The sequence below is a fragment of the Medicago sativa genome, chromosome 5, assembly GCF_051527215.1.
Source record: "Medicago sativa cultivar Bolivia chromosome 5, Bolivia_mono, whole genome shotgun sequence".
In the NCBI taxonomy this organism is placed as follows: domain Eukaryota; kingdom Viridiplantae; phylum Streptophyta; class Magnoliopsida; order Fabales; family Fabaceae; genus Medicago; species Medicago sativa.
The window spans coordinates 4,001,716-4,073,804 of NC_140753.1; the positions used below are offsets into that span (position 1 = coordinate 4,001,716).

Genomic DNA, 72,089 nt, shown 5'->3' on the forward strand with positions numbered 1-72,089 from the left:
TGTTGTTGGGATTCGAATATGAAATTGAGAGAAGATGTGACTATGGTGGAATGAATGATTTTAGTTGTGAGAATATGAAATTATGCTGCATCCAATCATAATTTCGGGAGAAGAAGGAGGAAATGAAAGAGAATGAAGTGGTTGTGAGTGAAGGGAAGATGTTCTGTCTTCTTTGAAGTTGCTGATGTTGGTGAAGTTAACACTGGTGTTTGGAGTGAGATGGAAAAGAGAAGAAAAATTAAAAGAGAATAAAGGGTTTGAGAGATACATTAAAAATTCTGGATTTTTTTAATTTGAGTGATGACAGTGTTTAAAATTCTGGATATTGAAAATTTTGGATTTTTTTAATCCTTCTTAATATAAGAAAAAAAGATGCTGTGGAAAAAACAAATTTAACCCATGCTAACCTTCTGCCACGCCATCAATTTAAGGGTAAAATGTGTCTAAAATTTATCTTTTGCAACTAAATCAGTACAATTGATATTGTTTTGCTTTAATGATGTCATAGTGTTTTGGTTTGGTTCAATTGCTCATGAGAAATAAGCTATACTTCCAGTGTAACTAAAAAGCTTACCTGTATATTCATAGATCAACTAATAGTTTCATTGCTTTTAAACATTTCCCATTTTTCAATGTCAGCCAGCACTTACCTATTGTCCTATCACACAATTCAAATTTCGAAACTCCCCCCTAAATTTTAAAACACCAACCTTTTGAAATCATATATTCAAAATCACTTTCAACAATTTTTTCATTCTCACTTTTCTGTTTCCAAAAACAGGTGAGAGAAGATAAATAATAAGAAAGATCAAGTTCTATATTTTTTCTTCTACTCTTCAATTTTATTTTGTGGGTTTTCAAACTTTCTAATCTCCATCTTCTCCTCTTTAATTTTATTTTGCAGGAAACGTGACAGTTCTTTACTCATCAAATCAAGTAGTTGAAGTGCTGCAAAAACATGATATTCAAAGTGTCTACAAGTTCAGATCTACAAGTTCATTTGATGTTTAAAGTGTCTAAAATTTACTCTTTTCTTTATCTAACATATACCTTTTCATTATTTGTATTTATGAAAACTACAATTTTTTGATCTAGAAATGTTATTGCAGGAAAGTTGAACGCAGTTCTTGTCTCTTCATCAATCTACAAACAAAGAAAAGAGACAAGTAAGTAAATGATGAGAATTACTAAATTACTAATTGGTTTAATACATAAATCCTCAACAAAATAAATTACTAATTTTTGTATTAATTTCTTGCAGCAAAGTCAAATGATGTTCAAGTCTCTTCAACAAACTACAAACAAAGACATTATTTATTAATAATAAATTGAATACCTTAATTTTATTTTGCAGTGTTACATTCAAAAAAATTATTATTTTAAACACCGTCCAAAAAAAATATTATTGTTCTTTAGATTAAATTAAGAAGATTACGAAGAAACATAGAACCAAAATATCCATTATGTGAAACAAAAATCTTATCAACCTAACTTTTTTAGATCTATAGATAATATATTAAAATAACATTATTGTTCTTTAAATTAAGAAGATGTTGAAGAAGAAACATAGATCCAAAAACATTTTCAAGAAGAAAATCTTACACTTTTCCTATTAAGAGTTTTTGTTCACTTTTTCCTATTGTATGTACCTCTTTTTGCAGCTGATTTAAAAGTTGCTCTCCTACTGTGGACAGGATGTTCTGCAAAATAAAAATAACAAATGTTTTAATTTTTTTTCCAAACCAACAAAAAAATACCACAATATCTGGGTATACATACTTTTTTGAGAGAAAAAAAAATAAACGGAATAATAAATATCAAAATTTAAGATGAATTATTAATTTTTTTCTTAATGTTTTTTCAAAAATGAGTTTTTTTTTATAGATATTTTTAAAAATTCGTTAAAATCTAATTTTCATTTAAAGCATAGAAACAAAATATTAACTACTATTTACCCATGAAGTTCAAAAATAAATTATTTCTTTTTGGTAGAAGTAAATAGTTTCTTTTTATTGATTTTATTATAGAGTTTTTTTGTTGGTATCAGATTTCTGATATTAAACACAAAAAAAATAGATTTTTTTTTACAAAAACAAAAAAAATTGATTGTTGAAAACAATATTTACCAGCAAAACAAAATTTTATTTTTGTTGTTGAGTGATAACCAATTTTGTTTCATCATAAGAAACACAGATACCAATCAAACCCTTTATTTTCTTTTGACGCATGTGATTTTATTGTTGCATGTATTAAACAATGAAGAAATCAGTTTCAGATGAACATAAAACTGACCTTAAAAGGCATATAAGAGGTGAAACCACCGGTTTCTGATATGGTGGTTTCCGGCACGGCGGTTTCCAGCACGGTGGTTTCCGGCATACTTGCTATGATTAAAAAAAACATGTGCTTTGTAGAGGAAATAGAATAGAGTATTTATGTAGTCAAAGTTCTTTGAGAAAAGATTTGTGGTGGTCAAGATCTAAGTTACAAGTTGGTGATGGTGAAAATTAAAAATATCTCTATAAATAGATTTGATAGATAGAGGAGGAAGAAGTAATGGAGATGGTGGTGCACGGTGGCGGCTACGGTATGAGTGTAGAAAGATAGAGGAGGAAGAAGCGATGAAGTTGGTGGTGGCATGGTGGCGGCTAGGGTGGGAGTAGAGAAGAGAGAAAATGTTTCTGTGATTTTTTGAGGAGAGAGAAAACAAAAGGATAAATGAATTGTTACTGATCCCACCCATTGAAAACTCAAGAGTAAATTTCATTTTCTATGCGTGGGGGCCACCATTTTGGACTTCAAACAACAATTAAATTGAGTTAAATTTCTTTTTTAAGGAAATTAAATTGAGTTAATTGTAGATTTATACATTGGTTAAATTCGTTAATATTTTGGTCAAACTACAAGCTTAAAAAATGCGGTTCAGAATGCAAAAATAAATTTAATAAATTTCTATGACTTTTTTTTTTGAAGGATAATTTCTATGACTTACATATCAAAATAAATTATATATTTATATCGGTATCTAAAATATATATATATATATGTAAAAAATGTTCACGCTTGAATATTTAAAATTATTATACAAATGAAAAGTTGCCGCGTGTAAAACAATTACTCCCTCTGTCTCAAATTGTATGACGTTTTGGCCATTTTAGTTTGTCAATAACAATTGTATGACATTTTGGGCATTTTAGTTTTGTTCTTAATAAATAATATGGGAAACATAAATGAAATAATTGAAAGAAGAGAAAATAATAAATAGTTAAGGTCTTTCAAAAAAATAAATAGTTAAGGTTATTATGGGAAAAGTAACATTAATGTTGCATTGATATTGTAAAACCACATATAATTTGGGACAACTTTTTTTCCTAAAGCCACGTACAATTTGGGACGGAGGGAGTACTATACATGGGACAAGTCATTGTTAATACGAATTTTAAAATAACGTATTATGCACATGATATGATGTCAATTTCAAAATGTTAAAAATAATTATTATACACATGACATGTTGTCATTGATAAAAATAAATAAAAATATTTTCGACACATGGGTCAAGTTGTCACTAATACAAATTTAAAAATGATTGTTATTGATGAAACGAGTTGTCAATGCTCAAAATTTTAAAATAATTATTATGCACGGGCTAAGTCGTCAATGCAATTAATTTTAAAATAATTATTATCCCCAAGAAAAGTTGTCACTACTAAAAAGTTAAAAATAGTTACAATACACGAGACATGTCGTCTCTGCTATTAATTTTAAAGTAGATTTTTTTTAACAATAAAAAATGGGATATATATTAACCACAAAATTTTTAAAGTAAATATTGTGCACGGGCTAAGTCGCCACTGATACAAATTTTAAAATAATTGTTATAAACTAGACAAGTTGTCAATGCTCAAAAATTAAAATTAATTATTATACACGGGAAATTAAATTATCATTGACATTTAAATTATAAAAAAATGAATTATTTTTTCTTAAATGGTGGTTCAAAATTAATATATCATACAAATATGTATTTATGTTAAAATAGATCAAAGTGTAATGCATATTAAATATTTAAGAGATGGGGTTGTAATTCAAGCATCTTATAAGGGAGCGAGTATAAATTTTACTTTTTAAGGGAGGGGAGTCTATATTTTACCATAACTGAGAAGGGAAGTGTAATTCAGACATTTTTTAGGGGAGAGTAGTGTAATTTACTTTAAAAATAATTATTAGACACTATACATGTTTTCATTGATAAAAAATTTAAAATAATTATTACACATGGCCTAAGTCGCCGCTGATATAAATTTCAAAAAAATTCATATAAACATGAGAAGTTGTCGCTACTAGATTTACAGACAAAGTTGCCATTTATAAAAGAATAACATTATTTCACTTCAGTTTTACAATAATATTGAACACTTATCAACTAAAATGCATGAGATATGTGAACATTGACTAAAATTTCATAGGTGATTGAAATTCATGGGTGAAGTAGCATTGACTAAGATTTCAGAAGTAACATATATGCACCAGAAAAGTTGTCACTAACTAAACTAACTTTGATACACGGAAACAATTGTTATTTGTAAAATTTTGTTCATGTTAAAATGTTCCTGCTATTTATAATATCATCTCGCTTCGATTCTATAATGATATTGAACTCTCATAAACTAAAATGCACGGGATAAGTGGACACTCAATAAAATTTTAGAAATAAATAAATGCACGGGGTAAGTTGTGATTGACCAAACTAACTTGATTTACAGTATATGTTGTCATTTATAAAAAAAAAAATATAAATGACATTAAACGCTAATAAACTAAAATACACGGGATAAGTGGACCTCAATTCAATTTTACAATGACATTAAACACTTAAAAATTAAAATACGCGGGATAAGTGGACCTCAATTCAATTCTACGATGATATTAAACACTTATAAACTAAAATACACGGGATAAGTGGACATTGACTAAAATTTCAGAAATAAGTCAAATACACGGGATAAGTTGACATTAACTAAACCAACCTTGATTTACAACACAAGTTTTCATTTATAAAATAACTTTCCTGCTAAAATGTTTAAACTGTTTAGAATATCATCACCTCAATTCAATTATACAATGATATTAAACACGTATAAACTAAAATACACGAGATAAGTGGACATTGACTAAAATTTCCGAAATAAGTCAAATACACATGATAAGTTGAAATTAACTAAACCAACCTTGATTTACATGACAAGTTGTCATTTATAAAATAACTTTCATGCTAAAATGTTTAAGCTGTTTAGAATATCATCACCTCACTTCAATTCTATAACGATACGGAATATTTATCAACTAAAATGCACGGAATAAGTGGATATATATAAAAATTTCATACATAACTAATATGCTTGGGAGAAGCGAGCATTGACTAAAATTGTAGAAATAACTTGAATGCATGAGGATAAACTATCACCAATTAAACTAACTTTGATACACATAACTAATTGTTATTTATACAAACATTGATTCTGCTAAAACATTTATGCTATTTTATCATATCACCTTACTTCAAATCTATAATGATATATTCAACTCTCATAAATTAAAATGCACGGGATAAGTGGACATTCACTAAAATTTTAGAAATAAGTGAAATACACGGGATAAGTTGACATTGACTAAACTTACCTTGATTTACAAGACAAGTTGTCATTTATAAAATAAAAAAAACATTGTTCCTGCTAAAATGTTTAAACTGTTTAGAATATCATGACCTCAATTCAATTCTACAATGATATTAAACACTTATAAACTAAAATACACGGGATAAGTTGTCATTGACTAAACTAACTTTGATACACTGAAACAATTGTTATTTATAAAAAGTTGTTCATTTTATAATATCACCTTCAATTCGATTATATAATGATATTGAACCCTCATAAACTAAACTGCACGAGGATAGTGTGCATTGAATAAAATTTTAGAAGATACACATGATAAGTTGTGATTGACTAAACTAACCTTTATTTACAGGACAAGTTGTCATTTATAATAAATTGTTCATGCTAAAACTTTTAAACTATTTACGATATCATCACCTCAATTCAATTCTATAATGATATTGCACACTTATCATCTAAAATGTAGGCGATAAGTGGATATTGATTAAATTTTCGTAGATAACTAATATGCATGGAAGAATTGAGCATTAAAATTTTAGAAGTAACATAAATGTACGAGTATAAACTATCACTAACTAAACTAACTTTGATACACAAAATCAGTTGTTATTTATAAAAAAAAATGTTCCAACTAAAACGTTCATACTATTTATTATATCAACTTACTTCAATTCTATAATGATATATTCAACCCTCATAAACTAAAATGCACGGGATAAGCGTGCGTTGACTAAAATTTCATAAATAATTCAAATACACGGGATAAATTGTCATTGACTAAACTAACCTTTATTTACAGGACAAATTGTCATTTATAAAAAAAAAAAAACTGCTAAAACTTTTTAACTATTTAGAATGTCATCACCTCAATTCAATTCTACAATGATATTGAACACTTGTCATCTAAAATGCACGGGATAAGTGGACATTGAATACAATTTCGTAGATAACTGAAATTCATGGTAGAAGTGGACATTGACTAAAATTTTAAAAGTAACACAAATTCACGGGATAAGTTGCCGCTAACTAAACTAACTTTGATACATGATATTTATAAAAAAGTGTTCCTGCAAAAACGTTCAAGCTATTTATAATGTCACCTCACTTCGATTCTATAATGATATTGAACCTTGATAAACTAAAATGCACGGGATAAATGAACGCTGACTAAAATTTCAAAAATAAATCAAATACACAAGATAAGTTGTCATTGACTAAACTAGCCTTGATTTAAACAACAAACTGTCATTTATAAAAAAAATGTTCCTGCTAAAATGTTTAAACTATTTAGAATATCATCACCTCAATTCAATTCTAAAATGATATTCAACACCTATCGACTAAAATGCACGAGATAAGTGGGTATTCATTAAAAAAATTGTAGATTCTGAAATACTTTGGAGAAGTGGGTATCGACTAAAATTTCAAAAGTAACGTAAACTAACTTTGATACAGAAAATTCGTTGTTATCTATAAAAAAATTGTTCTTTCTATTTATAATATCACCACATTTCAATTCTATAAAGATATTGAACCCCCATAAACTAAAATGCACGGGATAAGTTACCATTGACTAAAATTTCTTAAATAAAATAAAACACACGAGATAAGTTGTCATTGACTAAACTAACATTGTTTTATAGGACAAGTTGTTAGTTATTAAATTAAAAATTGTTCCAGCTAAATCGTTTTAAACTATTTAGAATATCATCAATGTGACAATTCATTACTAATACATATGATAAAATTATTATTATACACAGGACAAGTTATCATTCCTTAAAAGTTTAAATAATAATTATACACCAAACATTTTGTCACCGATAAAATTTTAAAATGATTATTATACACATGACCAAGTTGACAAACATATTCTAAAATTATATAAGTCGATATTTTTTTTGATAAAAATATATAAATTGATATTATTATTGTTAACTTGCATATAAAAAGTAATGATAGTATCTTTTCTTAAAAATAAGCAATGACTTTATCTAATTCCTATACTTTTCAAAGTTAATATTAATTAACTTTTAAATGGTCTAAATTTAAACTGTTCACAAGTACATAATGTCGAATTCAAACTGCATAAAATCATCCACGACCAACCAGTACCCGTGCGGATGCACGGGTATGTTACTAGTTTGAGATATATTAAAATCGAATTCCATTGTTGATGTTTTGTGTTGTTGATAGTTGTTGTTGTTGTTTTTGAATTTTTTATGGGTTTTTTTTATGAATGTTATTGAAGATTATGAGGATGATGATGAAGAAAGTAGTTTGGTTTGGTTTGTGATGAATTTGATAAATTCTGGGTTTTTATTTTTAATTTTTTATGAATGTTCTTGAAGACTGTATGAAGAAGTTGGGGAAGAAGATGAAGAAATGAAAAAAAACAATTAAGTGTTGATGATTCACTAAAAGATACAGTAGACTTGCATGATCCAACGGTCCTCTCTCTTAAAAAAAGATCAAAAGGTTAAAATTGAAAAAATTAATAAGGTCTATGGTTGACTATCTACCATGTTGGTCCACCATAGACATTTGGGGTTAAAGTTAACACCCATGGGTTTATTTGACCGACGGAGGTGAACTTGAGGGACCAAAACATGAGTTTTATTACTTATGGGACCAAAATGAAAATTGGAGATTATTTGAGAGACCAAATGACCTATTAAGCCTAAAAAGTTTTATGTTTGTATTATTTGTATGCGAAACGTCTTTTTACTCTTTATATTACGTTGATGTATCCAGATTATCAACAATATTTAATAGAAATTTTGTTCGTAAATTACAAATGATATTTTATATAATTTTTTTTATCTAGATTAAAATTATAAGTATGTCCATTTGTGAATTTCAAATGTAACAAACTCAACAACACATGTTTATCTTTTTCAATTATAGCAATAATATATCAATTTTTTTTAATAACACCAACAATATAACATTATTATAAGAATTTTTTTTAAAAGTATAATTGGAATAACAAAAAAGTCGGACCAAAATCTCCACAAAATCCTCTATTTTCTTTATATATTAGTATAGATATAAGAATCAGTTTCAACAATTTTTAAGAGTCAAAAACATAATTCCGATCTCACTATTCTTTTTTATAAACACAATTTCTAGTAAGGAAATGGTGTCTAATTCAAGGCAAGGTAAACCTTAGAACTAAGTAATTTGCAAATGAATTTACATTTACCTCCTCCAGGAGCACTAATAGAGCTGGAACACAAAATCTCTAAGATTTATATTTACCTCCATTCAAAGGTAAAAGTAAGGTTGAACCCCAAAAATACCACTTTAACAAACCCTAGGAAGGTATGTTTAGATGAGGGTTTGAAAAGATAGATGCAGTGGCGGAGCCACTTGGGGACAGAGGTTGCTCATGGCCTACCCATTAATTATGGGAGATTACTATTTTACCTTTGCCTTAACATAAAAATTACAATCATGCAACCATCAGTTTTTTCCCTAAAACACATAAACTTTTCTCCTCCCTGGATGTGATTGCGACACTGCTTTCCTCCATTCCATTTATTTGAAACTGTTTTCTTAAAGAGGAATGACATTTTGACATCTAATTTTAAACAACTTTTTAGGGACAACCTTTTTCCTTCATTCTTATTGGACAATAACAATAGAGAGAGAAAAAGGAAGAGAAAGAATAAAGGTATAATGAGAGTAGGAAAGAGAGTTGTCACAAAAGTTGTTGAAAATTGGTTGTCAAAATATCATTCATCTTTCTTAAACCATATAAATTGGTTAAAAGTGCTTCATTAAGAGTCTTAGCACTATAATTATGAAAGTTTTAGTACTTCATTAACACAGTTAGTAGTATCTTAAATTGGTTGTTACTAGATACAAAACTGTAATTATGAGTTATATTATATATATAATTTTGATAAATTTGTTTTTGTTTCTTTGCATCAGAAAAGTTAAGACGAAGAGTTGAAGCATTGATTCCTTTTTTAAGAGGAAGGTCGATGATATCGAAAGAGATGAAGAAGTTATAATTTCTTCATCCGAACCTGAACCCAATAATTGAAGAAAACGAGCACCGTCCTTCAAGCTTAATAGAGTAAACTCGGATGACTTTGAGAATTCTTTAGGACGTGATCCTGGAAAGTGTATTCTAATTTGGCAATATCCACCAAATCAAACGAATGCAATACGAAGAACGCGTATCTAAAATGGGGTCCTTATCAAATACATTTAGAAAATTATCCCTTGTTCGACAGCGATGTTTGAGGTAGGAACAATATTACATCAAAACTTTGAGTTTAGTTTGATGCGGTCATCCCAAAAAAATTTGTCTGGCTCCGCCACTGGATAGATGATGATTTATTTCACTTTTAACCACTTAGAAATTGTTCCACTTAGAAATTTGGAGATAAGTAAAGTATGAAAAAAAATTGTTTAATCTAAAAATTGAAATCAAGTTCTAAATAATCCATTTTCTAAAAATCATTTGGTTTCTTTTTCTTTTTTAAATCACAAACGCTATAAAGTTTTTTTTTTAAAATGAATCATATAATAATTTATCTAACATGATAAATTTAATTTTTTTATAATTAATTAAATTCAACGGCTCACAATCCGACAAGTCCCTCTCAAATCATAACCCATTTTCCTCAATTCCGTTCCAGCAACAACACTACCGCTACTTTCCCACAGCCTAACTAGCGCACCGTTCCACACAAAAAACCGCCAAACCGCTTCCGTTCCGTTTTGCATGCACAGTTTCTGTTTAAAAAAAAAATATTGGATACTTGAAAACTGTAACCGCCAAAAATGAAACCACATTCCCCCCGTATCATCCTAATCATCTTCTTCATAGTTTCTTCTTTTCTTACTCTTCATGTAACCGGAGTTCAAATCATTTCTAAATCAAAACTCGAGAAATGCGAGAAGAATTCCAACTCCGACGACAATCTCAACTGCACTACCAAAATCGTTCTCAGCATGGCTGTTCCCAGTGGCTCCAGTGGAGGAGAGGCTTCCATTGTTGCAGAATTGGTGGAAGTTGAAGAAAATTCAACCACCAAAATGCAGACATTGCGTGTTCCACCTGTCATTACGGTTAACAAAACCGCTGCTTATGCGGTTTATGAGTTAACATACATTCGAGTATGATTTCATGCTCCTCTCTTGTTCAATTTCACTTTCCTTTTTAACTACTAGTCTATGTTTGTTTTCACAAGAATTGATTTTGAGTGAATTGATTTGTAAAATTGATTCAGACTAAAAGTGAGTGAGTTGCAGGTAAAGTGATTTTTGTTAGGATACATTCATGTAAAAGTAAGTAGAATTATAAATTTGTATGTTAGAATCAATTCTAGAATCAAAAGCTACAAAGAGTAGCTTGAACTAGAATTGCTTTTAGTCCCCAAAATTGATTTTTTTTTTTTTAAAATGCCAAACGTAATTTTATAGAGTTAGAGTTGTGTCTGGCACTTGAAAAGAAATTATAAAGCATATAATTGTTAAACCATTATGTTTTAGTGGATGGTACAATACAAGGTAAGTGATTTGAAATATATGGTTAAGGATGTGTTTGGTTCTATGATGAAAAAATTGATTTTGAATGTATTGATTCTGGCTAAAAGTGAGTTGAAGGTAACGTTTGTTTGTATACATTCGTGTGAAAGTAAACTGAACATTAAATTTGAATTTAAAAATCAATTATAGAATTAAAAGCTTCAAATTCTAGGTTTAAGTTAGAATTGATTTTGAAGGCAAAAGTTTATTCTACTAGAGAGTAATCATACATGTCAAAATCAATTTTACTCCTATAGAATCAATTTTGGCTCCTCTAAAATAGAAACCAAACATACACTAAGTTATGGTTTTGGATGATTCTATATACAAAGCAAATGGATTTTTGTTTTTCTAGTTTGATTTTTTAGATAAAAGTTTTTGTGGCTTCTTTGTAGGATGTTCCTTATAAGCCTGAAGAGTTTTATGTTCAGACACGAAAATGTGAGCCAGATGCTGGTGCAAATGTTGTGAAGACATGCGAGAGGTGAGCTGTGTTCTGTTACAGTTTTCTTATCAACTAGAGTCTGAGAAAATAGTTTAGTTTCTGGTAATTGTGTTTCTGGTACTTGTGTTGCAGACTACGAGATGAAGATGGTCATATCATCGAGAATACTCAGGTGTCCTTTTCTTCTATTTTGGGTTGCTTTATAAGTTTGTAGTTTCGATGAAAAAAACAGCATGTAGTTTGGTATCATTTACAATTTTGTATAATATTGGCTAAGGTTAAGAGTGATCATGGGACATTTTCACCTAAACTTTTAAAAATATTATTTTTATATAGTTCAATCTTACTCCAAAGTCCAAATCACAACTGAGTTCCAAACAATATCATTTTATTTTCATTTAAAACACTATATTCAGGTCATTGTGAGAGAACACCTACATTTTATTCATTAATTGATTGATAGTAGTAGCTGACAGACTTACTTGAATCTTTACTTTGCAAGTATTTAGATTTACATTAGTAATTTTAATAATTTGAATAAACCTTTATTGCCCTCCTTGCCTTCGTTTGGTATGCGCCTATACATGTTTCATTTCATTGTACTTCGCCTTTGTTGATAAAAAAATATACTGTTGTTATCTGAATCATGATATTTTAAAATATTGCCCTTGAGTAAGATTGTGAGTCGATCTTAGTTGTCATTTAGAATTTCTATGCTAGTTGCTATGATGTTAATTTTAAAAGAATTTTCTCAATTTTGTGCTTGATTTTGTATATTCTTTGTCATTTCACCTTCTGCTTCTGACTATTGTTTAAAATCTCTCTGTTTCCATCTTTAATTTAGCCAACATGTTGTCCATGTGGACCCCAGCGCCGGATGCCTTCATCATGTGGAAACTTCTGTAAGTGCTTTGTTGTCAATGTTCTAAAGTTCTTACATGGATCTAATAATTCTGGGTGCCATTATTTAACCAGTTGACAAATTGACAAAAGGAAAGGCCAACACAGCACATTGTGTGCGCTTTCCGGGTGATTGGTAAGCTTCCATCCTTTTTATTTCAATCGAGATTGATTTGGGTAATCCCGGTTGATATATGGCCTTGCATGAATTTGTTTGGAATTGGTATTGTTTGTGTGTTAGATTTGTGGATTTTTAAAGGAACATATGGAAATGTTTATATTGAATCATTCATATGTGCAGATCAATATCTAAACCTTGTTTACTAAATTGTCAAGATATTTGTTTTAGACATTTCTATTTTCTCTAAATGAATAATTTAATAGTATCTTACTTTTCTGTTAGTTCCAGATTTTAGAAGATAAGAAATTGCGTTGATTGCAATAATAAAATAACTTTGACTGGAGTTAGTTCTAATTTTAGGGATCAATACTTTCCCTGAAGAAGCTTTGACTCTTTGTAATTGTGTAGTATTGCCTTGTTTTATACTGTATTCACCTCTAAAATTGGTAAAGATGAAAGTGACTTCCTTGTTTGACACCAGTTAGAACTCATATTCCCTATTCTCTCTATCTCTAAATCATTTCAGGTTCCATGTTTTTGGCATTGGGCGGCGAACGTTGGGATTTAGTGTTCGAATACAGATCAAGAGTGGAACAAAAGTTTCGGTATGTAATTATTGCTGTCCTTATGAAAAAGTATTAGATTTAAACGTGCCACTTGTCATAAGAAGACATATATTACACACCCATTTTCAAATGGTACAGCAATACACCATATGCTATTATCGCTGTTAAATTGTCTGCGGTACAAAGTCATATGATCATATCCATTTTTAATTGGTGGAGTGCAAGTGCAACCTTGCCATGTACTCTATTTTGCCTCTTGATACTCATGCATTTTTATCACTTCGGATCAACAGAACTAGTTTTAATATTTGTTTTCTTCTAAATTTGAATGAACATAATCCTGAGTATTTAGTCTTTGTTTTTCTCTTTTCTCCATAGATTTGAATGGATGATAGGCTAATATTAGCATGTTGGTGTTCATTTATTGTGATTTTTTTATTAAAAAAAAGCAGTTTAGTCCTTGAAAATATCATGCACTTACAATTTAATCCTTGAAAAAGCACATATTTCTTTTCCATTTCTTGAATATAACAGAATTTTGTTCATCCATGATTCTGCTGCCAGGAAGTAGTTGTGGGTCCTGAAAACAGAACAGTGACATCTGATGACAAATTTTTAAGGGTTAATCTTATCGGAGATTTTGTTGGTTATACAAATATACCAAGTTTTGAGGATTTCTATCTTGTTGTTCCAAGGCAGGTATGCTTCCTTTACTTATTTACGATAACTGAGCTCTATTGACTATTTAACTTTAGTTAAATTATAGTTATGTTTTATTGTTTTGCAAGTTCGAAGCTTCATATGTTCTCAGCAGTGTTCTCTAATCCCTAGTTTAGTCACTTTACTTACTTTAATGGCCTCTTTATGATTTTTTGATACAGATTACTCTCATTAGCAATGAACAAATTTTACATACCTTGGCATTATTCACAACTTTTACAAGCTTAAACGAAATATTTACAGATTTTTCTTTTGGCAGGGTGACCCTGGTCAACCACATGACTTGGGGAGAAACATTTCTATGTGGATGCTGCTCGAGAGGGTCAGATTTACCTTAGATGGTATTGAATGTAATAAAATTGGTGTCAGTTATGAAGCTTTCAATGGACAACCAAACTTTTGTGCTTCACCCTTTTGGAGTTGTTTGCATAATCAATTGTGGAATTTTCATGAGGTTTGCTCTGGAACAATATATTTTAGTTTACTTCTGTTTTGGTTTCATTTTATTCCTTTTTGCAACTGTATGTATTTCATATGTGGCAGAATATTTATTTGTATAGTTGCCTTTCCTTCCTATGTAGGGACCACTTGTCCCAAAATCTTCGTTTGTTACTAGGATCATCGGATGATTGCTAATAACTCTACATTAGTTTGACTAGAAGTGGTAAACAATAGCTTTTGCATTGGGTTGAAAATTTTACGCTAAGTTTTACATCAAACTTGTAAAAACAATCGAACCTAAGTTATCCCACTTCAAACTCAATTGCAACTAATTTGTCATACAAAATCACTTTTATCGTATGTTCACCCAAACACACACTACGTCTCTAACACCTGGAAATTAGGCTTTTGTGCTTTTGCGCAGAGATATCAATGACTTTTAAGAGATGTATATTTACCACCAATAAACATAAAGTTGCTTTGTTTCATATCTTATTGCTTATTTTTGATTTTTTTTTTCATTAACAGGCGGACCTGAATCGAATAAGTAGGAATCAGGTGCCACTCTATGGTTTGGAAGGAAGATTTGAAAGGATAAACCAGCATCCAGTTATGTCACAATAATTGTATGTTTTATTTGATATGGTTACTTCTATTAGAAATGGTTTTTTATTTGATTTGTCTGCAGAATGCTGGGAGTTTCTCTTTCTCCATTGGAATTACAGAGGTTCTTAATACAAATATTGTGATAGAATTAAGTGCCAATGATGTAGACTATGTTTATCAAAGGTACTATTGTTTCCTTGGTACGAGTATTATTTCAAAACAATGACATTTTTTTTTATATGTCATGTGTATGGATCTGTCATGGACATCATCGTTAGATTCATTACTACTGCTACTACACAGGCTTTGTTTGGTAAGACATAGTATTGAGCTTATTAGCTTATAACTTTGACTAAATCATACCCGTTTAGTAACCGCCACTTTGTCACGAGCTTATAGCTTATTTTTACTAGCTTATTGCCTTTTTTGATAAGCTAATTCAAGTAGCTTATAGCTTATCACCATTTATCTCAATTTTACCCTTGTAATCCTAATTGAAAAAAATTAAATAGATCATTACTCTAAGATATGATGTTAACATGAACTGCTTTTTTTGGAGGGGGGTGATTTTCTTTCACTATATTTTTAGTAAGAAGTCTGGATTGCAAATAATAAAGTATACATACTGAAATTCCTGACCTCAAATATAAATACAAATCTTGGAAATACGATGGTGTTTACAAAGAAAATATCTGAAAATACCATGGTGAAATGTTTCTGTAATGCAGTTTTGTTTTTTAATGACCTAGGAATGAATTTTGATTTGGTATGATGTCCACCAGAGTTATTGTCTCTATAGAAAGTTTTGAATATTAGTTTGACAGGTTTCCTTTTCTCTAGGAGCCCGGGAAAGATCATAAGTGTAAGTGTCCCTACATTTGAAGCCCTTACTCAATTTGGAGTTGCTACAATCACAACTAAGAATACTGGTGAGGTGGAAGCATCATATAGTTTGACGGTATTCTGATTCTCAACTTTTCCTTCATAGTTCTTACATTCTTTGTAAAGTTCTATAGTGTGCTTCATGGCATCTATTTTTGTTATACAGTTCTACTTTTACTTGGATAATGCAATGTTGATTGTCAGATACACATTAAGTAATTTTTATTGTTGTGGCCAAGAAATTTCAGGGTTAAAAATGTCATTTGTGTTCTGTTCCTATTCTTTGCTTATAAGATCTGATAGGAAATTGGGTTTTTTAAAAATTAATAACTGGATGATCTGTGATCAAAGTTCATATAAGGGATTTGTTAAAATTATAACGAAGGAACATTTAGTACTATTTGTGGTGGGCATAACACGTGAAAAGTGATACTTACATATACTGTGTAACTCAGTAAGTCCTAAAGTTGAGTAGTAAACAGGGGAATTGGGAAGTACAATCAATAAATTTAGGAAATAAGAGAATATGATAAATTGCTAATAGTGACACTGATTATCCTAAAGAGTTACATGAATCAACTACGCTAACAGAAGTGTTTAATTGTCAAGGTAACTTACAGTTTAACAGTTTGCATATTCCTTGCTCACCAAATAAGACTGAAAATAAGTTGTTTGGTCAAATTATCTCTATTCAGTTAGTTGAATTGACTGCATAGCATGGCAAGGAAAATAACAAATACATGCTCCAAAGAGATACTTATGTTTAATTAAGGTCACTACACACAATATTTAATTAGAATTTTTTTTATGTTTGCTTATGTTGTGTTGCAGTTTGATTGCTCCAAAGAGATCACGTTGATGGAGGTACTGTGCTGAACCATTTGTTCAACTTCAGCATATTGTTTTTTTTACCATTCCCAGTTGTATAGTTTCATTGGTCTTCAAGTTTAGGTATTTAATTTTTATTGAACATTGTTCAGGAGCAATTTTTGATCATGAAGCCAAATGAGATTACAACCCGATCATTCAAAATCTATCCAAGCACCGACCAAGCTTCCAAATATTCCTGTGCAGGTAAAGTTGAAAAGCTTAATACATTGTTATGTATGTCGTGTATACAGAAAATGTTGATGTTTATATTATGCGTATTTTTTTGGTGTTTTTAATGAAGCCATATTGAAGGACTCTGATTATGGTGAAGTTGATAGAGCTGAGTGTCAATTTACTACCACTGGAACTGTTCTTGACAATGGAACACAGGTTTGTTCCTTCCTGCGTACAAGTCTAGAAATTTTTAAGTCTTTATTCTCTTATGAAACGAAAACAGTAGTATTGTTTAATTTGATCAATGTTGACTCACCTAGTGGGAACAGGCTTTGGTTATTGTATTTTCGTATTCAAAGCAGTATACTTTTGTTATGATGTTTCTTAAAATCATTGATGGTTCAAAACTTCAAATTATGAGAAAAAAGTGTTTCCCTCTCTAAAATAAGGATGGGACTTGGTGTATGTGTATGGGTGAATTCAACAATTTGTGTTGGATACGAGTAAATTTGTGTTGGTCATCCAACAATTTGTATTGAAATTTGTGTTTAAATTAATTAGTTGCTATTTAGTTGAATATGAGTTCCTATTTCAACTACCACGTGAGTGAATTTGTGTTGGATGACCAAATAGCAACGAATTAATCTAAAGAGGAGTGATACAAAGCGTGGTCTTTGCGTAAAAATTGCTGAAGATTAGGAAAAAACACTGAAGAGAATGAACAATGGCACAACAGTTGAACCAGATAATGTAACTGTGGAGGCATTAAATGGTCTAATAGAGGAAAAGGCCTAAGATAGCTCCTAAAATTGTTTAACAAGAATGTGATCTCTAAGAGAGTGAATGAGAAGTACCTTAATCCCTACATATATGAACAAGGGGGTATACCAAACTGTGATAATTATCTCTTGAGGTATACTATCGTGTTTTAATTGAGTGGATATTACACAACAGTTCCTTAGTATCTCTTTACTAATGATAGCACAGTAGTTCCTTCTTGTGCTGTATTTCTATAATTTTTTCGTAAGATACTCTTCTGATATTTAGTTAAAAAAATATGCTAGTTATAGATGATGTAGTGAAGTAAGTTACGGCAACTTCAATAAAAAATCATATCATTATGTGGATCATCAAACCATTGATTATTGCAGGGGATGCCTTTTCAACCCCCAGAGACCGGTATAAATGGTTTCTTTGATTCTATTGAAAGCATGTGGAATAAACTATGGACAGGCTTTATAGAATTTATTACCGGAAAAAATTGCAGGTAACATTTTCTGCTATTATACAATGTGAATTCTAGAATGTACGTAGCAGTATGGGTTTCTCACATTTTATATCATTTAACATGCATGAATTTCTGTGGACATGTTGAATGCTGTATGTTTTTCATGGATGTTATCTTTGGAGTACTTTGTCATTAATTTGAGCATAAAGGGAAAATAGGGAGGAGTATTTTGTGCAAATGTAATTATTTCAACAGTCTAGTCTGTAACTGAATGATACAAACAGTTGGTCTACTTATGATTTAAATATTTTTATTAAGTAACACCAAGCATAAATCACTCATACTATTATACATAGAAGTAGGGTATTGGTAGTTCAATAACCATACATATTCATTTACTTGATCATAACCTTTGTCTAGTGTTGATTCATTTGTCTGGACAAATTATCTGATCAAATCCTTCCCCGTCCCTTGGTTTGGGTGGGTGTACAGACAGAAATGCTCTGGTTTTTTTGACTTCAAGTGCCACATACAATATGTATGCTTGAGTTGGATAATGATGTTTGGTCTGTTTTTGGCAATTTTTCCGACAGGTATGGATTCTATTTTATGTATATTAATATACTTGAATTCGTAAATTAAGCAGAACACATTGACATAAATATTGTTCTTTGAATTGTAGTACTTGTGTTATTATGGCTTTTGCACCAGAAAGGTCTATTTGATCCTCTTTATGACTGGTGGGAGGATATTTGTGGTGCTGATGAGCAGCAGTTCATCATGGATAGACATAGGGTCAAAATTAACCAGGCACACCACCATATTCATGACAACAAACATCGTAAACAAGAGGTCAGGCACCTGAATCATCGTGCTCCAAATAGGCGAAAGACCAGTTATGAGCACAATCACAAGGACAAACATTCTGAAGGGAATTCTGATTATTTTAATCATTTACACCGTGTTCAGAAAGAAACGCACAAGCATAGACATAAAAAACATGTGGATATTTTGCAAAATATTGATGATAACAATCCTGCACATCACAAACACAGAAAGGAACAGGACCCTTCTACAGGACTGATCAAAGAGCTGAGGCATGATAATATAAGGCATGCAAATTATGAAAAACACAAACAAGTTTTGGTATATGATCCTGGGGCTGAGTAGAGCAAGTTGTAATTCCAAGCAGTCAGTTATCTCTTAGAAAGTACAATGTTTTAGAGCAACTTTGTATCTACTTCATAGAATCATAGGTATATCTTTTTATTTGTTATTTTGTTTCCACTAGTCTTCATTCTCCATTTCTTGCCCTTTTTAATGGAGTGTGGAGGGCAAGAACTGAGGAATGGAAGTTATTGAACGGTGGATTTAGAATGTAACATTGTTGTCACGTGAAATATATTTGTATAGTAAATATATAATATTAAACATTTACACTCTTACAAAGTGAAACTTCCCTTCCCTAGTAAGGCAGACTCTGATACATGTTTTCTTATACCACCCTCACTTCCCCCTTGGCCCATTTCCCTTTAGTAGTATTATACCTTAAATCTAGTGGAAGCACAGTTTTTAAATGACTTTAAAGTAAGAGTCTGTTACGGTTACTTTTGAGGCTTACGTAACAAAAATGCTGCATTATGTTTCTTGAAAAATGTCGAATGATTGAGAAGATGTCAAGTCTAAATTGCTACCATGAGTCTTCCTTGCAGGTTTTGTGTTCTAATATGTAGTTGTACATTCTGATTCGTGCTTCTTTTGATCTTTCTCTGTGATCTGGACATGAAAGCCATTTGGAAATTGTAAACCAGGAGTTCGAACAATATTCCCTCCTTTGATGGGTCGCCACCTGAAATATTCAAACGTTAAAGAGACTACGCATTCTGAATTAAATTCAGGCGTTAAAGAAGGTACATTGTTTCAGTTTAAAGTCACTTTCCATGCATTACATTGCTTATTACCTATACTTTGTTACCAAGCAATGAAGAAAAACTGCCATCTGAACCTTGGCAAATTCTGTCCCAACACAAAATCTCATGCCTCCACCAAAAGCCAGGAAATGTTTGGTAGCACCACTCGGTTCCATTCCCTGTAGACCATTTCTTTTTGGATCACAAAATTGTAAAAGAAGGGACATGATAGACTAGAATCTAAGTTACTTGAATGATTATCTATAGTACTTGCTAAAGAAGCTAATTGCATTACTTTTTGAGATTCTTTGAAGCAACTAGCTTTGAAAAGATGGAAAGAAAATGAGGAAAAAAAATGCTAAACGCACCTCCCATCTGGATGGGTTGAAGACAAGAGGATCCTGATATTTCGCAGGGTTCAAATGTACAGCTGGGGGACACACCATGATTGCCCATCCTGCTGGTATGGTATATCCTGCACGTGTTCATTATTGTAGACAAAATGAGGTAACATTGTCAAATATAGTGTGCTTTTCCACTATTACTTAAACATCAAGTTACCAATGCACTTGAACATTGAAACTTGAAAATGTTGTATTATTAAATTAGCAATCACATACCCTTAAAATTAATTTCCCTTAGTGCCTTCCGGAAGATTCCTGGAACTATATTTGCAAGTCTCGCAGTTTCGGTTATGAGCTGTGCAAATCATCATTCATTGAATTTCAAATAAGATAAATTAACACACAATATGTCCCACATTAAAAATGAAGAAATTTTTTAACTAACCTGAAATGTAAATGTCATTGATTTATATTCTTGCCATGTGACTCCAGAGTTAGGATTCTCACGTCGTTCAAGGATGGCTTCATGTTCTTCCTAAAAGACAAGGTACCGAGGAAGTCAAAATTGACATCCTAAAGCCATAAAAAAATAGTTCAAAAGATTCTAAGGCCATATAATAATATATTTGTAACGTACTTGTAATTGCTTGAACACCAAGGGATTGTCAGAGAGTAATTTGATGGCATAAGTAAGGGCCTGAGAAGTGGTTTCGAAGCTTGCAAAGAGAAGCACAAACATGAGGTCCAGAGCTATTGCTTCTGTTAAGAGTGTTCCCTCTTTTCTAAGTTCTTCAATAACATAGTCAAAGAAATCCTTCTGTTGTTTCCTAGGCATTTCCCTTCTTTCCTGCAGCATGCTCTTAAGCATCTTCATTGCTTTTTTTCTACCCTGAGAAGCCAAAACAAGTTAATTTTGCTGTTTTCTCAATCAAAATAAAAATACTACACTTTGTCTGATACTTTCTCTGTCTCAAATTAAGTGTCGTTTAAAGTTATCCACACTTCTTGAGAAAACCAACCAGTGTACTAATTTTTATAATTAAACGAGTTTCGTTTACTAAATTACCCTTATTAATAAAATGCTTACCTGCAAACATTTGTTATAAGCTGTTCCTGGAATGTTGAGAGGGAATGAGATGAGTCCTTGTATAAATGCAACAAAGTTCTCCCTTAAATTCTCGGAGGACTCGGTTGGATCATAACTGATGAGTTTTTTTGCAGTCAAATCAAATATCATCTGAATGATTATATATAGGAAAGAAAGGTTTAGACTTTAGACAAGGAATGGAAGAAGGTTAAAATAGTAGAGGAATGAAAGAATAGTTAGTGTAAAGTGTAATTATTTTACCGTTTCTGTTGCTTCCTTCAGCTCGACACTGTCCTGACACGACGCCTGTTGTAATGTTCTGCAGGCTGCTTGTTCAACCTCTGAGATCATCTTTTTAAGACTTTCAGGACCAAACAAATTGAGCATCATGTTCTTAAGGTACTTATACATAAAACCATGTAAGGAACCTACATTTTGTTGCCCAAATATCTCTGTGAATGTATCTGGATACCAACTCTGGAATATTTTCCCTTCCTGTTGGAATATGAAGTAGTTAAGATCAGGGTCTGTGGACACTACAACTGGTCTTCCAACCAAGTTTGTCTTGAAGATTGGTCCATATCTGAAAAGAGACAACAAAAAAAACCATATTATTCCTTTTGTTTTTGTCTTAGCCCACCGGTTCCAGGAGAATGAGGCCCTGGTAATCCAAAGTTCGGCCGAAAGGTAAGTAAAGTCTGGCCAAGGATTGCTTCAGCCATAATTTGAACTCAAGTTATCCCGAACAAACTGTGATATTATTAATTACTCTCTAACAAAAAATGAAAGCTTAATTGAATTGATAACTTGTAATATACTTTTATATATACCTTTTCATTCTCTTCTTGATGAATGGAGGAATATCACAAGAAGTGTTGGGAGAAAAAAACTGAAGGCTCTCACCTAAAAGGGGTAATCCCATTGTACCTGGTGGTAGTTTACCATTGCAACTAGGATTTCTCCATCTATAAACCCAACGTGTAATAATGCACATAGTAACCAATGCTCCTAGACACAAAACCCACATTTTTCTTTTTAAAAAAAGAATGAAATGAAACTCTTTAAAAAAGTGCAGTTGTGAAAATAGAGGAAAGACTTAAAGTTGGAAAGGAGGGAGGAATGAGAAGAAAGGAGTATCAGAAAATGATGTTAAATAGGCAGGGAAATTCTAGAACCACTTGAAGAAAATAATATAAATTTCTGATTTCATATAGTTTTTCGTGAAGTTGGTTGTTAAAAGAGCTGTACTAGTAGTTGGAGATAGAATATAATAATTGAAATTATATATCTGTCTATAATAAAACACTCAATATGTTTTGTCAACTGCATACATATATGACATGATGTGTTCAATTGCTAGCCTTGCATGATATGTCTCTTAATTACTTGGGATGCTTCCTCTTCCCCACGTCTTCTTTCTTCAAGGAGACATTATTATTATTTTCATTATCCTTATTATGGTAAAGAGTCCCTATAATACAAAAGTAAGCAGGTGTATATGCCAGTTTTTAAGGAGATTTTTCCTAGATTTGATGAGTGAGTATGTATTTGTCTGACCAAAATAGGCATCTCAAGTAAATCTACTCATGGATATCATTGAATGCTTCAACTCCTAAACTTGTTTGTAATGCTTTGTTCAACTTGAAATCTTACCAATATCTATACTAAATTTTCAACAGGAGGCACATACATACTTTTCCAATTCCTTCATTTTTATGTAGAGAAAGATCTTTTCATAGATCTTTTTTCTCAGCAACCAAAATGGATATATAAATTAAACTCATCCTAACTAAAAAAATTCATGTCTTAATTCTCAACTCAAGATATATCATACGTCATTGGTGATTCATTTTGTTCATCTTTTGTTTATTTTTTTTTTCTTAATGACAAAATTAACAGCAACTAATCCTAATCTAGCTAGGTCAAAAGACTTGAAAAGAAAAAAGCTACATAAGAGTTTAGTTATTGAGCACCACCCTTTCTGGCCATTGAGCCACGGACTTGACCAAATTGCAGCAATTACCATGATTTAGGTAGGTTACTGTTAATTAGTATTGAGTTATGAGTCTTATGACCTATCATTTTTTGCTTATTATTTATCTTAATCTGGATTAGGTGTCACCAGACAGAGTACTGTATAAGTTTTGTACAGACTCTAAGAGGACAAAGTGTACATAATGATATGGTCAAATCCCAAATATCTGGCAAGTGGTTTTGTAATTCCTTTACATACTGTACACAGATATTATATGAGTTAGGAACTTTCAATACCTTCAATGCTAGTAGCCTGTAAAGTTGATCTCACTACTATCATAGTAATATCATGCAGAGATATTGTATTTGAATACCTCGCGACTATTGTTTTTTGAAAGTGGTAGGCTTGAACCGACAGTGGTGTAGTCATTAGTTGCGTTTATTCTGAGGGATGTGTAGCTCATTTGGTTGAGTTAAAAGATTAAAGGAGTTAAAAGTTAAAGATTTAGGTTCGAATCCGACAAAAAAGAAAATCTATTCTATTAATAAAAGTTGCCCCAAGCAATATTTGTCGCCCTAATTTGAGTGTTGCCCTAATAATGATAATTACTAATTTACCCTAACTAAAACTTTAATTATTAAGATGTTTCCCCCAAACCCTAACAAGAAAAATAGCAGAATAAGTTGTTGCTAAACCGTTTCCCTCTGTTTCCGCTACCAAATAAGATGTTTCCCCCAAACCCTAACAAGAAAATGCCGCACAGATAAACATGACAACAAAAAAAAAAACGCAAAAATCTCAAATTGTTGTTTTTGCTCAAAGTTGTTTCCTAATTTATTTCCAAACAACAACAACCTAACTATCTGCTACTATCACAAATAAAAGCGCAGATCAAAAAAAAAGAGTTGCTGACAAAATTCTTTCCAACCCAAAAATCCTTTTTCCTTTTCTTGACTTATGGCTGGAACAAACATGGAAACTCTCATCTCCTATCACTGCCTAACTGGTAATTACCTCACAACACATATTTATCTAATTGTTTTTTGCTGATATTTGTATTATTTTTGTTTCCTTGCACTTTATCATAACCAACATTCCACTTACCTTCATTCACAGGTCCTCTATTAACAAACCCAGTTTCAGAGTACGACAAGGCAATCAACAAGCTACAACTCAAATTCAGAACATACATCGTTGACTATGACGTCGAAACTGTGAGTATCCTTTCCTTTTCGTTCAGCTATCCTTTTCCTTGAATTGTATGACATTCTTTCATTATAACCTGTTGCACTTCTATATTTTTGGTATCTTATTTAATTTTTGGTGTGCACTTATATATAATGATAATTTGTGTGCACTATCCCTGTTGCTTATATAATATACTTTAGGTTTTTAGACTTTTTATTGATTTTGTTTATTATTTTTGTTCTTCCTTACACATTTAATTTTTATGTTCTTGGCTTCTTATACACAAAGCATTGAAAATGATATGTTATTTTGCTTATTATTAAAGTGCCGAATACACACTGTTATTTACTTATTATTTTTTTGTTGGGTTGATTCGGTCTCTTCTTTGATTTCAACCTGTTATTTGGTGTGCACTTCTACATAATGTTTTTTAGTGTGCACTATCCGTGTTGCTTATATAATATTTCTTTCCTTATTTTGGTGTTCTTTGCTTATCATTTTTGCTCATTGTTTTGTCTGCTCTCTTTTCTGTTTTTTGTTTATTATTTTTGTTCTTCCTCCATATACAATTTTGTGTAGGTCTGTTCCTTGCTTAATATTTTTTATGTTTTTTTATTCTTATACTGCACGCATATAAAAACAAAATACATGGATATCATTGATGGATCTTATAATTCTATCATATATATTTATGGTGGTGTCTGAAATGGTAGAATATAACAATTTGTTCCGTTGAAGTCAATATTAAGTTCGTGAATATGGAAATTTATGGTACGATTGTTCACTAAATGAATGGAGACCATTCACTGAGAAGTATAGTTAAATAAGCAGTTGTTTTTGGAAATCAGGATGCTATATATTTGTCTTCCTAACTTAAAACCACCATCTCCCTACTTGCTCATGATTTTGTTGTTTTCACCAGGGTGCTGTATGCTTGCCGAGAATGTTTGGCGGTGATTTTGGAGATCGGATTGGACGTTTTGCAACATTGACTGATCCAAAGGGCAATCAATTTGAGGTCTTGGTCGATGCCTTCAATGGTAACTTTTTTTTAACAAAGGGATGGAAAGCAATTCGCGACTTTTATGGTATTGGTCTAGGTGCGTGGGTTACACTAATTTTTGTTGGTGATGAACGATTTGATATGAAGCTGACCGATAGGTTTCACAAGACAATCAACTATCCCATTTTTGATCCACCCATGAATTTCTTTATTGACAAAAGTAATGTCACATCAACTTTCAACCAAAATCTCCAGCCGAGAACATCTCTTCTCTGTTATCGTCACAATATTAGTGACATGCTTATAAGTTTCGAAAAAAAATTATCTCAATATGATGTGACAAGGGGTGCTTTGGTACGATGCACTTTTCCTATAAAGTTCATTTTGTTGTTAGTTTTTCATTTACTAGATATAAATTCCTTCTATCTTTGGTTTTTGCAGATTCTCATTTACACCGAAAATATTGCTCAAATGCTGGATACTTCTTCTACCAATGTGAATATTGTGGATGATTGCGGTAACATATGGGACTGTGACTTGATTTTTGGTACTCTTCCTTACGAACACTGCAGGATTGGTGGGCAGTGGAAGAGGTTTGTGGAGGCTCGAAGGCTGCGTGAAGGTGTGAAAATCAGATTGGGAGCTCTGAATGCAGGAATAAATGAGTTAATTTATCTCGATGTTGTTTACAATTAGACAATGTTTACATAATTGCTTGAGAACCTTGCAAACAATTTCTTTTATCAGATCCACCATGTTATTTTAATTGCTTCGGAACCTTGCAAGCATTTCCTTCTATCGGATCCTTCTAATTTTTAGATTTAAATTTTTAAGGTCTTTTTCATGTTCCAAACACTATATATTATTTTCTTGCTGCATGGCAAAGTATCTCCTTTTTGGTGTCAAGATATTGTTCATAATGACAAATCCCTACGTGCTTGACTTCAGATGTTATTTTTATGTATGCATTTAATGGACTCACAGTTTGCTGTGTGCTTAATATTTATGAAAGATGGTGATAATACTTAATTTCAAAAAACCGGTACACATTGAAAAATACAGAAAATACATAATTTGTAGCACGAAAAATACAGAAAATACTTAATTTAAAACACTGAAAAAAAAACAGTGCAGAAAATACTATCTGTTATTCTTGGAACCGGTACACATTGTAAACTACAGAAAATACTTAATTTAATATACTGAATTATAAAATTTAACCAATTCCCATGCGTTTTCTTCTCATGTTTTTGTTTTGGATAAAAAAATAAAATACATATTATGCATTCACTGCAATCTTTTCCTACGTTTTCTCCTGATGCAAACTGTTCCTATCTAACATAATCCCATGCTTTTTCTTCTCATGAATTTGTTTTGGAGATTAATATCAAACTAGAAAAAAAAGGCATCCGATGCAATCCTTTCTTGCTTTTTCTTCTGATGCAATCTGTTCCTAACAAACAAGATGTGCTAATGTTCCTAATTTTTTGTCAAGAGATAATAGTAAAATTAGGAAATCATTACTCGACTGTGAAGAGATGCTAACAAAATACAACGTATGTGCAGATTCCTCTCCCACTTAACAAAATTTCCTCTTTTTTATGGAAGCCATCCAACATATATCTCCTACTTATCAGTATTTCCTGTTTTTTTTGACAATCATCACCGTATAGTTTCATATTCCAACAAATCCTACTCGGCAGTTTTTGTCACATAATTATATAATACAACAAAACCTACCGCCCACATATCCCATTCTAAAAAATCATCTTCCTTTCTTGAGAAACACCAAACAACAATGTCTAGCCCATACACCCCACTGTCAGCTATTTCTGGAGGCAAGAAGAACCTGAAGATGTGTGTGCGGGTTGCTCATATCTGGTTAATTCCAGAGAAGAATGTTCCAACTAACATTATTTTCATGAATATGTTGCTGGTTGATGCAAAGGTTTGTCCAATTATGTCTTTCAATGATTTAAATGTTGTCATAATTTCTGCTTTTCCTTACTTAATTTTAATTAAAGGAATATTATGCCTACCTGTCAATATAACATAAACACAATTTATCTTATAGAGTTTGGTAGTCAATGATTCTGGTTAAAGGATTAGAAGTGTTTGAGACTTAATTATGATGATTCTCTGCTCTTTTAGTTAACAATTAAAAAAAAGTGACAGACAAAAAAAAAAAATACATGAGAAGAATGTTAAAAGGCCATGCTTCGGATATTAAAAGCAGGAACCACTTCTACATTGAGAATTAACCTAGGAAACACTTCTATTTCAAGCTTGAAAGATATTAAAAGGCCATCCTTATTTTTTTAGGTTTAATAGAGTATACAATATTTTTTTAGGATCATAGGAAACATTTCTTATATTAACCTAAACAATAAATAAGGTTGTTTTTTAAGAGGAAGCACAACTTATTTGTTCCAATGAAGTTACTCAATAACATATTTTTTAGGTTTAATTAGACTCTATATATTCCTTCATAGTTTTTTAACGATGCAAGGTTCAACTATAAAAGCAGACATTCACTTTTTAATTGTCAAGTATATTACACTTAATTGTCAAGTATATTACAAAACGTGTTTGATTATTTTAGCAATTTTCCTTCCTTCATTTTATTTTTTGTTATGACTGTTTCGGTTCCAACATATTACAAGAAAATTAAGTATGATTTTATTTTTTTTTATGACTGTTTTGGTTCCAACTTTACTTGCGTTCCTATTAAAGGATTTAAAGAAAATTAAGTATGATTTTTATGAAGAAATTTTGCATGCTTAAGTAATAAATGTCGGCGTCATCTAGCAGGTGCACACCTATTATATTGTGCTTCAGTACTACTTTGTGTGCTTTGATATTAATTGCAAAAACTTAGAAATGCCACTATGTTTGCACGCATACTGCCATATGAATTTCAGTCAAGCTATTGAGCATGCCTTAGCCTTTATCAAATGCTCTTATAGGAACGATGCAACTCTTAGAAAGTAGTTGGTATTATTATGTACTAAACCATTGATCTTCTAATCCCTTAAAAAACGTTTTGTTCTTAATTATATTAGTCACTAAGCAAGTTACTAGCTGCATTGTTATGAAACTTTTTAAAGTTAAGATAATACAAGAAATATTTTAGTAAAATCTGTACCATATAGGCCACGAAATTGTATTATATGGCAATAATGTTTCCCTTCTATCATATAGTACTCTACTGTTTTGATTTTTAATTTTTCTTAATAAATGGTATCACTTTACATGGTTAGTTACGGCAATGAAAATGTACAATTTTTGGTACTGTTTGCTTATTTTTTTTTCCTTTCTATTTTACATGGAATTGTCAAGGTGCCTCTATTAAATTAATTTATTAGTTTATTCAACAACCTACTTACTGCTTTTGTTGTCCTCTATAGGGTGGACGTATCCACGCCACGGTCAGAAAGGATTTGGTGCCAAAGTTCAGGTCAATGGTTGAGGAAGGTGGTACATATGAGCTTCACAATGCAATCGTCGGTTTTAATGAAGGGAAATATAAGCTAACTTCGCACAAACACAAACTTAGTATGCTGCACAACTCAAATTTTACCAAAAAAGACTTACCTACTATACCTATCAATGTTTTTGAGTTCATTTCATTCAATGAAATTCTCTCTTCAGCTGTCCAGGACACATCTGTTGGTAAGACTTCGATCATGAATGTGTGATGTGCATTACTTATGATTTTATACACTACTTCAGAAAATACTGACAGTTGTTTTTGATTTTCTATACATTATATCAGATGTTATTGGTCATGTAATTGAAAAGGGTGATCTAAGGGAGACTGAATACGAGGGCAGGAAGAGCAAAGTGATTGATCTCACTTTGCAAGATTTAGAGTGAGCTTTATCTTTTTATTTGTGCCTCTTACATGTAATACAATTTTGATAGACATTGTGTGGATGCATTGACTATTACCTAATTTTTTATTGCAGAAACAATCGTTTGCATTGCTCTCTTTGGGCTGAACATGCTGACAAAATTGTCAGTTTTTTTGTTAACCACGACAACTCTTCGCCTGTTGTATTGATTTTGCAGTTTTGCAAGACACGCAAATATATGGGTATTTCTTGGTTTTTGGTTTCTACTTTTTATTAATATCCACGCATGAAATTGGAAATAATGTTCACTTGATGATCAATTTGTTCAAACTAGGTTCAATGGGAATTGCTAATTCGTTTTTTGGGACTAAGCTCATAATTAATGGCGATTTACCTGATGTTGCTGCTTACATGGAAGGGTAATCATATACGTTTTTATATAGATCAGAAACTAAAAATTTATGATTGTTGTAGAAGTGTTTTGTAAGACTACCTATATTTTAATTACTACAACAACGAAACCTTTTGCTTCATGAGTTTTGTTCTTTAAATGACATTGGTATACTTTTATCAGCATGAAGAATGCATCAGTCCAATTGACTCAAAGTGTTAGCCAAATTTCCGCAAACAGATCTGTATCTCTGTCAGATGACTTGCTAAACACACAGAGAATGACGATCGAAAGTATGATCGAGTCAACTCAGGTAACAGTCTTTTAGTAAATTTTTAGTTATTGATATTGATTACTCATTGATATTTATGTTCACGATTTATATGTAAAAGGCGGTGGAATTTCTACAGGTGTGTCAAGGTTCGGTACTTGCCACTATATGTGAGATCGAAACTGGAGTTGAGTGGTACTTTCGGTCATGCACCGAGTGTGCTTCACTGGTCACTGTTGATAATGGAATGCTCAGTTGTCGTAGGTGCAAAATTTGCAAAGGCGCTGTACCTAGGTATCTCAATCTTATCCGAAAATAATTTTTGATTTTTTTATACATAGTAGTCTATTGATACCGTTAATTATTTGTTAGGTTCAAGCTGCATGTCATTGTGATGGACGATACAGGGTCCACTACCTTTGTCCTTTTTGATCGACAGGTGACACAATTTATTGGGCGTACCGTGGAAGACTTAATCAAAGAACATGATAAGGTAGTGGATAGATACATGTACTACATAGGAGCATTTTTTTTTTCACAGAATTCTCAACTAACATCTTCCAATCTTTCAACAGGGGGAAGGTGCCAGTGAGTATCCTACTGATTTTGATGTGCTCATTGACAAGCAAGTTCTTTTCAAGGTTGAGGTTGGTGAAGGAAATATCCTAAAGAAGTATAGGAATTATGCCGTTAAGAAGGCATCTGATGATGTTGGTGTCATTGAACAATTCATGTCTAAGTATAATTTAGAGGTAGTTCATATGTGATATTACAATCTAATAATTGTTTTGGATTAATGTTTATAAGGAAATCATCCTATAACATTCTATAACTGATTTGTTCTTTTGTTGGTGTATGTGTGATAGAAACCCGACGATGGATCTGGTGAAGAGCCAAGTGTGGATGGTGTTGCTGCAAACAATAATAATGTTCAGATGGTACTTGATTGATCAGTTACTAATGAAATGCATAAAATTTAATCTGTACGACATTTAAACAAATTTTTTTATGCAAATGTCTGCAGGATTTGCAGGAGGTTCAAGACTCATGCAGCAATACCTCTGTGATTGACACACCAACCAGCAAGACAACTCTCAAGAGGTCCTCTGATAGCATTGAATCTGTGGCTGTTGAACATGGTGAAGCTGGTCAGGCATCGGTTACAAAACCGAACAGGTCTGTTCGTGTCAAGATTGAGCCTAAAGACACTTAAGCTGTTTGACTTGCTCGAATGCTGGAACTATCTGCTTTGTTATCTACTTTCTTCAGTTTCCATGAATCAGACTTTGTAGATTCCGTGTTTTTCCTTTCTTTTTTAAAAATTTGGTTTATAATTTTCATCGTATTTTTGTGTTGGCTGTACTTGCTTAGCTCTGCAAACTTTTAGCAGTACACCTAAATAAAGTTTTGGTTTAAACATGAAGTGCTTTAAATCTAATGTGTCCGGCCTGTAAATTTGTTGGCTGCAAACACTCTTTTTTCAATCCACAATTTAGTTTCGGCTTATATGTTAACAACTCTTATTTCATGTGAATAATAACATGTTCCAATGCGGAATTAGTGTGCTGTTTGATTTCGGTTTCTTTGTCACACTCTTATAATGTGAACATGAGTTTGTTTGCATATAGCACACTGCAGAAAAGTTTGCACTGAAATTACAGTTTATAAATTTCAGTTTATACTAGATTACAAAACAGTAGAAACGCTTATAGGAAAATTATGGTAAAATGACAGTTATGGTTTTGTAGAAACATTTGAAAGAAATATAAAAACCTCAAAAACCTATCGAATTAAAGTCAACAAATAATATGATACTTGCATTTTCTACCTCTACTCCATCAATAAGTTTATGGTTATTTTTTTAAGAAGACAATGTCCTACTATATGTAGCCACAGTCTATAGAAAAAATCACATAACTCGAACCTCATTACAAATAGCTCGAGATATGGACAATTGCTTTCGAACAAGACTTAAAGGAGATGACACAAACAGTCACGCCACTTACTGGGAAAGCAATGTCCGTACATGTCATAGTGAGATAATTGAGTATTAACTAACCTCCTGTACATTTCTTGACTAGATCATCTTAAACGAGTTTTACATTATAGTGTCACAAGGTCTATTTGAGAACATATTTCCAGTAAACAAATAAAATATTTTCAGAGGAAAAACTATTTTTAATTCTCAAGTGGTTCATATGGCCTATCCTGGCCTATATTATAAACACTAATATTTGTACATATGAGAGCAGATGAATATGCATTGCGAGCCATAGGTGGTTAGGAACACTTTTTATCAGTTTAAATATATGTGAGTGAAGAAGAAGTTTAAACAAATTAGAACTTTGGTCTTTGCGTTAGTCCATAGAGTATGATCAATTCAAAAAGCTAATGACATAGAGTATGATCATTAGCTTCTCGAGCAACGAAACTGATATTTAGCAGCAATTAATTTTGCAAAGATAATGCTTATAATACACACAAAAATAAGCATATTTTGATAAGGTATAAGGTGTTGAAGATTGTATCAAGAGCTTTCTTTTGCTGCGACACTTTATGATAGGAGGAATGCAAGTGCAACATCATTTCTTAGGCTTCTATGTCACTTTCCTTGAAAAATGCACGTGCAATATCTTAAAAGTTGCTTGGGACAGCACACAATTAGTAGCAGACTTTTTTCTCTTTAGGGAAAACATAGATTACATGACTTGATGATCATCTAATGTAGAAAAATTTGATGCATTGGCTATAAGTGTTTTTTTTTTAAATCCAGCCAAGATATCATCTATCATAGAAGTAGCAAGAATATGCAATTCATATAGGATGGACATTTATCCTATAAAAAAAAGAATATTAAATTCATATGTTTATCTCATATATTGAGCACCTATTCATATGTTTGTATATTTCACGTGTACCCTCATAGCTCCAAGGTCTTGATAATATACTCATGCTATTTCCTTATTCTTTCATCTCTTATGATTTGTTATTATAGAATTATAATAGGAATATAAAACTGAAAACTAAGGAAGTAACATAGCTGATTGGTTTATTTAAAAAAAAAAGTAGATTCTTAAAAAAAAAAAAGGATGTAACAAAAAAAAAAAGAGTAGATAATGATGTTTCAATGTAACTGGATGTAACCACTCAGCTATTGTTTTGAAGGGATGTGGTCGCCCAAAAATCTAGAAACCAACTTTTCTTTAATAAAAAAAAAATTCTCTTTTCATACTATTAAAAGATTTGTAAAATTTTGTTTGTTACTTTGTCCACTTTGTTCCTATTCCTTATATCTGCTCCTATTATTATGCTTCTTATATCTACTCATATTAAAAAATTCTCATTAATAAAAACAGCATCATATGAAACAAGGCACCACTGTGATCCTAATTCGTATATCTGCTCCTATTAATTGTGTTGTTTCAATTCATGTTGACAGATTATAATAGAGCCATTAACCTATCCACTTCACTTACATAGAACAGCAATTCATTTTTATTGTGCTGTTACAATTCACCTTCCCATTCGCTTCATGGAGAATTGCAAGAGGCGCAAAATTGTGCAAATATATGATAATTCAGTAATTGATTCACATCAACCTTCATCTCATACAAGTTTCAACGTCTCTAAAAGAAATCCTTTGTCCGACATCACAAATGGTTAGTCAAGCACAAGCACCGCAACACTATATTAAATAATTGTTTCACCTATTTTTCCTAAAATATGGATGTTTATTTGCAGAAGTACCGAATAGCTGCAGTTCTAATAGCCAGACCACCGAAATCATTGGAACCAGTGGACATGTTTTAACAAATGCAACACATGTGCCTCACGACCATTCTGTTGGATCCTTCGATGGCATGTGTGATGAAAACCGCGAGGATTCTGATATACCGGACAATGAAGGTAAGCTAGCAGATAACAAACTTATTTTGCATGCTATTCTATTTTAACGATGCAGGAATTTGAATCTTGAAAAACTTTTCATCATTCCCGCTGCCCTTCTAACATCACATTTAGTAGCATGTTGCAATTAAAAGAATTTTGCGAAAAATATAGCAAGTACATCAAATACAGAAAGGAAGGTATTTGCATTTTTAAGGAAACAAAGTTCGAATTCCTAATTTCTTCATACTATCCGCCTTCATGTCTGATGTATATTATGATATTTTGTCTCTAATATGAAATATAAAATGAAAATAGGTAAAAATTAATATAAGATTCATACAATACATGTAAACCAAACCAAACCTCAACTCCTGAATCAATATTTCCTTTTGACGCTGCAGAGTTTGACATATTAAACTTATTAGTGAAGGCAAGCTGATATAATGAAAACATTGCAATCAAACAGGAGAATTTGTGAGGTCCAACTTATTAATTGATAATTACTGTGCTTAAATGGAGTGTGTGTACAAAAAAAGGAAACCGAATAGATGAAATTTAGTGAATACCATTATTCTTGATGTCTTCTTTCTCCACTTTGGCATCTACAGGATCCAAATAAAATGTTGAATTATCAAGCAATCAAAATGAAGCATTTCTAAGTATAATCTTTATGTCTAGCAGTTTATGAAACATAGCAGAATAAGGATTTGGTGTCAATATAACTACTGCAGAATTTTATAACAATTTCAAAAGCACTTTTGGACCATGATTAATTTTAGGCAAAAGTAATTATCACATCTTTTTCCTCAGAGCTAGCTAAAAGCCTAAAATTGAAACTAATGTACTTCAGACATTCTTTCATTACAACGTGTTCCACTTCTATATTTTTGGTCTCTTTTTTGGTCTCTTACTAATAAGTCTGACGTCATATGTATGACATTCTTTCATTCCTTGAACATAATATTTGCTTGCATATATTCTTCAAGGACAAAATATATTAATTAGTGCATAATTTTGAATTACTTAATTAACCTGTTATAAATTATGAGAATCAGACTCTTTCCATGCTTCATTTTAATATATATGAGCATATATAACTCTAATTGTAGTCACCCCAAATACACTATTTTCTGTTTCTGTTTTAATACACTATTTTCTGTTTCATTTTAATATATATGCTTCATTTTTTTCATGACTGATGTAGAGCTTTAGGTTTTTAGACTTTTTTTTTTTTTTCTGATTTTGCTTATTATCTTTGTTCGTACTTTGAGATGTCCTTTTCATTTTCTGTGAGTATTTGCTTGCATATAGTCTTCAAGGACAAAAATATATTAATTAGTGCATAATTTTGATTACTTAATTAACCTGTTATAAATTATGAGAATCAGACTCTTTCCATACTTCAATTTAATATATATGAGCATATATAACTCTAATTGTAGTCACCCCAAATACACTATTTTCTGTTTCTGTTTTAATACACTATTTTCTGTTTCATTTTAATATATATGCTCCATTTTTTTCATGACTGATTTAGAGCTTTAGGTTTTTAGACTTTTTTTTTTCTTCTGATTTTGCTTATTATCTTTGTTCATACTTTGAGCTATCCTTTTCCTTTTATGTGAGTATTTGCTTGCATATAGTCTTCAAGGACAAAAATATATTAATTAGTGCATAATTTTGAATTACTTAATTAACCTGTTATAAATTATGAGAATCAGACTCTTTCCATGCTTCATTTTAATATATATGAGCATATATAACTCTAATTTTAGTCACCGCAAATACATTATTTTCTATTTCTGTTTTAATACACTATTTTCTGTTTCATTTTAATATATATGCTTCATTTTTTTCATGACTGATGTAGAGCTTTAGGTTTTTAGACTTTTTTTTTTCTTTCTGATTTTGCTTATTATCTTTGTTCTTCCTTACACATATAATTGTTGTGTTGTTTTGCTTCATATACCCACTGCAATTAAAATGATATGTTATTTGCTTATTATTAAAGTGCCGAATGCATAGTGTTATTTGCTTATTTTCATTTGTTGAGTTGATTTGGTCTCTTCTTTGATTTCAACATTTTGTTTATGGAAATCATAGTGCTATATATTTGTCTTCTTTGCTTATTATTAAAGTGCCGAGTCTCTGTACCAAAAAAAAAAAAAAAAAGTGCCGAGTCTTTTCTTATTATTAAAGTGCCAAATTCATAGTGTTATTTGCTTATTATTTTTTTGTTTAATTGATTCGATCTCTTCTTTGATTTCAACCTGTTGTTTGTGGAAATCATAGTGCTATATATTTATCTTCTTTGCTTATTATTAAAGTGCCGAGTGCATATTGTTATTTGCTTAATATTTTTGCTCATAATTTGCTTATTATTTTTTTGTTGAATTGATTCGGTCTGTTATTTGATTTCAACCTATACTTAATAGAACGTTATCAAAACACGCTACATTGTCTATACTTATATAATATAACTTTGCATCCAAGCACCTAATAAGATATGTTTATCTCATACCCTTTTGAGATGAAAACCTCATTCTCATGACTAACAAAAATAATGTAGGATTGGACTACTGGCAATGGTCCTTATGAATCAGATCATCACATGTTAATAATAAGCTTGAAAAAAAAATATATCGTTCCACATTTTACTTTTACTTGGTGTTTTGCAATCTGACTTCAAGATTTGATTTGCACTGATTCATAAAGACCTTCTTAGTCGTTATATTTATCCTCTTTCCTATGTTTATTCTTATTAAAAAAACGCTAACATGTTTATAAGGTTGGTATGTTTATTTATGTTTCATTATATACCTATATATTTTTACGCTTCAGTGCACTAAATAGCAGCTAGGAAGTCTAAAAGCAAGATGATTATTTCTGTTCTTTCAGTGATTCATTTGGATGATGATGTAAGTGTAAACCAGCACAATCTTTTTCAAGCCACAGACACAATTTTGTCGTCTGTCACATCTGCTAATGAAGAATTAATCGTTGAAAATTGTCTTCAAAATTGGGAAGACGAAGATATTCCACCAAATTCAGGTAATGTTGCTTTTTGTCTCTGTAACTTTATATTTGTGTTGCTAATATCGTATTGGATGAATATGAATTTCCATCGTAAAATTATATTGGTCGAACAATAATTTCTTGACGTATATAGCTGTTGCATGTGAACAGACATCAGCTCTGACATTGTGCATCAAAATTGCACCGATATGTTGTTGGGAATATTTTCATCTCTTCAATCAGGTACCATTATTTGTAATTTAAATATAAATATGTTTACTTTCATCCGAGACATTGTTACAATATATACAATTCATGATACTCGCGTTATTTTCAGATTCTGTTGAAAGTGTAAGTTACGAGGATTTCGGGCAGCCGGATTGTATATGCAAAGATTGTGGATCACACATGTGGTATGGAGAGAGGACTCGCAAGGAGTGCAAGCCAATAGTGCCGGAATTCTCTATGTGTTGCAAGGAAGGGAGGATCAAAATTGCGTACCCACCGTTGCCTGAACCTCTCGCTGATTTGTATTACTCTGACAATAGAAGAAGCAAGTATTTTATGGAAAATATTCGATCTTTTAACAGTATGTTTGCCTTCACATCGATGGGTGGAAAGATTGACAGCTCTATGAATAGTGGGAACGCTCCTCCGACGTTTGTTCTGAATGGCGAAAACTATCATCGGATTGGTAGTTTGCTGCCAATGGAAGGAGATGTACCAAAGTTTGCTCAATTGTACGTTTATGACACCGACAATGAAATCAAGAATAGAATGGCAGCTGTGGGGTAAAATGTTTTATACTTTGCTGATTTCGACATTTATTTTTCATTCCACTCTCTGGAGTAAAGTTTTCATACCGTACATATTGATATTTGGCTTTTGTTTGTAGGATGGATGACGACAACGATTCGATGAAATCGTCAATTGTTACTAACCTTAGAGACATTCTTGATGATGTCAATTCCTACGCCAAACAGTATAGAACTGCAAGAGATACTTTGAAGGCGAGAAATGCCCCTACTGTCAAGCTAAGAATATTAGGCAAGAGAAATCGGGATGGTCGGAGGTATAATTTGCCTACAGCGTCAGAGGTTGCAGCTTTGGTAGTCGGAGACTTTGATTCTTCTGATTTTGAAAGAGATGTTGTTGTCGAAGAAAGATCTGGTACTTTGAAGAGAATTTCGATTCTTGAGCCATCTTACTTGCCGTTGCAATATCCGCTTTTGTTTCCAAGAGGTCAGGATGGTTATCGAAAATATATCAGGTACAATGAAACATCCAAGAAGTCACAGATAAAAAGGCTATATGTCACTCTATTAGAATGGATGGCTTATATGATACAACATCGAGAAAGGATTTATTCAACTATTGTTTTTTCAAGGAGGTTGCTCCACCAATTTTTAGTTGACGGGTTCAGTATGATAGAGTATGCCAGATTAAGGTATGCAAGAGATCATCAAAAAGAGTTAAGGGCGCATATGTATAAAGGATTAACCGAAGCACTTCTAAGAGGAGAGACAAATCCGGCTACTACTGGAAAAAGAGTTATTTTGCCCGCGACTTTTGTTGGTGGTCCACGGTACATGATCCAAAACTATCAGGATGCAATGGCTATCTGTGGATGGATTGGATATCCCGATCTGTTCATCACGTTTACTTGCAATCATAAATGGCCGGAGGTTGTTGATTTTCTCAAATTGCATAATCTAAAACCAGCAGATAGACCAGATTTGTCTTGCAGAATTTTCAAATTAAAACTCGATCATCTCATAAAGGAGATCAAGAAGGGCCAAATATTTGGAGACGTACGGGCAGGTGAGTAATCTATACACTAAAGTTTTGGTCCCAACTGTACCATTTTATTTATATATGTTATGTTCCGTTGTAAGGAATTTGAAGTTGCTTTCTATTGCTACTTCATCACTATATTACAGTACACTATGCAAATACTAAAATGAATTTCAATTAATTCCATACGGCACATTGGTGAAATAGTATGTCAATTCATGTCGTATATTATGCATCTACCATGTAAATATAATGTGTATTATAGGTATTTTACAACCAATATTCAATAGTTATCCAATACTCCCTGATTATATGACATTTGTGCAATACTTTATTTCTTACATTAATTTACCATGAAGTTAACTTATTTCGAGCTTCTCTGTTATGTGTGCAGTTATATATACTATTGAATTTCAAAAGCGTGGGCTACCTCATGCACACATACTGGTGTTTTTGAAGCCAAGTTATCGTTGTAAGAAGCCTGAGGATCTTGACAAGATTATATCAGCAGAGATTCCAAACAAAGATACAGATGTGGAGTTATTTAATATAGTGACTACACTAATGATTCACGGCCCATGTGGTGACCAGAACACAAGTTCACCTTGCATGCTAAAAAATAAATGTACCAAGCACTTTCCAAAGAAATTTGTGGACCAAACCGTGCTCGATAAAGATGGATATCCAGTTTACAGAAGAAGGGACAATGGAGTTTATGTAAAAAAAGGAGAGTGTTTTGCAGACAACAGGTTTGTTGTGCCGTATAATAGAACACTGCTCTTGAAGTACAATGCTCATATCAATGTCGAGTGGTGCAACCAGATTCGTTCTATCAAATACCTTTTCAAATATGTGAACAAGGGACATGATCGCGTCACCGCAAACTTTTATAGTGGTGGAGGTGAGAGTGATTTGGATGAGATAAAAATGTATTATGATTGTCGGTATTTGTCCGCGTGTGAAGCTGCCTGGAGAATATTCGCTTTTGACATACATTACAGAGAACCTTCGGTTGAACGGTTAAATTATCATTTAGAAAATGAGCATTCAATTATGTACGAAGAGAACGAGGATATTGAAGAAGTTGTAGAGCGATCGCATGGAAAAACTACAAAGTTTTTGGCCTGGATGAAAGCAAATCAAAAGTATCCAGAAGCAAGAAATATGACGTACAATCAATTCCCGACAAAATTCGTGTGGAAAGCAACGGATCATGAATGGACTCCTAGGCAAGTTGGTTTTTCGATAGGAAGGGTCCATTTTGCTCCACCAGGTTCCGGCGAAAGGTTTTACCTGAGAACTCTCTTAAACTACATCAAAGGTCCGACATCTTTTGATGACATCAAGACTGTCGACAGTGTAAAATACAATACTTTCAAGGAGGCCTGCTACGCTATGGGTTTACTGGATGATGACAAGGAGTTTATAGACGCGATAATGGAAGCAAGTCTTTGGGGCACTGGCACTTATTTACGTAGACTCTTTGTAGAACTGATGGTATCTGACCAATTTGCCAGACCAAATGTTGTCTGGAATTCTACATCTGCAAGTTTAATTGATGACATTCTCCACAAACAGAGGCGGGTGCTTGGAGCTCCAGGTTTATTTCATTGCTAATTTATTATTTTTAATTACGTAATAATTATGTTTATTCATTCTTCCTCCTCAAATAATTTTCCATCTCTGACAATACATGCATTTGTCTTTATACGAAAGTAACTACCGTTGTTTACTCAAATTACATGCAATGATATTGGTAAATCTAATAGTGATTTTGCGTTTCTGCCAAATAATTATTCTAATGACAATTTACATTAATTATGAATGAAGAACTATTTATAACATAAGTTTTTATTGTCTGAAGTTGGAAAAAATAGCTCTATTTACACATATGTTTTTTTTTTTTATCAAAATTACATGAACATGGCTGTTTTTTTCCCGTATATATTTTCGACATACAAGACCTGCTGATTTTTAACAACCTTGATTTCTCTACCAGATTTACGGTTAACTGATGAGCAGTTGGAGGCGTATGCGTTGGCCGAGCTAGAAACGTTGTTGCAGAGTTTTGGGAAGAGTTTGACTGATTTTCCTCCAATGCCAACAGCTGATACATCGTTGGTCACTGATGTCGGAAATAGATTGATTTATGATGAGATGAATTATAATAAGTCTTTACTAGCTGCTGAACATGCTCAGTTGATGTCGACCATGACTTCAGAACAACGTAATATATATGATACAATCATTACAAGAGTCAGGGAAGACAAGCCTGGGTTTTTTTTCCTGTATGGTTATGGTGGTACGGGGAAGACATTTATTTGGAGGGCATTGTCAGCTGCATTGAGGTCTGAGGGTGAGATTGTTTTGGCATGTGCATCCAGTGGGATTGCTGCCTTGCTTATACCCGGTGGAAGAACTGCACATTCAAGATTCGGTCTCCCTTTTATAATCGACGAGACCTCAATGTGTGGGGTTACTCCAAATACACCGTTGGCATCGCTGGTGATTAAGGCTAAACTTATCATATGGGATGAAGCACCAATGATGCACAGGCATTGTTTCGAAGCACTGGATAGATCCTTGAGAGATGTTCTAAAGACCGTAGATGAGAGAAACAAGGACATACCGTTTGGTGGTAAGGTTGTTGTCTTAGGTGGAGATTTCAGACAGATATTACCGGTCATGCCCAAAGCTCCCAGGCCAGAGATTGTCTATGGTACAGTTAACTCATCTAATTTATGGAGGTACTGTGAAGTCCTTACGCTTACAAAAAATATGAGGGTTTTAGGTGGCGCATCTGAAGCAGACATTGAAGAGAGGAAGTTGTTTTCTGACTGGGTTTTAAGCATTGGGGATGGTACCACTGGGGTAATCAATGATGTCGACATATCCGTTGAAATCCCGTCCGACTTGCTTATTCCAAGTTCAGGTAATCCTATTGCATCTATTGTTGAAAGCACTTACCCAAATTTGTTAGTGAACATTGGTAAACCAGAATATTTTCAAAGTAGAGCAATATTGGCACCAAAGAATACAATTGTTGATCAGGTTAATGATTATGTGTTAGACTTGATTCCTGGTGAGGAGAAAATTTATTTGAGTTATGATACACCTTATCATAAAAACCTAGGCGGTGACGCACTAGACGACATCCACACGCCTGAATTTCTCAACACCATTGTTGCCTCCGGATTGCCAAACCATAGGATTCGATTGAAAGTAGGAGTACCTGTGATGTTATTGAGGACCATAGATCAAAATTTGGGCTTATGTAACGGTACAAGATTGATTATTACAAAGATGGGTAAATTTGTGCTCGAGGCAGAGATAATATCTGGGTCTAATATAGGTGAAAAGGTGTTTATTCCAAGGTTATCGCTAGAACCGTCTGATACTAGAATTCCGTTCAAGTTTAAACGAAGGCAGTTTCCATTGTCCGTCTCATTTGCAATGACTATTAACAAGAGTCAGGGTCAGTCTTTGAAAAATGTTGGTGTCTATCTACCGTCTCCTGTTTTTTCACATGGACAATTGTACGTCGCAGTATCGAGGGTTACTTCGAGGGATGGTTTAAAGATGTTGATCAATGACGAGGACGGTCAAGATACTGATGTGACTTCAAATGTGGTCTACAAAGAAGTTTTCCGTAATGTGTAGCACTTGGTTTTGTAGTAATGTTTTTATTGCATTTTGGTACTATTTTTATGTCGACAGACGTTGGATTATCTTTTTTTAATAAACTATGTCATTAAATTTATATGTCGTGTTACCGTAACAGGATTGATGTCGTGGAAATTGTTTAATATGGTGCATTATAAAGGTTTCTGACAATTTATTTTATGAATTGAATTATACTGTTTTTTGGTTACAAGTAAAATGATCCCTTTCACATTTGCGCTATAACTTTTCTTTCGTATGACCCGTGCGGAAGCACGGGTCAATGGTCTAGTACTACTAACATTTATCATTAAAAAAAATAGTCGTGTTTAGTTGGTTGTCATAGCGGTCTAACTATAAGACGTGAGATCATATTTGTAGGATAAACTGTTAGATTCATATGTGAGTGGTTAATTTTACATCTAGATCATGCATGTGTTTAATTTTGATTTGATTGTTTATATTCCAAGAAAAATTACCACTAGTATTAGTAAGAGTTATATATATAGACAAATTTTTATTTGAAATAAGCTTTATAGTTAGTTAGGGATGGATCAAGTATATAAATATTGGAAGACAAACACGGTTTAATATGATATCACGGACAACTCGGTGACCAAAACTTATAAAAAATTCATCCATCAATTATCATTGATACATTGTCTCTTTCTTTTTCTTTAGGGGACTTGACCTCTCAATATTAAAATGGTTGTATGTGTAGTCTTCCAAGAGGATGACTTGTATTGCTTCATAAATTAAAAAGGTACTGTCTGGTAAGAGCGTTACAATGTGAAATGAATAATGATCAAATAGGATAGTGATTAGTCTCACATGTGTGCAAAAGCGAGAATTTCAGGTTCAAACTCAGACTTTTGTATAAATAAATCTTGTTTTTATTCTTATCATTCCGGACTCAATTATAAACAATAATGTATTCATTTTTTAACGTCGCATATAAGTAAACAATGAGAAATAAACCTTGTTGAATCTCATGTTCAAAATGTATGTAATATTGATGATTATCACCACTAGAGGGGTAGAAATTAAGAAAATTAAGTACACTTAACTATTATTTTGTTTAATATGAAATTAAGAAAATTAAGTACACTTAACTATTATTTTATCAAGTGTGAAAGTAGGATTTCTAATTATAATAAAGGCTGGACGGAACTTAACCAAAAAAATGGCCGGAGGGAATACTTAACTTATATCTTAATTTTTTTTAAACCAACTTATATCTTAATTATTAACATAGTTATGTGGGGATAAAGTCATGTACATGTTCCTCTAATATTTATTCAATCTCTCACTATCTACTCCATTTTGTTAGAGATTTGATTCGAAAATGTATGATTTTCTAATAACATGAGAAATTCTAGTGTTCTTTTAGGAATTGTGGTCCCACCTGTCTGAGTGTAAAATAGAACAAAATCTTGTAGTGCAAAGCATATGTAGGTGGCAGGTCCACTTCATAGAGATCTCCTACTTCATGTTACACCAACTGATGCCATCATGCCATGGGTTCACTTTGATGAGTTTAATTATGGATATTAATGTTTAATCATGGATATTAACGTTAAACTCAGGATTTGATGACGCAGAGAGGGAGGTGTGGTTATCAATATGTTACCCAGTTTCTATTCAGAATTTTATTCACCATGACTTGATCATCAGAATTACATATGCTTGTTCAAAATAATTTTTCTTATCCCCCTTGTACCATTGGGATGCTTTTTGCAATTGTGTCTCATTCAGGATAAATGACATTTGATAGATAATAGTCTATGGCGTATCCACTACAATGGATTGTATAATGGGGAGCTCCCTCTTGCATAACATCTTGAAGACAGTTAGATTGGTTTAGCATATTGATATCTTTGTTTGATTCCGCTACTCTAAAGAATGTGTGCCAAATTCATAAGTCTTGTGAAGCCACTATTTCGAACATAATCGTGGGTATAGCATATCTCTTTAAGCATATTGCACTTTTGATCTAACGAGACAATTTTTTTCATTCCTAACGCAAACAATCAATGCTCCCTCACATACCAGGAAAGCCATGTTCCCCTAGTCTTCGATGTCTTCAGCGGTTGGCCTTCGTAGATATTGTGCCTCAAATACGTTGATCACACCCCTTGTAAACTTATCAATGCACTTTAGTGTCGTGGTTTCACCGAATATTAAATAGTCATCCACACTATCAAAAGATGTTACATATGGCAGCGTGCGAATAGTATTAGTGCATAATCACGTTCAAAACTCTGAAATCAATTCTAAAAAAATATGGGAGATTTGATGTTCGACTCATACCCTTTACGTTGCATATACTATGTAGAGAGAAATAGTTAAGGCAAAATTATACTAGAGGTCTTTTATTTTATTTAGTTGTAACACATTGATCCTTATCTTTTTTTTTTCTCCCGTTTAAGTCTTTTATTTATCAAAATGTGCACAAGTTAATCATTTCTTTCATTTTTTTTCATTAAAAAAATGTTGAAATAATATTTTTATTAATAACCTTGTTTTCTTAAAGATTTTTAATTAGAAATAAAAAGATTTATAAACGATATGAACATCTTCGTCTTCGTGTTCTTTATCCCCATCTTCTCCCTTAAATCAAATCGATGTCTACTCAAATACACTTTCAATTAGCTTAAGTATCTTCACTTCCATCTTCTAAACTCATAATTTTTAATCCTCAAATCTCAAAAAACCTTAAATTTATCAAACATTGAGAAATCCCCAAATTCTAAGTCCCCAAACACAAAATTCAGAATTTTCATACCGTTAATACCCTTCAAAGAAGTAAAACTCAAATTTTAAGCTAACCCATTATGAAACAGACTCTCTCTTTCAATTGAATTTGGGGATATTTTCTATGTCTTGTAAATTTAAGGTTTTTTTAGATTTAGGGATTTAAAATTATGAGTTTAGATAATGAAAGTGAAGATACTTAAGCTAATTGGAGGTGCGTTTGGGTGTACATTGATTTGATTTATGGAAGAATACGAGGATGAAGATGTTGGTGTGGTTTATGAATTTCTTTATTTTTAATTAACAAAGTCTTTTAAAAAACAGGGTTGTTGATAAAATTATTATTTAACATTTTTTTAATGAAAAAATGAAAGAAAGGATCAACTTGTGCATATTTTGATAAATAAAAGACTTAAACAGAACAAAAAAAAAATAAAGAACCAACGTGTTACAACTAAATACAAGGTCATCATTAGTTAACAATTACTTCATCTGTCTCACAATAATTGTTTTTTTACCTTTTTTCTTTTTCTTAAAATAATTGTCACTTTAGAATATCAGCATTTATTATATTTTTCCATTATTATATCCTTATTTATTGAATTCCGTTCAACTTAGCTACTCTATTAACCATAATTAATAAAATATGCAAGTTCCGGGGTTTGAACCCCGGCCACCACAAAAAAAAATCATAATTAATAAGAATATTTTAATAAATGATACCAATTTTATCATCAAAATCAACATAATTAATCATTTTCTTAATAATCGTACATAAACCTTTTTTTGTTGTTGAGGGAATCGTACATAAACCTTAAACGGCTGTTAGTTAGATACGAAGGAAATAACATAGTGTCCGAAGTCATTGGTTACTAGGGGTGGGAATAGGTCAGGCCGCTCGTCAGGGGCCTATGGCTCGGCCTACTAAAAGCTCGGCTCGGCCTAACTCGTTTAATAAATGGGCAAAGCTTGAGCTTTTTAAAAAGCCTAATAATTTAATTAGGCCAGAGTTAGACTTATAAAAAAGCCTATCAAGCCTACCAGGCCGGCCCGTATACGAGTATATTACATTTTTCGGTATATATTATTTATATATATATATCAAAAAGAATTACTGATCCTTCAAATTCTCATACCACAATTATTATTTTGTATGACATTGCTATTGATATATTTATATAGAGGAGGGATCCATTGACTCCAAGAGTAAAAGAGTAAGTCTAAAGACTTACTCCAAATCATGACCCTTGAATCTAATATTAATTAATGGTTGTGATTAATTTCTACTAATCCTCACCGTAATTTTTCTATTCCTTCTTCCCCAATAACCTAACCCCTTCTTTCTAAATAACCAGGAACCAACACAAAAATATCAATCCTCAACTAATCAGTATACTCTTGATAGCATGTCGTTTGCCTTTATCTCAATATACTCAATGAGAAAGACATTAAATAAATCACATTAACTTGTGGCCATCGATCCACACCTATGAACCTGGATATGCCTTCAACCTTCGAGAATTGGCTTTGAAAATCTGCATAGTAAAATTTGGTGATCCATGAATTTCAAAGCATGATCGATCCACACATGGTAATTAGGTGATAGCTTTATGATTTTGTCAATAACTTTATTGGATATCAAAATTCTAGACAATCTCCATGTTGATCTTCTATCGAATAAATAAAATTCTTTTGATTCAAAAAAATCATTATATCCTTCTTGCACACTGGGGCTGACATACTGCATTTAAATTGATTGTGTTTTACGATGTAATTTGTGAGTTGTTTGGGAAGAAGGAACATAACAATCTTATGGTAGGGATCATTAATGATTAATCACAGCCATTCATTAACATTAGATTCAAGGGTCATGATTTGGAGTAAGTCTTTAGACTTACTCTTGGAGTCAATGAATCCCTCCTCATTTATATATATTTGTATGAACTATTAAGGCTTGCTACTAATATGCCTAAGGTCAATCTAGTTATTAGATTAAGTTTGAAATTGAAATCTTTGCTATTATCAGACATGATTATTCTTGAGTTTCTATCCATCTATAAATTTTACAATTGTGTTTCATTAGTTTAATCTGTATCTAATTAATGTTTTATCTCTATATTAAGTATGTTGCACAAATTGAAAGGAAAAAGAAATGATGAACAGACTCTGTTTGAAATTTGTAACACAAACTAGACTTTTAAACAGGCTAATAGGTCAGGCCAGACCAGACTTAAAATAAAGCCTTTGACAGGTAAAAGGCAAAGACTTAGGCATTTTAAACTAGGTCTAACCTATTTAAGCAAAGCTCGACTCGGATCGGTGGTTACCATTTCCTAATCTTTTGTGTGATTTTGCCAATAACTAATTAGACCCAATCAGTGTGGGGTTGCTGGAAGCCTAGTAGCCACGAAAACCAGCAAATATAAGCGGTACACGTGCATTATCTAGAAGATGACTCAATTCCACGTCGGTTCTTTTTTTCAGTGCAAAACCGAGTGTTTATTTATTATTTTGAGACCTAAAAGCAGTGCTACTAAATTTTTTGTCAATTTTTTTTTATTTAGAGGTAATATGAAATACACCTTATAAAAAGAAATATAGCATGCAAATTATGCAATCCAGTGTAATTGATTTTTTTATCAAGATGCAAATTATGCGGTTTTATTACTTTTATTTTTTTCTTTCAATCAAATCAGCACTTAAATCTGATATATCTTATAGAGAAATGTGTGTTTGGACACAAGGCTAAATAAAAAGAATTGGACAAATTCGTACAAATAATTTGGTTTTAAAGAGAAAATAGCTTATTGGATGTTAAATATTGTGACTAATTTATTTATATTTTAATTTTTTTTTTTCATTGTTGTTTATGCATCCAAATTATTTTAGGGTTATGTTAACAAATGCGCGCTAGTTAAAGAGACAAAATAGTACCCCATCCGTTTTTAAATATAAGCAAAAATGATTTTTTTAGGTACATTCAATTAATGATGTATGTGGTCCATAATCTGAGTAGTAAGTTTACATTTAATTCAATAATTTTTTAACTTTTAAAAAAGTTAAATTTACCATTTTTCATTATTTTCTAATACAATATTTCTATTTTCGTACCATTAACCAATATCATAAATGCACTCTATCATTTTCCATAATTTTATGGGAAATACTAATGAGTGTCCTAAGAGCATTCACAATGGAGACATACATTTTTTTGGTACTTCAATGAGTCTCACATGTACACATCGCTCATTTATAAATTTTTTAATAGTAGTACATGATATGCATTCAATCTCTGCAACCTAAAATCTCACACCAAATTTTTTAAACGTGACTCGTTAATCATCTATCAATAACTCTGCATCGTTACATTTCAATAGTGTAATGTTAAAAGTACGGGGCCTCACAAAAAAAGTGCTTATTTTAGCATATTTCTCCAATATGTACAATTTTTTTTATCCCACAATGGAAGTGATTATTAGGTATCGGTCTTCAAAAGGAAGACCCTCCCATTGTGGATGGTTTTAAGGGCACTATTTAAGCAATTTAGATAGTAAGTTTTTATATAAACTTGTGCATTGAATACATCATAAAAAGAAAAATATGGTTTTTTCAATAAATAGTTTCTTAATTTGGAATCATTAAAAAGTGTCCTTATGATACTCGATAGAAAACCCTTATTTTATTTATGGTCGTGTAGATATAAGATTATATATTGTGCCCAATTTTGCTGCCAAACTATCATTGTTAATGAGTAATGATATTTGTACAATTATGTTGTGACAACTTTTGTCATAAACTTTTTGTTCCCTCTTTTTGTTAGTAAAAAACAATAGAGAGGAGAAAAAGAAAAATAAAAAATAAAAACACAATATAAATATGAAAGAGAAAGTTATTCAAAAGATGTATCATACTAATTATATAAAAATCATTTATCAATGCCCATCAAATTTATTGAGAGAAGCAAAGTTCAATCCGCACGAAGTACACTTTCATGTAAGTATAACTAGGAACCTTGCTATTTGATTTTGTATAAGTTTTAAATAAATTTGCATACAAAATTAATTTATATGTTGTTATTTGATATTGTAGATCGTGCAAAGAATAATAAAAAAGATAAGAATATGTGATATATAATAAATAAAAAGTATTCAATTGCTCGTATAAAGTTAACAAAAGCACTATATTAGAAAGATGTAGATGAAGGAGAAAAAATTAACAGAGAAGAAATGAGGTTTTGTATCATGGTCTTCAAAAGTTGTACATTCACCCTCTCAAGAAAAGAAAAAATGAATGTGGTGATCATTGGATCTTGTAAAATGAAGGTGGTGAAATGTATAGAACACTTTTTCTAGACGCCGTCAAATGATCTAATAGGACTTAAAGCTCAGCGATCTAGAGGTGTCAACGGAAGCTTTGAAGTCATTAGACTTGAACAACAACTCATTCTTTCTTTGAAAAGAGTGATGCGCATGCAAACACTTTGATGATCAAGGAAGAATGTTTCATATGTGTGAGGTTTTACGGATATAAAATGGTGTATCTACTATCTTGATGTAATCTATGAGCTAGTTTTCGTAGTAGTGAATTAGAGTTTCAAACTCTTTTAAACCGTAATCCAGACAGTTGTCTTGGAGAGACACATGTGAGCATATTAAAGAAAGCTGATTTTGAATCCATCATAAACAATTCAGATGAATTTGACAACTCTAATTTAGTGCTTCTAAGGTGACTCCATATGATAGTTTGTGTGTGGACTAATGACTCAGTCTAAGACAATGTACATTTAAATTATGTTAATCATATAATTTAATCATATGTTTTTTTTAATGCAATCCTAAGAACATTTGTTAATGAATCAAAAGTTGAAAAACAAAAATTTAAACTTTTTATTTTTAAATTTAAAAAAAAACTTAAACCTTTTTTTAAAGAGAATTGTTAAATTTTTTTTTTAAGAAAGGATTTGTTTAAACTTTTAAAAGTTGATTAAACAATGATCGACATAATATTTCTATATGGATCTCCTCTAATCCATTACCAAAATTTGATATGAAATTTAAATATTAAAATATCTAAAAAAGAAGAAAAGAGCAGTGTTTGTTGTCTCTTCCAGATTGGTGTACATCTGAATCTACTTTTCCGTCCTAATCAGATAGGATAGTACCGCTGAGTTGGCATTTGTCGGAAACAGAAAACTAACAAACAAAAAACCATCATACCAAACCTTGTCCACCAAGGACAACCGGTGTACGCGTTGCTGTACATTTCCCATTTCTCTCTTTTTTCTTATGAAACCCTTTTTCAATCTTTCTGCACCCTCTTTTCCATTATTACCATTCAATCTCAATCTCAATCTTCTATGGGTATTCGCTTTTCTTCATTTCGATCCAACCAAACCGGTTCAACCGGTTCAACTTTAGGTGAATTACCTGAAAGTTGCGTTGCTTCAATCATCGGTTACATGGATCCTCCTCAGATCTGTCAACTTGCAACGTTGAATCGTGCTTTTCGTGCTGCTTCTTCTGCTGATTTCGTTTGGGAATCTAAATTGCCGACAAATTACCATCTTCTCCTCGCCAAAATCTTTCATGATTTACCAATCAATTTGGGTAAAAGAGACATTTATGCTTCTCTTTGTCGACTTAATACTATTGATGATGGCACCAAGGTGATTACTTTATTCATTACGTTTTTTAATTCTGTTTATTTACAAAAACCCTAAATTTTTCGCGAAATGGATAAAATCATGTTTTTTTTTTTTTTTTTTTTTTTTTTTTTTTTTTTTAATTTAGAAGTTGAAGATGCTTAAATGTATGTGTGCTTATTTTGGTTTAGCGTATGTTTGGTTCTGCGTGACAAAAATTAATTTTGAATGATTGGTTATGTAGAATTGATTCTGAATTAAATATATTTGAGTTTAAAATCAATTCTAGAGGTAAAATTGATTATACTTGAGAGCAACTAAATATGTCAAAATCAGTTAATTCTATACCTTTAGAATCAATTTTGGCTCCTCCAAAAGTGGAATCATACATACACTTAAGGCTGGTTCGGATTGGCTTATTTGTGCTTATCGAGTGACATAAGTTTTGTGAAACTGTTTGGGAGAACTTATGAAAACAGCTTATGACAATTTTCATAAGTTCTTCAATATAGATAATAAAACAGCTTATAACATATACAAAAAAAAAATATAACTTTATCTATCTTTTTCTATAAAATTGGCTTATGTAAGCTTATGCATAAGTGAGTATCATGATAAGCACCTGTGTTATAAGCTGAGATAAGCTGTTTGTCCAAACAGGCTTATTGGCTGATGGGTTTGGATATATGGTTTTTTTTTTGTTGTGTGCAGAAAGTTTGGATTGATAGAGCCACGGGCAAGCTTTGCTTGGCTATATCAGCTAACAAGGGACTATCAGTACTTGGAATTGATGATAGAAGATATTGGAATTATATCATCACTGAAGAATCTAGGTGAGTTTCTTCACATTTATGTTTGTAGAATGTAGCAAGTTTCCTGCATTGTGATCAATTCTGTTTCTAACATGCAATTGTATTTTCTAGAATAGATGGACTGTCTTAATTTTTTTTTGGTATAAGCATGCTTTTATTCTCTTTCTGTTGTCATTGATTAGTTTAATGATGAGAGGGGAAGGTAATGGAGAGAACTAAGGGAGGGGGAAGGAATCGAGGGATGGAGTTATGATATGATATTTTTGGGTGTGAATATAACAGACATATAGTATCTGCTAATTTTTATCTTCTTTCATTGCTTATTTATTTTAGATGATTTAGACTGGAATACATTCAAGTAAGGTCTATAATTTTTCTTTGTCTTAAACTGCAAATCCCCACAAACATAGTTTTCTAGATTTGGCGTTAGTATTACATAATTTTCATTAAGGAATATAATTGGATAGTAAATCAAATGCCAAATATCAACATGTGTTAGTCCAAGTATGGGGGCCGTGTCCCTTAAACATGTGGTTACAGGTTCAATTCATACCCAGGGTAATTGATCCCTTGACTAGTCGATGGAAGAATACTCCTAAATTGAAAAAAAAACCTCGATAAAAACAATAAATATCACATTATAATCTATTTAATAGGGCTAAATAGTCATATTGATTTTCTGCATCTTTTTTATGGTTAAGTATCTACATAAAATCTATTCTCTATTGTCCTATTCTCGCGCACTTGATGATGGTGAAAATTGGTAAAGTGATAGGACATCGTTTGAAAATGGAATAACTTAGTTGAAGCAAAATTATTTTCAACATGTTTGTATATTACGCTTCTCTGCTACTGAGGCACGGAGCACATATTGCTAAGTTACATAGATAAATCTTTGTCGGTACTATTGTGAAGGAAAATTAGTGAATATTGTTTGAGTTCAACCACATTGGTAAATATGCTTGCTTTTCCTTAATTTTCGCAGTTGATGATGTGAGCTGTGAAGCTCATTATCAAGTAGTTTGATTGTCATTATTATAAATCTATTTTAGTGGTGCTTTGGAATTGAATTGTGTTATCTCTACAGATTCAATACTGTTGCATACCTTCAGCATACCTGGTGGTTTGAAGTGGACGGGGAAGTTGACTTCCCATTTCCAGCCGGGACATACAGCTTATTCTTCAGAATACATCTAGGGCAAGCCTACAAGAGGTTTGGACGTCGTGTCTGCAACACTGAACATGTTCATGGGTGGGACAAAAAGCCTGTGCGATTCCAACTTTGGACTTCAGATGGGCAATACGTTGCCTCCCAGTGTTTTCTGAAAGGAACTGGCAATTGGACTTTTTACCATGCAGGTGATTTCACCGTTGAGGATGGGAATTCATCAACCAAAGTCAAATTCTCTATGACTCAAATTGATTGCACGCACACTAAAGGTGGTCTGTGTTTGGATTCTGCTTTTATTTACCCAAGCGAATTCAAAAAGAGCAAGTCATTTTTAAACTGCTCCTAACCATTTCAGGTAGAAAGAAAATGTACATCATGTCTGTCTAGTATGTATAGAACATAGGGCGGTGTCATGAGGATTAGAGAATCGAGTTTTTATATGATTCTTTAGGATTAGATTTTTGTTAGAGCTAGGAGGGAATTAAGATGTGCAATTTGATTAATTTCTTCTGTTAATTAAATGGATTGTTCTATCAAGTTTTTGTATATGGTATATTGACTATTGAGAAAGTTCTATGCTTGCGGAAGATTTGAATGTATGGGATGATTTTGATGACATTAAACCTAAGAGTATATCTGAAGTTTATATTTTGATTTTTGTGCTCTAGATGATGTGTACATGAATTGAATCGTGCCATATACATTTGTGTCTGATGTTTGAGTACAGTAGAATGAATGGGAATAAGAGTGTTGGCTTAAGCTTTTTTACCTTGACAATCTAACTTTCATAGTTTTTTGGGTGTCAAAGCTTGTAAAAGAAAAGCACTAATGAGATACACTCATTGTGTGGTGTGTTATGAAGAATACACTCATTGTGTTGTGTGTAATGAAGAGAGGAGTGCTATTGACACTCTCTTTCTTATTCTCTTTCTAACACCCACTCTCTTATTGGGTAAAATTCATGTGGATACCACATTGGAAATTGATCTAATATAAAATTGTGAGACCCACATGGGTTTTACCCAATAGGAGAGTAAATGTTAGAGTGCTCCTAGCATTTTTGGTATGAAGAATAATCCAACTCAAACTGAACGTAATTAACTGAAATCCTAATCCACATTGCGTTCTTCCAGGAGCTAAACACTCACTCGTGGCTCAAAAAAGGTCTCCGCCTTTTGGATCCTTTGATTTTTGTGGCAGACATCTGATGTATTTGGAAAGCACAGAATGCAATGTGTCTTGGTAATGAACATGTTAGCTATCATCAACTGCGACACAATGTTGGGAGTTATCTTAGTTCTTTCTCAACATCTTTGGGTGGAGGTCTTGTCTCTCGCCCGCAACAACGTTGGACTTCTTGGCACCGCTTCCGTATGCTAGCTACAATTCTTAATGTTGATGGGAGCAGTTTCGGTAACCCTTGCCGTTCTGGCTTTGGTGATGTACTTCGTACTTCGAACGGGACTTGGCTTTGTGGATTCTCAAGTTTTTTTGGTATTTCGAATAAGTTGCATGTGGAACTACTTGGGATCATGCACGGTTTGAAATTGACTTGGGAGAGAGGGCACCGAAATGTGATTTGTTATTCTGATTCCCTCCATGCTATAAACTTAATTCAAGCTCCCCTCAATGTTTGGCATGTTTATGCCACTATCATCAGAAATGTTACAAATCTCCTTAAATCTCCATTGGAATGTGCAGGTTGACTCACACCCTTCGAGAGACTAATGAGTGTGCGGTTTTTCTACCTAAACATGGTGTCAATCACAATTCTTCTTGGTGTAGCTTGGAGAACCCCATTCTGGGCTTGGAAGATTTACTTCTTGCCGATGCTTCTAGAGTGCAGTTCTTAAGGCTGTAGCCTAGTTTCTTTTTCTTTTTCTCCTTAAAAAAAAAAAAAAGTTCTAAAGAGTTTGCCACGTGACAGTTCATCAAGTTAAACACATGAAATCAACATTGCTAGTTTAATTTGTGCTAATAACCATATCAATTATAAATGCAAATCAAAAGGGAACAAATTCCAAAGATAAAGTTCCACTTCTCAAAGTAAGAAAAGTACTGTCATGTCTGGAATCTTAAACACTTGAGGCACTTTCATCCTCAAAGCAAACCAGAGTTTGGATGAACAGCCTTTCTAAAACATTTGCACCTATAAAAACACTGAAGTTCGTGGAAGAAAAGCAATTCCACATTCTGAAAAGAATTACTGGTTTCTTTTAATTTGGACCACCTAAAATTTGGATCCAACTTGGACCTGTTAAATATAAGCCATAAATATATGGGAATTACTTTTCCCACCCTATGGCCTCCTCGCGCGCCCTACGCAAATTACAAACATACCCTCCGGATTATGTAATCCGAAATATAGGTAAAACCTCCGGATTATATAATCCGGACAGTTGCGAGGTATAAAAGGAACTTCACCCCCCATTTTTACAGTTTTACAGTTTCACTTCTCTCTCTCTCTCTCTCTCTCTCTCTCTCTCTCTCTACATTATCCCAAAATCCGGACACCAAAAATCTTGACCAAATTTGGAGTTTTCTTGCTCAAAAGCACCGCATTTCAACCCTTGTCAAGCATCATGGAAGGTAAGTTCGATTTCTCTACACAAGCAAGTTCAATTAGTTCGTATTTTTTTTTTTTGAATTTCGTTCGAATGAAATCCGGATTTCGTTTTCCGGACTAGGTTGTTGCTCCTCCGGATTACGAAATCTGGAGTAACCCAGAACGTTGTTTTGTTTCTGTTTTGTGCTGTTTGATTGTTATTGTTGATTACCCTAATTTGAATGTACAGAAGGTTCAACATCAGATACCCGACGCGTAAGAGAGGCAGGTCATGCTTCCCATAGGAGAGAGCGTTCTCGACGGATGCAGGAGGAAGGTGGTCTTCGTCCGAGGCGTCGGGGTGGTAGAGGACGCCATGCTGATGTCGAGCATCAATAGTATATGGAGCAGGAGCAGGAGCAGGCTGATGCTGATGTGGAATTGCAGCATATGGAGGAGCAGGAGCTTGAGGAGGAGCTACAGGGTATGGACCAGGAGATGGAAGATGCCGAGCCACAACAAAGGCGAAAGAAGAAGGAGAAGGTGGTGGACCCTGAGCCACTACAGGACTATCCCGGTGGCCCACATCAGACTGACCTGCTATGGAGGTATCATGTGCACGTGGCCAGGAAGGCGGCTGATGGCGTGGTATGCACTGTTAAACTCACTTTATATATGATTTATATTTGGAACTGCCTGTTTATGTACTGTTTAAACTCACTTTATTAATTTTAAATATATGCAGTGGCGTGGAAAATTAAAATGCATCAACAACGGAAAGAAGATAGAGGCGATGCATGATGATGATACCAGACCTATCATGGCTGCACGGTGGTGGGAGAGCAGATTGCGTCGCACAGGCCTTGGTTGGCTCCAGGATACGAGCTACACGATTATTGATCATGGGCTGATATGTGTTTTCATGGAGAGGTGGCACGAGGAGACTTCCAGCTTCCACCTTCCGTTTGGGGAGATGACGGTCACACTTGATGATGTGGCCGCTTTGCTGCATATCCCCATTGACGGCATGCTCCTATCCCACGGGTCCATAACACGGGACGAGGCAGTGGAATGGATGGTGGAGTACTTGGGGTCTGATATGGGTGATGCACTCAAAGAGATCGAGAAGACCAAAGGTGCACATTGCAGATTTAACTACTTGGAGAGGATATTCAAGGAGCGGTTGAATGAGCAGAGGGATTTGGTGGAGGAGTATGGTGTGACTGAGGAGGTGGAGAGGTTGAGGGACCAGGTTGTCCGCATATATTTGCTGTACTTGGTGGGCATCACGATCTTCAGTGACAAAAGCCAGTGGAATGTCCATGTTGTCTACCTGAAGTACTTCAGAGACCTTGATATTTGTGCTGGTTTTTCGTGGGGAGCTGCGACACTAACTCAGTTGTATAAGGAGCTCAACAATGCTGCACGTTGGAACACCAGTCAGGTGGCAGGATACCTGAGTTTGCTGCAGGTATAAATTAAGAACTATGTTTTATTTTTTTTTAATTTAAGTGTATATGGTTTGTATATTTATATGTGGTTGTCTTTGGTGCAGGCTTGGGTGTTTCATCACTTCATAGGTATGGGCAGCAAGGATGTCTGGGAGGGATATGTGGAGAATTTGTATCCACGCGCGATGCTTTTTGTGCCACTGCATGGTTTAGGCACAGTGGACCAGTACAGGAGCTATCTAGATGCGCTGGATTTGACGAGGGTTGTCATGGCCCCATATGGAGAGCACCGTCAGACACGTCCATTTGAGCGGGTCAGCCTTTACTCTGGATGGCTGAGATGCGGAGAGCGCATGGTGAGATACCTGCCGGAGAGGGTGCTTCGCCAGTTTGGGTGAGTTCAGACCATACCGAGACATCCTGTTCAGAGTGCACCTGTTGATGTTAACTTGGCGGAGATCACAAACCGTTTTCAGCGTGCCCTTGATTATGCGCTGACACCTTAGGAGTTGGGACAGGTTGCAGTTCATGGTGTGGAGGTAGCAGATGGATACATCGACTGGTTTTACCAGGTGTCTCATCCACGCATGATTCTTACAGACATGCCGGTACCGGTGCCACAGCCACCAGAGCGTGAGGTCCTTGATGCCCGAGCTGCTCAAGATGATGGAGACCTTGCGTCCTTGATGCCCGAGCTGCCAAAGTTTACCATCGTCGGAAAGCTACTGAGGGTGGTAGGGGTGGTGGCAGAGGTGGTGGCAGAGGTGGTGGCAGCGGTGGTAGCAGAGGTGTAGTTATTAGGGACTGATAATTTTATGTAATTTTATTGTTTGAATATTTTGGATAATTATGTTATGTACCATTTGGATAATTTTGATATTTTATTAAAGTTTAAAAATTATATTATGTTGTTAATTTTGATGTTATAATTTGATTTTCTGGTTTGTGTATGGTCAAAGGCCAAAAACATTGACTGAATTTGCTCTAAAACAGAGGCTCAGCCAAAACAGATGGCTTCTGCCTCTGAACTGATGCACTCCGGATTATAAACCCCGGACTCCGGATTATAAACCCCGGACATATTTAACGCTTTTCGGATTATATAATCCGGAACTGTCGTTCACCCCCCTTTTGTTGACTTTCAACGGGGTGATTTACATGTTTCGGATTATATAATCCGGAATATCTCTAACGTTTCGGATTATATAATCCGGACCACTATTTTTATAACTGGTATCATCAACCATCAGGGTGAATGGTGTCAAACTACACGAATAAATCCGGAATATGTATTCCGAAACTGGTTCAGAATAGATAATCCGGACGAAGGGTATTTTGGGAAAAAAATAGGGCGCGCTAGGAAAGGCATAGGCTGGGAAAAGTAACACTCAATTATGTTAATATATAAGAAAATAAAATCTAAGAAGAACAAATGAAAGAAACATTGATAAATTTAGCTTTTTCAGTTGTTGTTTGACAAATGAAAATGTTCAACATCGTATCTTTTTTGCTTATATACGACAAAGCATAGTAAAACAAAATGAAAACGTACTAAAAAATAAATGAGTATCTTTCACTGAAAAAAGAAACACCCATACAACAAATAAAGAATAATAAGATGAAAAAAATAACATAAGAATAATCATACTGGAAGGAAAATAGTCAAAGATAAATACTATAAAGTAAGAAAAATCCCTAATAAATAGAATGACAAAGAGTGTTGGGGAAAAAGAAAGCAAGATAAAAAAAAATAGTATTTTGTTTATGGATAAAATAATAACATATATCACATCATGAATAAAACACATAAAAAGTGTGAGAATAATATAATTGGTTAGTTTCCATGGAAAAAATATAAGCGGTTAGATATTTATAGAGAAAATATAGGTGGTTGTTGTAACGCCCCGGATTTTGGTCCAAGACATTACGCCTAAATCATTTTCTTTTTCTGAAAAACACTACTATTTATTTATTTCATCAATAATATATATTCCAGCAAAGCCTATACAAAATTCTTTACATAATTTAATAAAAATTCTTAAACTAAATGTCCTTCAAAATTATTTCTAAAACTACAATTTAATCAAAAACCCAATTTTTGTCCCCGCGTACGCTTTCATCACATATCAAACTTCATATATCATCTTTGGTACCTACAACATTATATTAATGTAAGGGTCAATTTCCTTATCCAAATTGGTTCATACTCAAAGCACCAGAAACAATATCATGAAATAGATAATATCAAAACTTATCAATCAAAAGAAATAAGAAAAATACATTTAAGTCTTTAAGGTAAAGTTCATACACATTTCTTTTATATATATATATATAACAGTTTAATCACTTATCAACACACAGATGTATAATAGACCCAATGCAATGCAATGATGTGCAAAATGCATGCTCTTATAACTATATGATCCGGATATAATTCCCGCCACACAGGCATCCACACAGAATATAATTGCAATTCCCGCCACACAGGCATCCACACAGAAAATAATTGCAATTCCCGCCACTAAGGCACCACACAGATGCATATGCATGATCATGAAAATGCAGACTAAAACCCGCCACTAAGGCACCACACATAGTATAATTATAACCCGCCACTAAGGCACCACACAGATATAATTACAACCCGCCACACAGGCATCCACACAGATATATAATATTAACCCGCCACTAAGGCAATTACAGCCAAATATTAAGGCATCACCACACAACCAAAAGTCAATCATTTCACAAACTCACATTTTCATCTTTCTCAGCATCACAAAATCATATAAAACATAATAAAATAAAATAATTATATCATTCCTCATCACACAAAATTATCATATATAACATAATTAAATAACCACATTTAGAAAAGATTAAATGTTAACCTTAAAATACATTTTTAATTATTTTTCTTTTCAAGAGACAAGAATTGCTACCACTATTTTCATAACAAAGTCCTAGCACTTAGTATGGACATATGGGAAAAAAGCCCTTACCTTAAGTGCTCTCCTACCTAATATTTAGAGAATCTACCCAATTGCCGGAACAAGACTTGAAGAATTATTCTTCACTGAAGAGAGTGCTAATGAGAGAACAAAAGGATGACTTTATTTAGAATGATTTTAAAAGAATTGAAGAAAAGAATGGAAGAATGGACAATTGAATAGAATAGTTCTTACCTCAAGACTTCTACTAAGATGACGTGTTTACATAAATAAATGGAAAGACTCTAATAGAAATGATAGCTTGTACTTTCAATTGGTGGCAGGAGAATGACTTTATTTGAGTTTAGGAAGTGTGGTTCAGTGTTGTATGCAACTGTGTACTGGTGTGGGAAATAAAAATAAACCGTGAAAGTTGAGAGAATATGGGAATTTATTTCCAATGAGCAAGTGGGTCATTGAAAGAATTTTAAGAGAAACCGAAACTAGAAAAGATATATTGTCATATACATCTATATAAGTGAGGGGCAACTCTAACAGGAAGTGAAGAAATAAGAATATATCTCAATCAAGTGTTTTCTCCAAAAGGGTGTTGTTGCGAATTCGATGAGAAAACACACCAATAACAAACTTGATGTGTGGAGCAAGGGATAATTAAGCAACCAATATCAAAGTGAATTGCAATTAAACAAGCAAAAGTAGAAAAACAGCGAGAGAAAAGCAGAGAGAACACAAAAGAATCTGTTTACCCAGTTCGGTCCAAATTGACCTAGTCTGGGGGAGAGAGCAGCCCTCTGTTCCACTATATGATGAGTAACGTTACAAAAGAGATTTCAATGGGTTACAAGAATAAGTCTCCCGCCTAATTCTACCCAAATCCCAGCCTCTTCCCGTAACCAAGAGACTCAATCCTAATAGTGTTTCCCAAGGTGAATCAACCTTCAAACCCTAGTTTGTTGCCAAGAGACAAACTCTATACAAACCCTAGTTTGATTTCTAAACCCTTGTTTCAGCCCCCTCTATCTCTCTCAAAATAGTCTGATACAAGGCCTATATTTATAGTAAAAGAAACTCCCATAAAATTGTAACAAATCTGGCCCAAAAATACGTTTCTGAAAAATAACAGCACGCGAAATCGGCCACCGATTTTCCAAATCGGCCACCGATTTTTCCCGAACAGAAAGCCTCCCAAAAGGCAGCCAAAATCGGCCACCGATTTTCCAAATCGGCCACCGATTTGTACTTTCAGCAAACATCAATTTTGGCCTCCAAACTCCAATTTTGAGTCACTTTCACAACAATCTCCACCTTGACTCCAAATTAGTGATGATGCCCATTTAACATCAACACCTTGCTGCTCTTTCCCTTGCTTCCCACTACACCAAGTAGCTCCACAAGTTTACACCTTAATCTCTTCAATCATCGGAATGCCTTCCGCCCCTTTGAAGATCCTTGTGTCCAAACTACTCAAGGAATTTTAGGTAGTTCCACAAGTACACACCTTAACCTCTTCAGCCATCGGAATGTCTTCCGCCTTCTCGAAGATCCTTGTATCCAAACTACACTAGGAATTTCAGGTAGTTCTACAAGACTACACCATACCTCTTCAATACGAGACATCTCCCGCTTCCTTGAAGATCACCTTGCATCCAATCACCCTTGGACTTTTAGGGTAATTCCACAAGCCGTGCTATACATTCTTCAACCTCCGGAATGCCTTCCGTCTTCATGAAGAAAACCCTTGCTCACCACTAGAGCATAGCACCCAAGGTCCTCCATAGTCGTACCACTCCCGGTGTGTTCAACTCCACCTAAAGCTGAGCTTCCAACCTCTCAACTAGCAAATGAGTACATCCCACTATGTCTTCCTTGAACCTCCACCTCAACCGGTAGATCATGAGTATTCTTACCACCGCCTCTCCAGGCTGATCATGAGTATTCTTACCACCGCCTCTCCAGGCTGATGTTGAGTGTTTAACGTCTCTCCAGACGACCACCGCTCTACCAGGCATCACCCCCAAGGTGAGAAACATCACCTTCATCCTCCAAACAGCACACCATCAAAGCACCTGCATCCTCATAACCCTCAGAGACAATTTGTACGGAATTACCATTAATCTCCGGACAATCCTTCTTGAAGTGACCCATCTTGTTACACTTAAAGCATTTAAACTTTGTCTTGTTACTACTCTTTCCTCGGTTACCTCTACCTCCACCATTCCCTCTTGAAACACTTAGGCCTTCCCCGTTTTCATCAACTCTCAAGTCCTTCGACTTAGTCAACTCCTTGGTTCTCAAAGCTGCTTGAACTTCTTCCAAGGTAACAGTGCCTTCTTTTCCATAGAGCATGGTATCTTTAAACGATTCAAAAGATCTAGGTAGAGCACACAACAAGAGTATAGCTTTATCTTCATCCTCAAGATTCACCTCAATATTCTCCAAGTCATCAAGGATTTTGTTGAACTCCGTAAGTTGCTCCATGATGGCCTTTGACTCCACCATCTTGAATGAGTAGAGTTGTTGCTTTAGGAATTGCCGATGAGCCAAAGACTTTGTCATATACAAAGATTCCATCTTTGCCCACATCGATGCCGCGGTTGGTTCCTTTGCTACTTCTCTCAAAACTTTATCTCCGAGGCACAAGACAATGGCACTCCTGGCCTTGTCCACCATCTCGGTCTTCTCCGCTCGTGTCATGGTGACCGGTAACGAACCTTCACCCTTCAAAGCTTTCTCACACTTTTGCTGTATCAACACCGCTTCCATCTTTACCTTCCATAACCCAAAATCGTTATCTCCGGTAAACTTCTCAATATCCCACTTCGAACCCATGGTACTTGATTATCCTTTGACCTTTGCCCCACGGTGGGCGCCAATTGTTGCGAATTCGATGAGAAAACACACCAATAACAAACTTGATGTGTGGAGCAAGGGATAATTAAGCAACCAATATCAAAGTGAATTGCAATTAAACAAGCAAAAGTAGAAAAACAGCGAGAGAAAAGCAGAGAGAACACAAAAGAATCTGTTTACCCAGTTCGGTCCAAATTGACCTAGTCTGGGGGAGAGAGCAGCCCTCCGTTCCACTATATGATGAGTAACGTTACAAAAGAGATTTCAATGGGTTACAAGAATAAGTCTCCCGCCTAATTCTACCCAAATCCCAGCCTCTTCCCGTAACCAAGAGACTCAATCCTAATAGTGTTTCCCAAGGTGAATCAACCTTCAAACCCTAGTTTGTTGCCAAGAGACAAACTCTATACAAACCCTAGTTTGATTTCTAAACCCTTGTTTCAGCCCCCTCTATCTCTCTCAAAATAGTCTGATACAAGGCCTATATTTATAGTAAAAGAAACTCCCATAAAATTGTAACAAATCTGGCCCAAAAATACGTTTCTGAAAAATAACAGCACGCGAAATCGGCCACCGATTTTCCAAATCGGCCACCGATTTTTCCCAAACAGAAAGCCTCCCAAAAGGCAGCCAAAATCGGCCACCGATTTTCCAAATCGGCCACCGATTTGTACTTTCAGCAAACATCAATTTTGGCCTCCAAACTCCAATTTTGAGTCACTTTCACAACAGGTGTAAAGTTAAAACGAAAGAATTTTGAGGGAGGGAGTGTGGCATGTTATGCCAGAATGTATGTGTTTATAGAAAAATTGAGAGAGAGTGGTGTGTGAACTATCTTTAGGTTTAAATATATCAGGGGAGAGAGATGTGGTAATCAATGGAGTAGTGGAAAACGTGGGACAGTACAGAAGTTCAATTAATCACCTAAATGAATAGGTTATTCTAGAGAAAATAAGGAAGACCAAGTTTATGGGGATTAGTTATCGGGTGATATGTTCAACAGTTCCCAACTTAGCTTAAATCATGGTATATATAACTAACCACTAAACTATTGTGTATCCCCTCTCTCTTATATATGCTAGACCCGTTAAATTTATTTATTTTTATTGAATACACATATGCTAATTAAACTTGCACCTGTCTTGGATGAATTGACTTGGTACAAAGCAAATGTTCAATTTGACCAACCCACGACATCAACGTGCAAAAAGATATATATGAAAGTATTAATGAATAGTAATAAACTCAAAATAACTTATTAAATAAATAAATGACCAATTAATAAAATAATAAAATTGATAGTTAAAAATATTGGGATGTTACATTATTACCCCCTTAAAATAGTTTCGTCCTCGAAACTAAAAAGTGAAAATATTAGAATAGAGGTTCTTCATAAAAACAAGATCAAAGGATACTAGAATAATTTTATCACGAATAGAGACAAAATAATTATAAATAAAATTTTGGGGTCGTACATTCTATCCACCTAAAAATAGTTTCGTCCCCGAAACTAAATAATAGAAAAGATTATAGATTTAACAAAACATTTTCGGTAAAATCATTCAACATATTTTTTTTTAAATATAAATTAAATTTCCAACCAAAATACTTTCCACTTATTTTCAACAGAAGAATAATTAATGTAAAATAGTCGTTCATCTAAACATCGACAAGTAAGAAAATTTTAGAATGGAGTAAAAATAAAATATCATGTTTCCGCTGCGCACTCTGATATCAACTAGTTGGTCAAACTATCATAATGGTGGTACATACAATCCTACCCCAACAATCATACTATTCTCTACAACTTGCACTTGGTGTTCTCCGAGTTCATATTAGTCTTCATCATACCCTTGCTTAACTCTCCACAAAACAACACGACTTAATACCACTAATTAAGGTCAAGATTTTTACGAATTGATACCTAAAACATACACTTTTCGACAAGTGATGACACTAAGACAAGGTTCGAGTGGTGGTGGAACAAGCACACACCATCTCTTGAAAATGGGAGAAGAGTCATCCAAGTCATACAATTTATTTGAGTAAGATTTTTACAATCTAGTCTTAGCTCTAGAATTCTAAAAGTAACAGCTAACTTGCAACCAAAAATTCACTAACCACAGAAGAATCAAAAAACTTAACAAGTAGTATGCATGCAAGATACAAGATACACCATTTATTATTAATTCTTTTATTTTTATAGAACACCCAAGTTACACAATCAAATCACCCTTTAGTTTTTCAACTCTTTCCTTTAAACCACACTCAAAATGATATCAAGCCACGAACACACTTACATATAAAATCATAGATTATTTATTTTATCTCAACCAGTCCACTGCAATTTAATCTAACAAAAAAAATGAATTATTTTAATCCTCTTAACTTGGTAAAATTATCTCATCAACTTCATATATAAAATTCATTTTGAAAAGACATCATCAAAAGATAAAAAGTTTTCGGTATATAAATAACAAACATAAAGTACAGCATTTATAAGACAATTTGGACAAGAAAACGTAATAAAGGAAAACAAATTTTTAAAATCTACATGAACACTTTTTTTTTTTTTTTTTAACGAGAAAATAGTAAGTTTTAGTGACCATCAGGTGTAACTATTTTAAACAAAATCCAAAATGCTCTGCACACCAAATCATAAATCATTTCATTCTCTATAAATCAATCTATACAAAATTTAACTTGAAAAGGAGAGGAATCATAATAACTACCTTAACTTTGTAAAAATTATTTGCAAAAATCCATTTATAAGTGTTATTATTAAAAGAATGGTGATTTGGACATATGGATAACAAAAACAGAAATACAAACACATTGTAAAACTGAAATAAAAACAGCAACAGTTTCAAGGCAAAAGACAACACTTTTGTAGCAACAACAGCAATTTGCAAGACACAAAATCAGCAAAAACATAAAATAGTTTTAGTGATAAATACCAAAAACTGAATACAGATGAAAATGATTTTAGTGACTAATTACAGAAATAAATCGAGCACCCAAAACCTACGTTCATTCACTTAGTCCATGGTTTTAGTGACTGATAACTAATCAATACATTTATCATAGAAAAATCAGTAATAAGGACATCCATAGTCATCTAAATCATCTCTAATTCATAACTCATGATTACCCTATTTTATAAAAATTATATCTTTAATAAATTTGTCACTCATATACATTTCATACCAATTGTTCCTTTGCTAATGATAATATAACACATACACCAAATGCCACTGTAAAGAAACTTGAGTAAATTCAAGGTGATGGTAAGCAATTTTTATTTCTTTATTATTTTTGCTTCCAAAAATATATGCAGTGGCAGCACAAGCAAAACAAATTAATGAAAATAGTATTTGAAAGTCAAATATTAAGCCCAAGTTACTTACAAGGAAAAATAAATGGAGAATCAAACAATTCTATAAGGAAATAAGTAATACATCAAAATTATAAATTTTATAAATATCGTAAAAAGAAGTAATAACCTAACATTCACTTCATCACATCAGGGAAACCTAATATCAAGAACTAATACACGTAGATTCCAAAAGAGATAAATCAATGCATCAAACAAGCACAGAAATACACACAACTTTCAATTATCAATTTAATAAAAATAGAAAAATATCAAGACCAAACACGCAAGTATCAAAACATTCACACACGCATCTATCAAAAACATATGTCATACAAGCGCATCCCACCCAAAAATGTTTGTCCGAGGATTGTTGCTCTGATACCATAATGTAACGCCCCGGATTTTGGTCCAAGACATTACGCCTAAATCATTTTCTTTTTCTGAAAAACACTACTATTTATTTATTTCATCAATAATATATATTCCAGCAAAGCCTATACAAAATTCTTTACATAATTTAATAAAAATTCTTAAACTAAATGTCCTTCAAAATTATTTCTAAAACTACAATTTAATCAAAAACCCAATTTTTGTCCCCGCGTACGCTTTCATCACATATCAAACTTCATATATCATCTTTGGTACCTACAACATTATATTAATGTAAGGGTCAATTTCCTTATCCAAATTGGTTCATACTCAAAGCACCAGAAACAATATCATGAAATAGATAATATCAAAACTTATCAATCAAAAGAAATAAGAAAAATACATTTAAGTCTTTAAGGTAAAGTTCATACACATTTCTTTTATATATATATATAACAGTTTAATCACTTATCAACACACAGATGTATAATAGACCCAATGCAATGCAATGATGTGCAAAATGCATGCTCTTATAACTATATGATCCGGATATAATTCCCGCCACACAGGCATCCACACAGAATATAATTGCAATTCCCGCCACACAGGCATCCACACAGAAAATAATTGCAATTCCCACCACTAAGGCACCACACAGATGCATATGCCATGCATGATCATGAAAATGCAGACTAAAACCCGCCACTAAGGCACCACACATAGTATAATTATAACCCGCCACTAAGGCACCACACAGATATAATTACAACCCGCCACACAGGCATCCACACAGATATATAATATTAACCCGCCACTAAGGCAATTACAGCCAAATATTAAGGCATCACCACACAACCAAAAGTCAATCATTTCACAAACTCACATTTTCATCTTTCTCAGCATCACAAAATCATATAAAACATAATAAAATAAAATAATTATATCATTCCTCATCACACAAAATTATCATATATAACATAATTAAATAACCACATTTAGAAAAGATTAAATGTTAACCTTAAAATACATTTTTAATTATTTTTCTTTTCAAGAGACAAGAATTGCTACCACTATTTTCATAACAAAGTCCTAGCACTTAGTATGGACATATGGGAAAAAAGCCCTTACCTTAAGTGCTCTCCTACCTAATATTTAGAGAATCTACCCAATTGCCGGAACAAGACTTGAAGAATTATTCTTCACTGAAGAGAGTGCTAATGAGAGAACAAAAGGATGACTTTATTTAGAATGATTTTAAAAGAATTGAAGAAAAGAATGGAAGAATGGACAATTGAATAGAATAGTTCTTACCTCAAGACTTCTACTAAGATGACGTGTTTACATAAATAAATGGAAAGACTCTAATAGAAATGATAGCTTGTACTTTCAATTGGTGGCAGGAGAATGACTTTATTTGAGTTTAGGAAGTGTGGTTCAGTGTTGTATGCAACTGTGTACTGGTGTGGGAAATAAAAATAAACCGTGAAAGTTGAGAGAATATGGGAATTTATTTCCAATGAGCAAGTGGGTCATTGAAAGAATTTTAAGAGAAACCGAAACTAGAAAAGATATATTGTCATATACATCTATATAAGTGAGGGGCAACTCTAACAGGAAGTGAAGAAATAAGAATATATCTCAATCAAGTGTTTTCTCCAAAAGGGTGTTGTTGCGAATTCGATGAGAAAACACACCAATAACAAACTTGATGTGTGGAGCAAGGGATAATTAAGCAACCAATATCAAAGTGAATTGCAATTAAACAAGCAAAAGTAGAAAAACAGCGAGAGAAAAGCAGAGAGAACACAAAAGAATCTGTTTACCCAGTTCGGTCCAAATTGACCTAGTCTGGGGGAGAGAGCAGCCCTCTGTTCCACTATATGATGAGTAACGTTACAAAAGAGATTTCAATGGGTTACAAGAATAAGTCTCCCGCCTAATTCTACCCAAATCCCAGCCTCTTCCCGTAACCAAGAGACTCAATCCTAATAGTGTTTCCCAAGGTGAATCAACCTTCAAACCCTAGTTTGTTGCCAAGAGACAAACTCTATACAAACCCTAGTTTGATTTCTAAACCCTTGTTTCAGCCCCCTCTATCTCTCTCAAAATAGTCTGATACAAGGCCTATATTTATAGTAAAAGAAACTCCCATAAAATTGTAACAAATCTGGCCCAAAAATACGTTTCTGAAAAATAACAGCACGCGAAATCGGCCACCGATTTTCCAAATCGGCCACCGATTTTCCAAATCGGCCACCGATTTTTCCCGAACAGAAAGCCTCCCAAAAGGCAGCCAAAATCGGCCACCGATTTTCCAAATCGGCCACCGATTTGTACTTTCAGCAAACATCAATTTTGGCCTCCAAACTCCAATTTTGAGTCACTTTCACAACAATCTCCACCTTGACTCCAAATTAGTGATGATGCCCATTTAACATCAACACCTTGCTGCTCTTTCCCTTGCTTCCCACTACACCAAGTAGCTCCACAAGTTTACACCTTAATCTCTTCAATCATCGGAATGCCTTCCGCCCCTTTGAAGATCCTTGTGTCCAAACTACTCAAGGAATTTTAGGTAGTTCCACAAGTACACACCTTAACCTCTTCAGCCATCGGAATGTCTTCCGCCTTCTCGAAGATCCTTGTATCCAAACTACACTGGGAATTTCAGGTAGTTCTACAAGACTACACCATACCTCTTCAATACGAGACATCTCCCGCTTCCTTGAAGATCACCTTGCATCCAATCACCCTTGGACTTTTAGGGTAATTCCACAAGCCGTGCTATACATTCTTCAACCTCCGGAATGCCTTCCGTCTTCATGAAGAAAACCCTTGCTCACCACTAGAGCATAGCACCCAAGGTCCTCCATAGTCGTACCACTCCCGGTGTGTTCAACTCCACCTAAAGCTGAGCTTCCAACCTCTCAACTAGCAAATGAGTACATCCCACTATGTCTTCCTTGAACCTCCACCTCAACCGGTAGATCATGAGTATTCTTACCACCGCCTCTCCAGGCTGATCATGAGTATTCTTACCACCGCCTCTCCAGGCTGATGTTGAGTGTTTAACGTCTCTCCAGACGACCACCGCTCTACCAGGCATCACCCCCAAGGTGAGAAACATCACCTTCATCCTCCAAACAGCACACCATCAAAGCACCTGCATCCTCATAACCCTCAGAGACAATTTGTACGGAATTACCATTAATCTCCGGACAATCCTTCTTGAAGTGACCCATCTTGTTACACTTAAAGCATTTAAACTTTGTCTTGTTACTACTCTTTCCTCGGTTACCTCTACCTCCACCATTCCCTCTTGAAACACTTAGGCCTTCCCCGTTTTCATCAACTCTCAAGTCCTTCGACTTAGTCAACTCCTTGGTTCTCAAAGCTGCTTGAACTTCTTCCAAGGTAACAGTGCCTTCTTTTCCATAGAGCATGGTATCTTTAAACGATTCAAAAGATCTAGGTAGAGCACACAACAAGAGTATAGCTTTATCTTCATCCTCAAGATTCACCTCAATATTCTCCAAGTCATCAAGGATTTTGTTGAACTCCGTAAGTTGCTCCATGATGGCCTTTGACTCCACCATCTTGAATGAGTAGAGTTGTTGCTTTAGGAATTGCCGATGAGCCAAAGACTTTGTCATATACAAAGATTCCATCTTTGCCCACATCGATGCCGCGGTTGGTTCCTTTGCTACTTCTCTCAAAACTTTATCTCCGAGGCACAAGACAATGGCACTCCTGGCCTTGTCCACCATCTCGGTCTTCTCCGCTCGTGTCATGGTGACCGGTAACGAACCTTCACCCTTCAAAGCTTTCTCACACTTTTGCTGTATCAACACCGCTTCCATCTTTACCTTCCATAACCCAAAATCGTTATCTCCGGTAAACTTCTCAATATCCCACTTCGAACCCATGGTACTTGATTATCCTTTGACCTTTGCCCCACGGTGGGCGCCAATTGTTGCGAATTCGATGAGAAAACACACCAATAACAAACTTGATGTGTGGAGCAAGGGATAATTAAGCAACCAATATCAAAGTGAATTGCAATTAAACAAGCAAAAGTAGAAAAACAGCGAGAGAAAAGCAGAGAGAACACAAAAGAATCTGTTTACCCAGTTCGGTCCAAATTGACCTAGTCTGGGGGAGAGAGCAGCCCTCCGTTCCACTATATGATGAGTAACGTTACAAAAGAGATTTCAATGGGTTACAAGAATAAGTCTCCCGCCTAATTCTACCCAAATCCCAGCCTCTTCCCGTAACCAAGAGACTCAATCCTAATAGTGTTTCCCAAGGTGAATCAACCTTCAAACCCTAGTTTGTTGCCAAGAGACAAACTCTATACAAACCCTAGTTTGATTTCTAAACCCTTGTTTCAGCCCCCTCTATCTCTCTCAAAATAGTCTGATACAAGGCCTATATTTATAGTAAAAGAAACTCCCATAAAATTGTAACAAATCTGGCCCAAAAATACGTTTCTGAAAAATAACAGCACGCGAAATCGGCCACCGATTTTCCAAATCGGCCACCGATTTTTCCCAAACAGAAAGCCTCCCAAAAGGCAGCCAAAATCGGCCACCGATTTTCCAAATCGGCCACCGATTTGTACTTTCAGCAAACATCAATTTTGGCCTCCAAACTCCAATTTTGAGTCACTTTCACAACAGGTGTAAAGTTAAAACGAAAGAATTTTGAGGGAGGGAGTGTGGCATGTTATGCCAGAATGTATGTGTTTATAGAAAAATTGAGAGAGAGTGGTGTGTGAACTATCTTTAGGTTTAAATATATCAGGGGAGAGAGATGTGGTAATCAATGGAGTAGTGGAAAACGTGGGACAGTACAGAAGTTCAATTAATCACCTAAATGAATAGGTTATTCTAGAGAAAATAAGGAAGACCAAGTTTATGGGGATTAGTTATCGGGTGATATGTTCAACAGTTCCCAACTTAGCTTAAATCATGGTATATATAACTAACCACTAAACTATTGTGTATCCCCTCTCTCTTATATATGCTAGACCCGTTAAATTTATTTATTTTTATTGAATACACATATGCTAATTAAACTTGCACCTGTCTTGGATGAATTGACTTGGTACAAAGCAAATGTTCAATTTGACCAACCCACGACATCAACGTGCAAAAAGATATATATGAAAGTATTAATGAATAGTAATAAACTCAAAATAACTTATTAAATAAATAAATGACCAATTAATAAAATAATAAAATTGATAGTTAAAAATATTGGGATGTTACATTATTACCCCCTTAAAATAGTTTCGTCCTCGAAACTAAAAAGTGAAAATATTAGAATAGAGGTTCTTCATAAAAACAAGATCAAAGGATACTAGAATAATTTTATCACGAATAGAGACAAAATAATTATAAATAAAATTTTGGGGTCGTACATTCTATCCACCTAAAAATAGTTTCGTCCCCGAAACTAAATAATAGAAAAGATTATAGATTTAACAAAACATTTTCGGTAAAATCATTCAACATATTTTTTTTTAAATATAAATTAAATTTCCAACCAAAATACTTTCCACTTATTTTCAACAGAAGAATAATTAATGTAAAATAGTCGTTCATCTAAACAT

General features: G+C 33.5%; 6 protein-coding genes and 2 long non-coding RNA genes across 10 annotated transcripts; 6 read left to right on the plus strand and 2 right to left on the minus strand.

Annotated features, from left to right (window-relative positions):
• Positions 1-558: 558 nt before the first annotated feature.
• LOC146919275 (uncharacterized) lies at positions 559-2,742 on the minus strand. 3 transcript variants are annotated; one of them, XR_015011409.1, is made up of 4 exons: positions 2,293-2,731; positions 1,650-1,700; positions 1,051-1,143; positions 559-948 (listed from the first exon to the last, which is right to left on the minus strand). It is a non-coding gene; the product is annotated as an uncharacterized LOC146919275 (long non-coding RNA). The 3 variants fall into 3 exon arrangements; XR_015011411.1 differs by having other exon boundaries at positions 892-948; positions 1,603-1,700; positions 2,293-2,741; XR_015011410.1 differs by having other exon boundaries at positions 892-1,143; positions 1,603-1,700; positions 2,293-2,742.
• Positions 1,032-2,852, plus strand: LOC146919276 (uncharacterized). The gene is made up of 2 exons (XR_015011412.1): positions 1,032-1,166; positions 1,262-2,852. It is a non-coding gene; the product is annotated as an uncharacterized LOC146919276 (long non-coding RNA).
• Positions 2,853-10,301: 7,449 nt separating this feature from the next.
• HAP2 (hapless 2) lies at positions 10,302-19,624 on the plus strand. The gene is made up of 17 exons (XM_085712549.1): positions 10,302-10,811; positions 11,618-11,706; positions 11,800-11,839; positions 12,512-12,569; positions 12,643-12,703; positions 13,215-13,293; positions 13,819-13,953; positions 14,234-14,428; positions 14,944-15,024; positions 15,104-15,204; positions 15,862-15,979; positions 16,735-16,767; positions 16,884-16,977; positions 17,075-17,163; positions 18,099-18,214; positions 18,668-18,768; positions 18,858-19,624. The coding sequence occupies exons 1-17, from the start codon at positions 10,476-10,478 to the stop codon at positions 19,343-19,345; spliced, it is 2,214 nt and encodes a 737-aa protein (XP_085568675.1). The 5' UTR covers positions 10,302-10,475; the 3' UTR covers positions 19,346-19,624.
• CYP87A2 (cytochrome P450, family 87, subfamily A, polypeptide 2) lies at positions 19,546-22,637 on the minus strand. Its single transcript, XM_085712550.1, has 9 exons — positions 22,347-22,637; positions 21,778-22,099; positions 21,517-21,666; positions 21,067-21,318; positions 20,875-20,964; positions 20,706-20,784; positions 20,454-20,560; positions 20,137-20,264; positions 19,546-20,024 (listed from the first exon to the last, which is right to left on the minus strand). The coding sequence occupies exons 1-9, from the start codon at positions 22,541-22,543 to the stop codon at positions 19,898-19,900; spliced, it is 1,452 nt and encodes a 483-aa protein (XP_085568676.1). The 5' UTR covers positions 22,544-22,637; the 3' UTR covers positions 19,546-19,897.
• Positions 22,638-24,610: 1,973 nt separating this feature from the next.
• Positions 24,611-26,470, plus strand: LOC146919279 (uncharacterized). The gene is made up of 3 exons (XM_085712577.1): positions 24,611-24,705; positions 25,602-26,036; positions 26,124-26,470. The coding sequence occupies exons 2-3, from the start codon at positions 25,623-25,625 to the stop codon at positions 26,376-26,378; spliced, it is 669 nt and encodes a 222-aa protein (XP_085568703.1). The 5' UTR covers positions 24,611-24,705; positions 25,602-25,622; the 3' UTR covers positions 26,379-26,470.
• Positions 26,471-27,412: 942 nt separating this feature from the next.
• LOC146919280 (replication protein A 70 kDa DNA-binding subunit B-like) lies at positions 27,413-31,750 on the plus strand. The gene is made up of 11 exons (XM_085712576.1): positions 27,413-27,630; positions 29,090-29,354; positions 29,458-29,554; positions 29,651-29,778; positions 29,871-29,955; positions 30,111-30,240; positions 30,338-30,492; positions 30,571-30,691; positions 30,774-30,950; positions 31,065-31,136; positions 31,223-31,750. Exons 1-11 carry the CDS (start codon positions 27,481-27,483, stop codon positions 31,409-31,411), a joined length of 1,569 nt encoding a protein of 522 aa, XP_085568702.1. The 5' UTR covers positions 27,413-27,480; the 3' UTR covers positions 31,412-31,750.
• A 2,161-nt stretch (positions 31,751-33,911) lies between these two features.
• LOC146919281 (uncharacterized) lies at positions 33,912-42,750 on the plus strand (the record flags this gene model as incomplete). The annotated part of the gene is made up of 7 exons (XM_085710699.1): positions 33,912-34,104; positions 36,985-37,137; positions 37,273-37,344; positions 37,439-37,892; positions 37,997-38,922; positions 39,290-40,495; positions 40,895-42,750. Coding segments are annotated over 7 exons (4,665 nt in total), but the record flags the coding sequence as incomplete, so codon positions are not given.
• A 7,790-nt stretch (positions 42,751-50,540) lies between these two features.
• Positions 50,541-53,600, plus strand: LOC146919282 (F-box protein PP2-A12-like). The gene is made up of 3 exons (XM_085712578.1): positions 50,541-50,974; positions 51,662-51,783; positions 52,850-53,600. Exons 1-3 carry the CDS (start codon positions 50,666-50,668, stop codon positions 53,277-53,279), a joined length of 861 nt encoding a protein of 286 aa, XP_085568704.1. The 5' UTR covers positions 50,541-50,665; the 3' UTR covers positions 53,280-53,600.
• The last annotated feature ends 18,489 nt before the right edge of the window (positions 53,601-72,089 follow it).

Bases quoted from the DNA above. Each gene is read 5' to 3' on its own strand.
- LOC146919280 (XM_085712576.1), top strand. From the start codon at position 27,481: ATGTCTAGCCCATACACCCCACTGTCAGCTATTTCTGGAGGCAAGAAG. The intron at 29,555-29,650 runs GTGAGCTTTATC...TTTTTATTGCAG, and splicing joins CTCACTTTGCAAGATTTAGA to AAACAATCGTTTGCATTGCT. The intron at 31,137-31,222 runs GTACTTGATTGA...AAATGTCTGCAG, and splicing joins ACAATAATAATGTTCAGATG to GATTTGCAGGAGGTTCAAGA.
- CYP87A2 (XM_085712550.1), bottom strand. From the start codon at position 22,543: ATGTGGGTTTTGTGTCTAGGAGCATTGGTTACTATGTGCATTATTACA. The intron at 21,319-21,516 runs GTAAGCATTTTA...TTGGCTTCTCAG, and splicing joins CTTATAACAAATGTTTGCAG to GGTAGAAAAAAAGCAATGAA. The intron at 20,265-20,453 runs GTGCGTTTAGCA...AATGGTCTACAG, and splicing joins TCAACCCATCCAGATGGGAG to GGAATGGAACCGAGTGGTGC.
- LOC146919279 (XM_085712577.1), top strand. From the start codon at position 25,623: ATGTTTGGCGGTGATTTTGGAGATCGGATTGGACGTTTTGCAACATTG. The intron at 26,037-26,123 runs GTACGATGCACT...TGGTTTTTGCAG, and splicing joins ATGTGACAAGGGGTGCTTTG to ATTCTCATTTACACCGAAAA.
- LOC146919282 (XM_085712578.1), top strand. From the start codon at position 50,666: ATGGGTATTCGCTTTTCTTCATTTCGATCCAACCAAACCGGTTCAACC. The intron at 50,975-51,661 runs GTGATTACTTTA...TGTTGTGTGCAG, and splicing joins CTATTGATGATGGCACCAAG to AAAGTTTGGATTGATAGAGC. The intron at 51,784-52,849 runs GTGAGTTTCTTC...TTATCTCTACAG, and splicing joins ATCATCACTGAAGAATCTAG to ATTCAATACTGTTGCATACC.
- HAP2 (XM_085712549.1), top strand. From the start codon at position 10,476: ATGAAACCACATTCCCCCCGTATCATCCTAATCATCTTCTTCATAGTT. The intron at 10,812-11,617 runs GTATGATTTCAT...GCTTCTTTGTAG, and splicing joins ATGAGTTAACATACATTCGA to GATGTTCCTTATAAGCCTGA. The intron at 18,769-18,857 runs GTATGGATTCTA...TTTGAATTGTAG, and splicing joins TTTGGCAATTTTTCCGACAG to TACTTGTGTTATTATGGCTT.